The following is a 72,089-nucleotide window of genomic DNA, read 5'->3' as shown; positions in this document are numbered from 1 at the left end:
AAACTTTTAAAGGGGTTACCATGAAAATCACTAAAGCTACATTGGCATCATGTTTTTGTATATGCTTAGTCTATGCTCCAGGAATGCTTCAGACATATATGCTGAACTGTCCATAGACTTATACAGGTAGAAGGAGACATTCTTTTTGTTTCATCTGCACAGTACACATTGTATCCTGCGGGAAACACAGGATGGAAAGATGGAACAAGATGTCTTTCCATCCTGCTCCCTCCTGCTGAGCTACGTAAACGCTCAGTGGAGGCCATTGGTACCTATGGGGGATGGATGCAAGGCATTGTATCCCTCCTGCTCCCCCACCTACACTCCTACACTGTGACATCACTATCTATATGACCTGTGACATCACTGGGGAAAGCACTTCTCCTCCTGCTTTCATGAGGAAAGGGAAGTAGCAGGACAACATGTCCCACTGAATGTGCATACATTGGAATACAGCTTAGCCTTCCATTGTAAGGATATGTCGGGAATATGACCGAAGTATCCTCATAGTGGTGGTGCCTAACTGGTATAGTAAGTTGTGGTTGTCAAAATGCTCTGGATGGGACATTGTTAAAAATACTGTCCAGAAGATTCCGCTTCAGTTACACCACAGTGGGACTACTCAATAATTAGGACATTTATTGAAGGAGTTGTCAGTAGTAATAGTTGTGCAGTATGAGATTATGATTTCTTGTGTTCGCCCTATAATTGGCAACATTACAAACATTTCATAGAAAGATACGGAAGCCAGGTGAAATGTTGGCCAGAATTGCTGTACACATGCTGCAGGGTGTCTGACTCCAGACATGCTGAAACGTGATAGTGATCTTGTTGTGAATAATATGAGCGACATGATACGGCATGTATCCAGACATCTGACATTTATGTTAGCTCCTATATGAGGACATCATGAGTTTACTGGGAAGTAATAGGGGATTATTTGCTTTTAGAAGGTAGCATGTTCATTTGATAGCTGACTGCTGTCTTACACTCCACACATAGGATTATATTGCTATAATTCTACAATTATAAATCCTAAATTATCTGTTCTGTGATGTTTGTTCTTCTCACTTCACAAACGTATCTCCATTCTGCAGTGGCTAAATCTCTGGTTAAGTACGGACAAAAGTGGCGTAACTAGGAGAGACAGTGCCCCAGGTTTCTGCAACGGGGCCCCCTTCCACACACGTTTATACAATCACACCCATTTATACACTTAAATACACACACATAACATTCTACACTCACTTTTATATACTCATACATACATATGTACACATATACACTCACATGCACACATGTATGTACTCATATATACATTTATACACTAATACATACAGTATATACAAACTCATACTGTATATACATACAGTATATATGCATCAAATTTGCATGCATACTGTTTTTATACATACATATAGCATACATACTACATACATCGTATTCTTTTACATACGGTATGCACCCAATGTTTATACACATACATTCAGTATAAAAACACCATAAACACACATACTGAATCCATATACAGCATATACACACATACATACAGTGTACACACACATAAAGCATATACATACAGCATATACACATACATACAGTATATACCGTGTATACACACATAACGCGTATACATACAGCATATACACATACATACAGTATATACAGCATATACACACATACACTATATGCATATATGTGTCTACATACTGCATATAACCACACATACAGTATATACAGCATATACACATACACACAGTATATACAGTGTTTACACACATACTGCGTATACATGTAGTATATATACATACATACGGTGTATACAGCGTATACACACATACATACAGCATATACTGTACAGCGTACACATACACTCACCGGCCACTTTATTAGGTACACCTGTCCAACTGCTCGTTAACACTTAATTTCTAATCAGCCAATCACATGGTGCTTGTAGTGCATCTAGGCATGTAGACATGGTCAAGACAATCTCCTGCAGTTCAAACCGAGCATCAGTATGGGGAAAAAAGGTGATTTGAGTGGCATGGTTGTTGGTGCCAGAAGGGCTGGTCTGAGTATTTCAGAAACTGCTAATCTACTGAGATTTTCACGCACAACCATCTCTAGGGTTTACAGAGAATGGTCCGAAAAAGAAAAAACATCCAGTGAGCGGCAGTTCTGTGGGCGGAAATGCCTTGTTGATGCCAGAGGTCAGAGGAGAATGGGCAGACTGGTTCGAGCTGATAGAAAGGCAACAGTGACTCAAATCGCCACCCGTTACAACCAAGGTAGGCAGAAGAGCATCTCTGAACGCACAGTACATGGAACTTTGAGGCAGATGGGCTACAGCAGCAGAAGACCACACCGGGTGCCACTCCTTTCAGCTAAGAACAGGAAACTGAGGCTACAATTTGCACGAGCTCATCGAAATTGGACAGTAGAAGATTGGAAGAACGTTGCCTGGTCTGATGAGTCTCGATTTCTGCTGCGACTTTCGGATGGTAGGGTCAGAATTTGGCGTCAACAACATGAAAGCATGGATCCATCCTGCCTTGTATCAACGGTTCAGGCTGGTGGTGGTGGTGTCATGGTGTGGGGAATATTTTCTTGGCACTCTTTGGGCCCCTTGGTACCATTTGAGCATCGTTGCAACGCCACAGCCTACCTGAGTATTGTTGCTGACCATGTCCATCCCTTTATGACCACAATGTATCCAACATCTGATGGCTACTTTCAGCAGGATAATGCGCCATGTCATAAAGCTGGAATCATCTCAGACTGGTTTCTTGAACATGACAATGAGTTCACTGTACTCAAATGGCCTCCGCAGTCACCAGATCTCAATCCAATAGAGCATCTTTGGGATGTGGTGGAACGGGAGATTCGCATCATGGATGTGCAGCCGACAAATCTGCGGCAACTGTGTGATGCCATCATGTCAATATGGACCAAAATCTCTGAGGAATGCTTCCAGCACCTTGTTGAATCTATGCCACAAAGAATTGAGGCAGTTCTGAAGGCAAAAGGGGGTCCAACCCGTTACTAGCATGGTGTACCTAATAAAGTGGCCGGTGAGTCTACATACAGCGCATAAACACATACATACATCACATACACACATACATACAGCATATACTGTACAACACATACATATACATACAGCACACACACACATACATACATACATCAAACTATAAATTCATATAAAGGGACTTACTTGCATTTCTTCTAGACCGGCTGTTGTGCAGTGGGGTGGGTTGGTTTGGAGGATGGCTGTGGCATTATGCCAGCGGTTGGCTGTGTCTACGGCATCGTGACCACAAAAATGCAGCCTATGGAGCAAGGGGCCCGGCGTCACCAGATAGAATAGGCCACTGTTGGAGCCGTTGGGGCAGTGGGTGGCAAATGAAGTGGGAGGGCTTAGTGGCCGCAAATGAAGAGGCCGAGTCGGGCGGCTTCAGATGAAGTGGGCGGATAGGGAGAATGGGACGGCACAGGTGCCCGTATTACTGCACAAGGGCAGCCCTATTGCCCAAGCATGCAGGAGGGATGGAGAGAATAGTGTTTATAAATTTCGTCTTGGCTGTTCATTCCGGGCCCCTGTGCCGCCTGTGCCCCATAACAGCTGCTACGGCTACTACGTCTGTTGTTACGCCACTGGGACATACCTAAATCATTGCATCACTGAGAAAATTCTACCATTTTTTAAGATCTCTGCTTGCTGTTAGGAGCCAGTGAAGAGAAGATACCAGATACATTTAAACTGAGACATTGGGGCTCATTTACTTACCCGGTCCATTCGCGATCCCGCGGCGCGTTGTCCAACTTTGATTTGGAGCTTGCCGGGATTCACTAAGGTCGTTCCCCCGATATCCACTAGGTGTCACTGCTGCGCCGAGGTCCGCTGGACTTCACTATTCTCTTCCTGGTGCATGAAATATTGCGGTTTTTCCGAATCCGTCGGGTTTTCCGACGGCCACACCCCCCAATTTCCATCGCGTGAAACCGGCGCTGATGCAACAAACCTGGGGCAAAATTGTGCAAACCGGTAATTTTTTGGGAAACCCGACGAAAATGAGCGATTCGGGCCCTTATTCAATGAGCCCCATTGAATCAAATAATTAGGGTTTGGTGCAGCTTGGATCACAAAAGATTTTCCATGTTTCCAACTGTTAGGTAACAAAACAGCCTCTAGGAGGAAACAAAGATATTTTCACTCTAGGCCAGCAAGCTATGACAGTGGTGGCGAACCTATGGCACGGGTGCGAGAGGTGGCACTCAAAGACCTTTCTGTGGGCACCCAGGTCTTCACCCCAACACATAGTTTGCAATATAGAACTCAAGGCTATCTCCTGTGGTCCAATACAGCCCAAGATGGGCTGTACAGCCCAAGATGGGTCCCCTGATACTTCCTCTTCTTCATCATCTTTCTATTGTATTGGTGAACTCAGGAGGCCAACATGATTAAAACCTGTGATACAGCCAGGATCAATAAGTTACTTTTAAATTGTCATGTTGGCATTTTGCAACATAAGTGGCTTTAGGTTGTAGCTTGGGCACTCTGTCTCCAAAATGTTCGCCATCACTGAGCTATGATGGTGAAATATTAGCTGCTCTGCTTGAACAAAAATTTCCTGTTTTACATGGGGAAACAAACCTCTACATATGTACATCCCTGCAAACTCTAGCGCCAGATCTTTCAGGACAAGCTATGACAGAGCTATGAGAAGCTAGATCACCTGCTCTGTAATTCCCAGTGAAGCTGTGTATTGCACAGCTCCCCTGGGATTTACCTTAGGGCAAATACACCATTGCCAAATCCACCACTGCCAGCAGGTGACATCATTACCATAACAAGAAAGGAAAAAAGACAGCAACCCCACCTTCAAAATAATAATAATAATTAATAATAATTCCTTTATTTATATAGCATTAGATCAGAGAAGGAGATAGAAGACACAATAGAAGCGCCACATGTGTGAATCTGATTAAATAGTTGTGATGAGCTGTATTAAAAATGGAAATATGCTCACCTATTATGGTTGTACAGCCGGTACAACACGAGGGAAACACTTAGGGTTGCGTCCAGAGTTGTATTAGGCAGCTCTCCTGGTTGTCATTTAGACGGGTTGTCTTCATGAAAGAAATGCAGTAGTTGGATAGGAGGTTCCAGGATGGTAGTAGCGCCAATAACTCGTTGTAAGGAAGGCTAATTTAAGATTGTGTGATTTTTATTCCAGAAAGCTTAAAAAGACGCGTTTCGAGCCCGGACCGGGCTCTTCATCAGTTAAAATAAAGCCCTAAAGCTTTATTTTAACTGATGAAGAGCCCGGTCCGGGCTCGAAACGCGTCTTTTTAAGCTTTCTGGAATAAAAATCACACAATCTTAAATTAGCCTTCCTTACAACGAGTTATTGGCGCTACTACCATCCTGGAACCTCCTATCCAACTACTTTATTTATATAGCGCACACAGATTACGCAGCGCTGCACAGAGCTTGCCAAATCTGTCCCCAATGGGGCTCACAATCTAATCAACCTACCAGTATGTTTTGGAGTGTGGAAGGAAATCGGAGAAACTGGAGGAAACCCATGCAAACAAGGAGAGAACATACAATCTCGTTGCAGATATTGACCCTGGGACATGAACCCAGGACCCCATGCAAGGCTGCAAGGCTGTAATGCTAGCCAAACGTAAATTCCTATATAGTTGATGCTTGCAGCTGAGTCAAAAAATATAAAAAAGCCACAGCATCCAGTTAAGTGCAGAAGTTGGTATTTTATTCACCTGAGCATAACTTCTGCAACGTTTCGATTCTCCAGGAATCTATGTCAAGTGCTTGAGAATTAAAACACTGCAGATGTTATCCTCAGCTGAATAAAATACCAACTTCTTCACTTAACTGGATGCTGTGGGTTTTTCATATTTTTGGAATCATTGCCACAACAGCTTCAGCAGATCTGTCTTCAACAATGTTGTAGGTGCCTGAGGTACACATAAAATGTATTCTGGGGGACTGCTATACCATACCTAAACCCAATTGGAAATTTTGGAGTGGGCTGGAATGTTTCTCAGAAGTAGACCTTGACTCTAATACTCTGTTATGGAGGTCTGTCAGTTATCTGCTGAATGGCTTTAGCCATGGACTCCTTGCAGGTTGGTTTAATCTCAGTAACAGGATTGGGAGTATTTAAAATACCATGTCCAGTGTATTATATATGGTATATATGGTTGTTAAGGCTGGCTGTGATACCATATATTATTTATATACATATGGTGCATTGGGGCTACTGTGTGATGCACCAATCCTAAATGGGGTCAGATAATTTTCAAGAGAAAGGTGCAAATGGGTGGCCACCCATAGAATACAATGGTGGACTGGCCTGCTAGTGCTGCTGCTTGTCAAATACCCATCACTTACGGAAGTTTAGAGTGAGAGGCCATCTTATAACAAATACATATTCCAAAAGGCTTCTCAATATTAGATTATCCCTCAAATCTGGTTTAATGATTCCATACAGTAGTTTGCTATTACTGGAAGGTTTTCTTTCCTTTAAGACAAATTATTCATTTGTATCCCCAAAATCCTCGTCAGTGAATTGTCAGGCACTGAATCCACCTTTAAGACATGATCAAAGGCACACTCATCTCTGCTTGAGTTAGGGATTCAGACAGCAGTCTATAGCTTTTTCACATTCAGAAGTATTAATGAAGTTGCTATAGGAGGTCTTAATATCTTCTGGTTAAGCCCATTGTGTGATGATTCAAAATCCTTGTCAATCTTCACATATTCAGGTCTGTCTTGTCTTCTCTTCTCTGTTCAGTAACAATCTGAACTAAGTTACTAAATTATACACTGTACCTCTGTAAATAATATTTCTATAATGATATTGTGATATCAAATAAATAATGCAGTGTGCAAAGGAAGCCCAAGAATCTCTGCCAAGCTGTTAGTGACTCTTTGTACTTGTAGTCTATAAAAAAGAATCTGCAGCACAAGAGGAATGACAATGTCATTGGGGCACTTTTACTTACCCGTCCCGTTGACGCCGCTGATCCGGAATGTCAGTCCGGTTGTCTGACGTCCAGGACCCCCCCCGATTTGTGTTGCATACGAAAATGCGGTGTTCACACCCTTAGTAAATACCCGCTCCATTCGCGATCCAGCGGCGCGTTCTCTGCGGTGGATTCGGGTCCGGCCGGGATTCACTAAGGCAGGTGGCGCTGCTGCGCTGAAGTTCCCCAGAATGCACTGATCTTCACCAAGCTGGACCGAGTGAAAGTAAGCGCGAGTCCAGCGGCACTTTTTTTTTTTTAATGTGGCGGGTCTTCCGAATCTGTCGGGTTTTTTTACTTCCGCGCCCCCGATTTCCGTCGCGTGCATGCCGGTGCCGATGCGTCACAATCCGATCATGTGCGTCAAAAACCCGGGGCAATACAGGGAAAATCGGCGCAAATCGGAAATATTCGGGTAACACGTCGGGAAAACGCAAATCGGGCCCTTAGTAAATGACCCCCATTATGTCCACAGGTGCTAGAATCTGTCTAGAAAGGGCCCATGGTCCACACTGACTGCAAAAGAAACTTTACAGCAGAGTATGGTAACCATTGGCTTAAAGGAAACCTACCACTAACTATAAGTAAAATTACACTAAACATCCTCTTCATCTTGATCCCGGCGGTGGTCTTCTTCATGCTTGACATGCTGGGATCGCCTGGAAAAAAAGACTTATAATAGGTAGGTCGGAGCGACGGGACACGATGTCCTGATGGTCCAGGGCTGCTAATTTTTCTCTCCTCTCAACATCTTCTAAAATGCTTTAAGGGTACTTGGTGGAGATTATTTTTGTGTATACTATGTCTGTAGTTATATTACTGTCAGATATATGATTTACTTTCTAAAATTTTTTTGAAACAGTTTGCAGCACAAATGACTGTAGGGGCACTATCTGTGTGGTACAAGTACTGTAATTACATGGATCCATCTAGCCATATGGCACTAATATTCCATCAGTACAGTATTTAAAGATTGTGAGCAGCACAGCATTAGGTACAGTATTAGCAGCATATACAACTCCAAGATAACATAGCTAGTATCCAAAAAGATAATGGAAAAGTGATAAACCTAAATGGTATGTGCGGTAAACTCTGCAATTGATGGCTGGAAGGCATCTTAATGGTGTCTAGAGAAGATGATGGTCGTATGAACTTGTTTTATATTTTTCTGCAGACCCTACTTGAATCCTCTACTCTTCTGCGTATTCTCTTATAAAATCCCTGTATAAAAAGAAAAAAATCCATCCAGCAACATTGTGCAGTTTTTAGTCTCCCGATGAAATATATCTTTGGTAGAACAGATTAAATAGCATGCCTTGGGGCTTTGAGTCCTGGCCCTAGTATTTCCCCTGTAGACAGAAAGAAGAAAATTGGGGGTTTCTTAATATGATTGAAAAAAAAATAAAGCTTATATTTTGAATTATCTATTCAGAGAATAAAAATGTTAAAAGAAAAATGTAGATGTTGTACGGAAGGCCTCAGCCTGCTGTTGTGTCTTAGACGTAGTGGTGGTGTGAACCCAGCCTCAGGCAGCTATCCACGTGGTTCTAGATGTGCAGCAAGAACAAGGGTTTCACCATAATCATAGTCTCTTTCTATTCATCTTAAAGAAGCATTTCCAAGAAGATTGAACATGTGAGCATACCCCAAGGTGTAGAGCAACAACTATAAGCTGTTAAAGAACTACAAGATACTGCATGTCCTGCCAGCCTGGTTCAAACCTGTTTTTCTCAGATACAAAGAGACATAGATTGTCTGTGGTAGCTGACTATGGTCTCCTGGTAAAGTAGGCAAAATAAGTCTGTGTAAATTATACAGGACTTGGTGAGGAATTTCAAAAAGTACCAAAACCTGTCAATTGGCTGCTTCTGGTACTACAGTTCAGTTTGTGTGTTAAAATCATGTTGTATACATCAGCCATTATGCACAAGACACTTATAAATGTGTGTCTCTGGTATATGTCAGGGATATTGGAGGCATATTGTAATATATATGCAACATTCCCCAGCCTTTCTTTGAGGGCTTATGTGGCCTTGGGCACACTATAGTCATGGTGCTTGTTATTGGGACCGAAGGACGGTCCTACACCTGGCAGGTCTCCAGCAGGTGCTGTTTGCAAGAAAAGTAGAGGGAGAGGCTGATGAAGGAGGTTTCTCCCTGGGGCAACCCCTGAGGTGTATATGGGAATCCCTGGGTGATGGAAGATGGGAAGCCTGGGATGGTGATGCAGCCTGATCCAGGGATCACATGGAGGCACGTTGTGCAAATCAACTTGAAGTTCTTTATTGGAACTTGAACAGCAGGCAAAGGCCTAACATCAGCAGCAGGTGTAGCAGGCCGGAAAGCTGGTAGGAGATAGCTGGTCCTCAGGAAGGGTTGCTCACAGCCTGATAGTACCTTCAGGCTGGGTTGGTAGATGGAGCTGAGTCCGGGCAGTGAACCTCTGCTCTGGGGCTTAGTCTCCTGACTTGTCCAATGTGTCAGGCAGCTGGCCTCTGCTTCTTGGTGTGGAACACTGGATTGTGCACCACAGGTAAGTGCTGCACTCTCCTCTGCTTCTGCTTAGACTGAAGTACAAACACTCAGACCATGTGCTCCCGCCCACAAGGGGTTTTTATACTCCCCTATCCCTATATCTCCAATCAACTTCCAGCTTGCTTTACAATAAAAATACCTCACATCAATACTTTAACTCTTGCCCGCTCAGGCAGTGGTTTCTGCTGCAATTACAAAGTTCCCCACTTTTGGAGACCTCCTAGCAAGGTGATCAGTCTCACTAGACAGCTTCTAACGTGGAGAATGAGCTATTCACAACAACTACCTTTCATATGCATTGGCAGGTTTGTTGCTTATACATATCTTGTGGTATATGTTTCAATCTTCTCTCAGATACATACAATTGACCAGACTGGTTTCAACAGCAGTGAAAGTAAAGGGTTAGTAAATGTCTTGAGCCTCACTTATTAACCAATCAATGCAGAGTTGTGGCTGGTGTGGACATGAACTAGTTAAGTGGATAGGCAGAGAAATGGTAGTTGGATCAGAGTTACATGCCTACGGGCTTGTATCACTTCCAAAACCATTATCTTGTTGGTACATGTTACTGACAGAGGTTTTTTTTCCTTTAGTGTGGTTATGAAATTAAACAAGGATCTAAAATAATAAAATTAAATGTTTTACAGCTTTATAGCTGTTTACAGCTGTCTTGGGTGAGTCAGAGCTGCATGTAAGAAGCACTAAGGTGCTGGCAAGGATCCTCTGCACCTCATGTTTTTTCACCGACTGTGATAAGGAATTTTCCATGCCGGGAAATGACCCTCGATGCAGATCATTCTGTCGAGCCAGTCACTTCCATGTCAGGATAACAAGGAGACATATATCTAATATTGGCCTGGGCTGCACTAACAAAGGAAAGGTCCTTCTTGTATTAATCTGGAGCGCTCCACAAGGAGTTGAAGTTAATTATCAGTATTCACCAGATGCAAACTGCAGCCCGATGAATAATGTAACAAGGTCTTAAGGCGGGTGTTCTGTGGGTGCAAGGGCCGCGGGTGGGAAACTACATGCTAAAGGTTTAACCGTCTCACATCCAGGCAAATAAAGCTGATAATGGCTTCCTCATATTTCATGCATTTGCAACCATTTAGTTGTAAAAAAAAAAGCACTTATGGAAGTCTATGGTCACCTATTATTCTACCATTTACTTTTTTATAAGGAGACTCGTCATAAAGGAGTCAAGCTCCATTAGATGTCACTTCATAGAGGTATTTTGCGCTGAAGGTCCATATTGTTCTATACAGATTCTCTAAAAGGCATCACAGTTCTCATGCAGAAATATCCTACTAACATGGAAGGTGCATAGAAGATTTATTACAGAATGAAAACACATTTACTAAAAACAGTGATGTTTGCAGTCTGTGTAGTGTGCAGGGATTTAGGATTTCTGGGGCGCGTTCTTCATGAATCTGGCGCCCCTTACACTGCTCCGACAGAGTGCATCACTTTTTTTTGTGCACCTTTAACATGGGGTGTGCGACACACTTCTGTCGGATTTTGCATGATAAATGTGGCTCACGGTCCGACTGAGCACCGGAACGCCCCTTTCAGTGCAAAAATTTGTGTTGCATCAGGGAACAGCCCAGCTGCAACACTATAGGGTCACGTGCGACACATATGTGGCACAGACACTTCCTAAATACATGCGAAAGCAGTTTGCACATAAAAGAACATAAATAAATCTGGGCCATAAATCATGAATCTGGTGCCCTCTGCACACTACACAGGCAAACTGCACATAGTACAGACTACACTGTTTTTAGTAAATGTGCCCTATTGTTTCCTATGATACATCAGAAACTCGCCTAAAATACAATCCCTTAAAATTCTGTAGATGACTCCAGAAATCGTGGGAAGAGCATAAGCTCTGGAAATGAATCTAGAAATATTTTTAGATTGTAAATTATCTTGCAAAAACAGAACAGAAGCTATTAGCCCAATTTCTAACATCAATGGGGTTGAATTACTGAATCATTGACAATTTGGCATATCTTGTTGGCACACCGTACCCTGATACCTACTGCTCTTTTAGCAGCATAGATACAGGGTCTCGTATTAATTTCACATCACACACTTAAAAGCACAATACACAGCCACCTTACCCATTCGGTATAACAAGGGGCGCTGGCAGTGGATGGGTTACTAATAACAGCCCCATACGTTTCAAACCTGCAAACAAATCGACTTTCCTGAGCCAAAGGTGGTCAGATCTGGCAGGGTAAATAATTAACGAGTCATATGGGATTAATGCAGCCTGCCAGCCTTTGCTACAGTACATAGTATTTTATATGCTCCAATCTGACTATTCTGCATCTTTGTCTTGGCATCAGTCACGTACTCCACTTGTGCCCAGTGCTGCCACAGCGTAATATTCAAGAGGCTTTCCCTTGCATGAATGCACAGTGGAAACCTGCATTAAACAAACAGCAGAGGTAACAGAATTACTACAGTATATTATATTTTTTGCTTAGGGTATATGGGTCTGGAGTACAAGGTGGCACCTTTAGTATGAAGCAATCAGATAAAACACAAGGGCAGCTCTTTTTCCACACAATAAAAAACACAGCCGCTCATGCCAAGCCTGAGATCTCGGATACTCTCACTTCTGGGGGATTAGTGAACTGCAACAGTCAGGATTTCCCAATTTACTGTTTCTTCTCCCCCTACCTCTCAATGTTCGCCTCCATTTTTCCTTGGCATATTCCGACAGGGATTTCTGCATTGTGCCTATGTTTATGCTAAGCTTTAAAAAAGCCAACTACATTTAAGTAATTCATGAGGTAAGTGAGTATTTATGCAAATGGGGTTGATATATATTCTCTGGCATAATACATTACATAAATATGAATACAAAATGCTCATTTATGAGGTAAATACAGGTAATGAAATCCATAAATTATCCCTAATAATACAGAACGCGAATCTTCAAAGGCACCAAGGCTTTAACTTTACTAGTCAAGACATTTAGAATAGGCAATCAATTAATTTCGGTTCAATTATCATACAGGTTATTTGGCTTATAATTTAGGGACGTCTTATAATCCATCTTTACTTTAGGCCACTTACCCATAATCCTTTGCAGCCTATATATTTTCTGTAGTAAAATGTAGCTGGATAAAACGTGGGAACGTTACAATTGTGGGTTTACCACTTCTGATTACTGCTGTGATCTCCGTGCGGAGCAATATTCTGCAAGGATGTACTCATGTAGCAGTGCTGGGTTTGTCATCTGTGACATGATCTGCAGTTTTGCATGGGACTGCTATAACTTGTATGAGAAACTTCTCTTTTGTTGAACCAAACGGAGCACATGGACTACATTATTTGTTATAACTTTTTGGCATACTGCCAATTTCTTATTTTTCTACTGATGATTAACAGTAAAGTTCAACTTGGCTACATCTGTAAAGTCAGCCTGAAATAGAGAGAACTGTAGGTGAGCATAACCTGACATGATAGTACCTGCCACTCATCAGTGGGTCATATTGCCACTGAATCACATTTCCATAGTGTGCAATGTGCTCTGAGAGACTGTCGTCCTCGTATCATCAGCACAGGGCAAGATTTTACAATATACTACAGCAGGGTCGCTGCAATACAACCAATGGGGATGTGCCCAAATATTTGTAATGCTACTACATTATTAAATGGTGTGTCAGTGGTGCCAAAATACAACATTAAATGAAAGTTCTGCTACACTATGCTCTATAGCAATGGTCTCCAAGCTTTTTTTAGTCAGGGACCAGTGGGGATAGGGGGACTGTGCCACAAATTTAAGCCTACCAGCCCTATGCTTATTTCCCTCCACCTTTATTTAAATTTTTACTTTCATCTATGCATTTATATTTAATTCATTTGTCATATGCAAATATTTCTTCAATTGGATGTTTTTAAAGAAAATACCTGTGTGGAGATAATATGCCATAAATGTAGTCATACGAACAGACAGCTGTTCTTGGATACGACCACCACTGCTGGAGTGACTGCACAAAGAAACAAATAGTTCTGCATATGAAATGGCCGGGAGTTTCCTCATGTCCCACAGCCGTCCTGTGATAATGTAAGGATGGTCATATCCAACAACATATCTCGTTACTAATGGACAACATGGCAACTTTTTTGGAAATGATCTACACACAGGTACATTTTTTTAATATTCTTCAATTGAAGACGTGAATGTCAAGAGAATACCCCTTTAAGCTACTTTTTTGTGTTCCCAACAAATATAATACCCTTTCTTACTATATAATGCCCCCTTTTCTCTAGCCAACCTCACTTACAATGTCCCCCACCTCATTGTAGGGCCATCCTATAAGAGCTGTACACAGCTACAGCAGAAAAGAGAAGAGGACAGGAGGTTCTTTTGCAGTAGCCTAATCTATCTCTAACCATCTATCAAGAGCTGTAGGGGACTTTAATTTACGATGCATTTCCGCTATGTTTGTGTGCATGTGCTAATTATCTGTGTCATAATATACCTGATCATATCCATTTTAAGATGTCAGTTTGTAATGTCATGTAGATCATGAATAAGGACTAAAGACTATCAGTCGGAAACGCGTAGATCATGTGTATGGTCGTAATGCAAGATGTGACCTTCTGTTTTTAAAGGGGTTATCCTGGTGTTAAAAAATACTGAGGGCTGGGCTAGCTAAACATAATAAACATGTACTTACCTTTTCTGGCGCTGCCGATGTCCCGCGCCGCGGTCCGCCTCCTCTGTGTGCCGGCCGGAAGCTCCCACCTGACACCATCTCCCAGTGCTTACAATGCTGAGAGATAGGGACGGATGGGAGGACCCGGCCACATCACCAGCCGTAAGCTCCCTGTGCGCGGCTTCTGTGCCCCTGTAAACAAATAGGGGCACAAATCAAACATCAGCAACGCCGGACAAGGTAAGTAGATGTTTATTATGTTTAACTAGCACACCCCAGTCGGGCCCTCACATTATGGAATAAAATTCATCTATTTTAAGAAGATTCCACGAGTGCTGGAATACCTTTCCTTTGTTCAACGTTTGCACTTGACAGGACTGCTTAATTCCCTGCACCGGGGGCTGTACAAGATTTTGACTTCACTTATGCTGGGAACACAAACGCGAGTGAGCGGATACTCTTTTTTCAATATTATAGTAGCCTAATCTATCTCAAACCACCCACCCCCCTCTTGTATCTAGAGCTGTAGGGGACTTCAAATAGAGGTCAAAATTTGGATCCACAAGCCAATGCCTACAGCATGGTATTAAGACATAAGACATATAGCTAGGACAGACAATCTTTGCCCCAAATAATTCCATATTTGGCAGTTATTCCCAAATTTGGCAGTTGACACCAAAAGCTGCAAGTGACAATTCTGTAGTTTTAAAGGGGTTGTCAAAAGTATTTAAGTTGTGGAAAGGGGATAAATAGCTACATGTGAGGGTCTGACTCCTTGGACCTACACAAATCACAAGATCAGTCAGATGTATCTAGTATTGTAGTATGAGCAGCTGTGTCTGGCCTCGTGGGAGAACGCTTGCCTTTTAGTGCAATGAATGAAGATTTCTCAATCACAAGTGTTGTGTGCCAGAGATGTTTTTTGTAAATGGTTGTATACATTGTAATTAATGACATTTGCCTCTCTCCCCAGGTAGTAAAATAAGACATCTCCAGAGCAGGTCTCTATGGCTCAGCCCTTTACACCTGGGAGAAAGGTTACAAAGATCATCACAACAGAGTTCTCAAGGGCCACGTATGCAGTTAGGTCCAATATAGCAAATTTTGCTAGAAACCAAAAATATATATATACTGCAAAGAGATCTGTTAACGTAAATATTAGGATTATTTTTTAATTACAGAGATTATCTGTGATGATAAAATAAAGTAAATACATCTAGAAAATTGTCTAAAAAAGTGTCTTTGCTGCCCATGGCTACCAAACACAGCTTTCTTAAAAGAATATACAATGTCAGCTGTGCTGCTATTGGTTGCTATAGGATTACTTTTTTATTGGTAAATCATCCCTACTTCGTATTTAAAGAATTATGTGAGCTTCCTTACTCATATTCACAGATTATAAAACTTGTCAACACAAACTACAACAGAATCATCATCAGACAGTGTAAGGGCTTATGCATACAAACATTGGGGGTTATTTATCATACACTTATTATAGCCCCGCCGTAGCTCCGGCACAGCTGGATACTAGAGAATGTATCTGGCAGCGGTCTGCAAACCGTTTATTTCTACCCCAGTCCCTGCATATGAAGAATTGCCCCACGTTGGCCCACTCCCCCTGGCGTGGAGGTGGAGGAAGGAGAGAATAATCACTTTGCGATTATTTCAGGGCCACTATATAACGGGCGTGGCACAGAAGCCCTGATGTATACCCTCCCTTTGTTTAGGGATGTGTTCTAGCCATTGTTTCCATGGCTATTTCACATTCCCCTGTGCTTCTATGGGCTGGCTGTCTTTTCTTCTATCGGCCCATGAGTGAACCTCACATGCTGATGACTGTTCCTTGGCATATAGCCTCAGAGTGTCTAGTCTATCTTTGCAGTCTAGTCTAATTTCTAGATTTATAAATCTCCCCCAATGTATTTTGTAGTGTACTAATCTCATAAGAGACACGTAATGGTCTCCTTATCTGCCTGGGCACAGGAGACCAAATCTTCTGTACTCCATGTGCCTATGTGTCTTTAATATGTATATATAGCCCAACATCATCTCTTACCCCACTAATATCATATTCTATTCATGTACTATCACTACTACATTCTAATTTAACCAGACAGTTTCCAATGTCCAATGTTTTGTGACTTTTAAATACAGAAGCACTTATGGCTAATGGTATAGCTGTCTTATTGCCAGTGCAGGCTTGCAATAGGTTAAGCCTTAGTAAGTTGATGCCAGTAGAAACACTGAAATAACTGCAATTTCTTTTTGTTTTATTGTTTTTTGTTTTTATTGTTTTGCAATTACTCCACCTCCACAACATGTGGAGGGCCACTGCCACCAGTGGAGTGGACCGGCACTGGGAATTCCTGCACACTTTCTAAAAACCTGTTTTTTGCAGGTTTTTACGCAAAACTATGACAGGTTAAGCCCGGTGACAGGGGGAAGTGGCCTTTATCATACAGTGGCCCACAACTGCTGGAATATGATAAATTCCCCCTAAATCTATAAGTAAACTAAATAAATAACTTTAATGTTGAAGATATAAATGTTGAATTTCACCAATGCCTACAAATAATTGATGATTGTTTTTTTTCTAAATGTTCATTGCTGAGAAATTTTTGTGTAGACATTTTGATGTACAAAGATTAACAGACAGATTAAATTGAGTTGAAATTGCCATCAGTTGCTTATCCAATATATAGATCTTATAGATTGTAATGTCTTGCAATATTTCATTTGACCGAGCTATTACTTTGTAATATCTAATTATTTTTTTATATTTGTACCCCATGCAGGGCCGGATTAAGGGTGGTGGGGGCCCCTGGACGAAAAATCCGTTGGAGGCCCCCACTGAGTGCAGCGTGCATACTCGTCCTCCTGCTCACTATCCACTATCCCCGCAGTAACACCGCTACATACAGCCGCCTTGCCCCCAGTAACACAGCTACATACAGCCGCCTCGTCCCCAGTAACACAGCTACATACAGCCACCTTATCCCCAGTAACACAGCTACATACAGCCGCCTCATCCCCAGTAACACAGCTACATACAGCCGCCTCACACCCAGTAACACAGCTACATACAGCCGCCTCATCCCCAGTAACACAGCTACATACAACCGCCTCATCCCGAGTAACACAGCTACATACAGCCGCCTCGTCCCCAGTAACACAGCTACATACAGCCACCTCATCCCCAGTAACACAGCTACATACAGCCGCCTCATCCCCAGTAACACAGCTACATACAGCCGCCTCACACCCAGTAACACAGCTACATACAGCCGCCTCATCCCCAGTAACACAGCTACATACAACCGCCTCATCCCCAGTAACACAGCTACATACAGCCGCCTCGTCCCCAGTAACACAGCTACATACAGCCGCCTCGTCCCCAGTAACACAGCTACATACAACCGCCTCGTCCCCAGTAACACAGCTACATACAGCCGCCTCGTCCCCAGTAACACAGCTACATACAGCAGCCTCGCCCCCAGTAACACAGCTACATACAGCAGCCTCACCCCCAGTAACACAGCTACATACAGCCGCCTCACCCCCAGGAACACCGCTACATACCGCCGCCTCGCCCCCAGTAACACCACTTCATACAACCGCCTTGGCCCCAGTAACAGAGCTACATACAGCTGCCTCATCTTCAGTAACACAGCTACATACAGCTGCCTCATCCCCAGTAACACAGCTACATACAGCCACCTCATCACCAGTAACCCAGCTAGATACAGCCACCTCATCCCCAGTAACACAGCTACATACAGCTGCCTCATCCCCAGTAACACAGCTACATACAGCCGCCTCATCCTCAGCAACACAGCTAGATACAGCCGCCTCACCCCCAGTAACACAGCTACACACAGCCGCCTCGACCCCAGTAACACATCTTTATATAAACCTTCACCCCTACCAGATATGCAGTCCCATTTAACATACACCTCAGCCCGCACCAGACAAGCAGTCCCGCAGTTTATACAATTACACACATTTATACACTGATATATACACACCTTTATATACACACATAAAGTTCTACACTGGTATGCTTGCACCCATATATATACAAGTATTCACACACATGTATGTATCCATATACATTTATACACTAATACACAGAGTATACACAAACTCATAAAGTATATACACACATACGGTATATATACATCACACATACTTCATACACATTATATATATATATATACACACATACAGTATACACTGACCATATATACATATACATGCAGTATAAAAACACCATATACACACATGCTGCATATACATACAGAATATACACACATACAGCAAATACACACACATTCAGTATTTACAGCATTTTCACACACATACGGGAAATACACAAACACACATACAGTACACAGAGCATGTACATACATACCACATACATAGCATATAAACATATATATTTAAATGTGCACATATATATGCTTATACAAATATATGTGTGTATAAATAAAGTATATGCAACTATACACAGTATATACATATAAATATAGTATATACACATATACACAGTAGATGCATACATACACATATACACAGTATATACACATTATATACACAGTATATGCATACATACACATATACACGGTATATACACATTATATTCACAGTAGATGCATATATACACATATACACATTATATACACAGTAGATGCATATATACACATATACACAGTATATACACATTATATACACAGTAGATGCATATATACACATATATAAAGTATATACACAGTATATACACATATACACAGTTACACATAAATACTGTATATTGTATATATGTGTATATACTGTATATACACAATATACACAATATACACAGTATATACACATAGTATATATACTTTATATACATATATACACAGAATATACATCATATATATACACAGATAAATACATATGTAATGTATATACTTACCCTTTTATGGTGACCGGCTGTGGCGTCAGGCTGGTGTTGGGGGGGGTCTGTCGGTTGCTTGTTCCGACAGGAGGGGGGTTGTATGGGCGGGGGAGCGGAGGACGGCTGCCTCTTCGCGCGGGCGGGCGGGGGGGGTTGAAGGATCGCGGAGGACAGCTGCTTCTTCGGGCGGGGGGGGAGCGGAGGACAGATGCTTCTTCAGCGGGGGGGGGGAGCGGAGGACAGCTGCTTCTTCGGGCGGGGGGGTTGGGGGTTCTGCGGAGGTCGGCTGTTTCTTCGGGCAGGGGAAGCGGGGACGGCTGTTTCTTCGGGCGCGGTGGGGCTGCGGAGGACGGCTGCTTGTTCGGCGTGGGGGGGGCTAGCGGAGGACGGTTGCTTGTTTGGGCGGCGAGGGGGATGGAGCGGAGGGCAGCTTCTTGTTCGGGCGTGGGGGGGGGAGCAGCAGAGGACGGCTGCTTGTTCGGGCGGGGGAGAAGGGAGCGTGAACGGGGTTGGAGCGGGCGGGGAGGCTGGGCCATGCAGCAGGATGGGTGGGCGGGGAGGCGGGTACCTGTGCCAGGAGGAGGACGGCTCGGCCATGCAGTTGAAGGGCGGGGAAGGCGGTAACTTGTGCCGGGGTCGGACGGCCGGCTCAGGCAGGTGGCTGCTGAGGAGGAAGGGTCCGGGGGGCGCAATCTGGTGGGGGCCCCCGGGGGGCAAGATGGTGGGGGCCCCGGGGCTTGAGCCCCGGGAGCCCCGCCTATAATCCGTCCCTGACCCCATGATCTGTAAAGTCCTGCGGAATATGATTGTGCTATGTTAATATAGATTTATTATTAATATTATTATCTATTTATACTATTACAAAAACTGTTATCTATGTTTTATTCATTATTTTTCATAGCTGTTTGCTTGTAAATAAATAAGAAATATGAAATACATAAATGAATTTAAAAAAATTAAACAATTAAAAAAATTTGTTAATAATACAATGCATTTAAAAAGAAATAACTACATTTCAAATGAAAACATTAAACAGTTTTTTTTATTAAATAACTACCTTTATTTTAAAATGTTTATTCTCTCTATATAAACATCTTTTTTTTGCTATCTGTAGAATGGAAGTAACATTCATGAGGCAATCTTCAATGCTGTTAATATAATGTGTGTGGGACATCTCAGCATAGTAGTAAGAGTAGAATGTCTCCATTTGAGTGGGTATTCAATAATTCATTTACTGGTTAGGATAACCCAAAACATCAATACGTTCTCTACCCACTCCAGTTCCTTCCTCATTCCCCGGGAGGAATAAATATTCACAGCTTAAAGACACTGTCCTACCTATTAACATCCTCCATTACAGGCCTCACTATCAGGGTCCCTATTTGTTCAGAGTCCTTCCTGCGGGACAGCAATCCATTTAAGCCGAGGTCGCCATTAAACCACTAGTCATTTTCCTAACCCTGTCGAAATTATTCTAGGAAATTTGACATCAGAAACCTTGCAGGTAGAACTGACAGATCTTGTTAAGGCAGAGAGTGTGACGACGGAAACCTCAAGATTAGGAGGGAGGATGAATTGAGCCTTAGTCATAAAAAAAATGCAAATTGATATATTGAAGAAGTCACAAGTGCATTTCTGAGGGTGCTTTTAAGGTGCTTTTAGCTGCATCTGGTTTTTGTTAGGATACAATTAGGATTAGTGTTTTTACTTCAGTAAATACATCTTCAGGCTCAAGTGCAATTTAGAATGTTCTACATGAAATGGGTAATTTAAATGTATGTTCTACAGGGGAGGATTTTCATGCAATCATCGGTGGATGTTTCTCTCTTGACTGCACACAAATTGAAGGTTAAATGTGAGTTTTAAATATGGAACGATTTTCCTGAACCAAAACGCTGAAGACGAAGGCTTTTTGTGCCTGATCTGAGACTTTGCATGTGGGGTTAAATATGCTGTACCTACAGATTTCAATACATGGTGTCTGCATTTTTTAAGGAAAGTCTAAACTATTACAGATATTATATTATATTGATAATGGGACAATCAGGACTGTAGAAGTGTGAAGTATTCCAGTGGCAAGCATTGCAGTGGTCAGCTGGGCACAGAGAAAGAAGAGATTTGCAGTTAATGATTGTCTACCTTCTTATAGTGTCATTTGTTTGTTCATGGAGTTTTCCAGGATGTTCTATTTGACCATCTATCCCTAGGATAAGTTATCAGATTGCTCTGACCTCTTCAACCAGCTGCCAATCTATTGAGCGCCACTTCTGCTTCACAGGCCAGTGATATCCCCACTTTTGTTGAAGTGTAGTAGGGACAAAAGATGCAGCTTTAAGCCGGGCCATTTGCCACATCCAACATTGTGGCGCCTCATAACCCTCATGTTGTGAGCCCTGTGTTATTATGCCCCCAAGTTTCCCCTTATATTGTGTCCCCAGATCTCCTTTATATTGCACCATCTCCCCCTCACATTGTGTTCCCTTAGGGCCTACTTATATTCTGCCCCTTTCATATTCTGACCCCCCCCCCGTCCCTCCCCCCAGCTCCCTCTCATTTTGTGCCTCCTCCCAGCTCCCCCTATTTGCTGTGTAATTAAATAAAAATAAACACAAGATACTTACCTCATGTCTCCTCGTTCCCCTACAATCCCACACTGCTGCTCTCTGCATTAGCACTCTAATCAGCTCTGTTGGTATCTGGAGGATGCTGACAAAGATGATGTATGGCAACATACCTCCTGCCAGGCGGAACAGAGTCTGATAACCAGGACTGTTCCACTGGATCCGGGACATTTGGGAGGTATGGATATCATGTCCATTCAGCATATGACCTGCAGCTCAGTTGCATTCAAGTAAATAAAGTTAAACTGTAATACCCAGCATAGCCACCATACAATATCCAATGCTGTTCCTAGAAAAGAGTTATAAGACTGCAGTGCTCATCCGAACACTGCAATTTTTTCTCAAAGATGGTTATTGCCCTTGTTGAACTGATCCTGATCCTCTATCAAAATGTAGTATTTAAAGGGAAACTGTCACCACATTTTTCACAAATATAGCAAGTGACAGGTTCCCTTAGAGCCCTAGTAACTAACTGAACCCTTCTTTTAGCTAAAAATTGTTTCCCTCAGATCCCCATATAATCAACTTTATAATTTTACCTGGTATCCAGGGATATCTATAATAGGTTGAATGGGTGTGGCCTCCTCAGGCTACATCATCACAGGTCCTTTAGCCTCCTTGGGCTGAATCTAGTAGCTCATCTTTTTTCTGCATTCAGCAGTAATGTCATGTGACCAGGCTGACATCATCACAGGTCATTTAGCCTCTTAACATTAGAAAACTGTTCCCCATGCATATACATATGATCAATTAAATAACAGGATTCCTGCATGGACTTCTACTCATCTCTATGCCTCCATGCAGGTATGCTGTGATTTCATTGATCAGATATAGGTATGTACGGGGTACAGTTTGCTATTGTTAAGAGGCTAAAGGACCTGTGATGAGGTCATCCTGGTCACATGACATTATTGCAGAATTCTGAGAAAGAGAGAAAAGAGAAATGAGCTGCTGGATTCAGCCCGAGGATGGTAATGGACCTGTAATTATGCTATAGATATCCCTGAATACCAGGTAAAATTATAAAGCTGATTATATAAGGATCCGAGGGAAACAATTTTTAGCAAAAAGAAGGGTGTCAGTTAGTTAATAGGGCTCTATGGGAACCTGCCACTTGTTGTATTTGTAAAAAATGTGGTGACGGGTCCCCTTTAAGGGAACAGGTTTGCTAATTTTCTATATAATTCACTACCGGTCTGTGTAGGCCAAATAGACCATGATCTTGCAAGATTATATATGTCTTTTTATAATATGTTCCTTTTAGGATAATTCACTGAATTGTATCAAAACCTTAGATATTACAGCCTGCTATTAACAAACTCAGCACTGCTACATCTTCACATGGCAGTATGTGATTAAAATGTGCCCTTTCTGCTTAAAAGGTGCAACATGTAGTTCACAAGTTCCAGTCTAAATCACCCCCAGCACCTACCAATCTGTCTTTTACAATGGTGATGCTTTTTTGTAAGATCTGACTGCTATCTCTGTACCTGCTATAACTCTAGTAAAACTACAACTTTCAGCATGTGCACAGCTGGAGTTGTAGTTGGCCAGAGATCCACAGATTGGAGAGCAATGTTCTAGTCAATAACCCAGAGTCCGTAAGTCGTCTTAGCAATCTCTAATGTCTATAGTCTTCTTAAAGTATTCTCCTGGGAGCTAATTCAGATGGGAGCTATAATTTACTCCAGAGATGTAGAGCTGTAAGAGCAGTGCTTGCTATACCAGCAGGGGGATGGGCAGACTGGATATAAATAGTAAAACGTGCAGCCAGGGAGAGCAATGTACAAAAAGTATGTTTAATATATGACTAAATGACAGAAGTTAGGGTTCTCAGAATTACTTCTCAGATAAACAACTTTATTGCAGGGCACTTAATCTTACTTACCAGCGACATCTCATTTATTACAGAATTACAAGTAACTTTAATGCAACTGATATGGCCATTAATTCACCTCCAAATCATCGGCGGCAGTTCTTAAGCCATGGAGCCTATTATTTTCATAACACAATGTATACGGCATAAAGGAGCAGGGTGTAGTTCTAGGTAGTGCAGAGGTAGCAGTCACACCCTCGTCCATCGGTCCATTGACCCCACCACATGAGAAGACACTAGTATTACAAATGGAATATACAAGGTGAGGAACAAGTTACAGATTTTTGTCAAGAAGAGTTAAGATACAGTTCTAGAATTGGGGTTATTGTTATGTATATCATTTGTATAATAATAAAATAAAATCATTATTTATATAGCACCATCATATTCCATAGCGCTTTACATAAATAAATTAGACATTACATAATAAAACCATAGTCATATGAATAGGAATAGGAATAAGAGTTTGCAAGAGCTTACAATCTATTGTGGATATCAGGATACTGCATGTATAAAAACTCCATAATATAGTAATCTTTATGTTATATCACATACAATGTGATGAAGTGGGATCCCCTATGAAAATGAGACACTGTAGGATTATTGGATTTTCTACAATTGATCAGGGAAACCTTATTAAGAATGAAAGGAGAACACATGGTAACCTCACAATCTCACAAGTGGTTTTAATACAACTTTTTGTATAGCAGCTCCTTGTATTGTCCTAGGCTGGGCAGGACTTCACAGCATCTCTGAGGGCAGACAATGGAGGGCAATAAGAAATAATAAAAATAATAATTCTTTATTTATATAGCACACACAGATTATGCAGCGCTTCACAAATCATGACAAATTGAAATCATATTACCCGTATGGTAACTTAAAGGCACAGCACACAAAATACCAGGGACCTCAGAAAGATGTGGCATATTATTTGTATCCAAATATCATATTTGAATAACATGAACTTTATAATGGATACATTTCTGTATGACAACATGAATCGAATGTGATACATATAATTTATTCAGGCCAGGAAGGGCTCACTGTACCAAGTCAGCAGTAACTGAACGTCTTCTCCTATGAGGATGGGTATAGTGATTGATAATACAATTTAGGATGGATACTTCTTTGTCTGTGTCTTGGATCCATAACTGATATTTAGCTCTGCAAATAGTACTTCGCTATATACAAAAATATAATACAGTAAAATTCCTTTAATCCAGCATAAGTGGGAATAGAGAAGGCTAAAACTGATCACTGAACTTTTATCCAGCTTCTCAAGACAACATTCTCAAATCTGCCATTCAGGAGTCTAGGAAAGTCGGGTGAGAAAAATTGGATTGTCATAACCATAAATATCTGAGGGTCAGGGTCCTACGAATAGATGTGCCTAGATCATGAACATACACCTCTCACTTCTTCTTAGGAATAGTTTGTGTCCGATTTGTGAAACTCCCATGGCAGAGACAATTCTATGAGGAAAATGCCTTTAAAAGCTCAGGTGCTTTACATGCAAAGGATGGCAGATGACCAATGCACTGTCCCCTTTACAAGCAACTCTTAGAGCTCTCACAGCTTCCAAGCGGAGCCTGGAAAATGATCAAATTTTCCCTCCAATCGCCAATAGGTGGCACTGTGGAGTTTCCATAAAAGCAGTAAAGTCTCTTTCTCTTCTCAATCGCGTTGTAAATCCGAACATCAACAGCAAACAAAACACAGCTAATATGAGCAAGTTAAAGGGATGAAGCTGTAAGGGCGCTCAGTAGCTGCGTTCTAAATGTCATATAACCCTTCATGTACCAGCACTCTCCCTTTATTTTTTAGGAAATTCCATGTTAACCTTTGACAACTGACTATTGACAACATTATTGATCTCTACCAAGAGAAAGCAATATATTGCAATTTTCAGAAAAAGAAAACATTTAGTGACATAAGGAAGGTCAATCCCAATTCCATTATTGTATTGGTGCATGATGGTTTTACATATATGCATATAATGCTAATTATAGCAGGTACTGAACAATAGGAACATTATTATATTATGTAGAAATGTAGTAAAGTTAGTTACATATACAATTTAATAGGAGAGGCCTACGTCTTCAGTTTAAGGGGTATCTACAAATTATGCTAAGAATAGATGACAGAATACATCAATACTATCAAATAGTGTCGTTGTAAGGTACTACTGGATTTTTAATCATGAAAGATAGATAGATAGATAGATAGATAGATAGATAGATAGATAGATAGATAGATAGTTATGGGATAGATAGATAGATAGATAGATAGATAGATAGATAGATAGATATGGGATAGATAGATAGATACATAGATAGATACATAGATAGATACATAGATAGATACATAGATAGATACATAGATAGATAGATGAGAGAGCGATAGTGAAAGTACTTAAGGACTGATAGAAAGTGAGTGGAAACTTTTAACGATTTATGGAGTGCTGTTGTTTCATGGTAGATAGATGATGAAGTGATGGATAGGAAAGGGTAGAAAAGGGTAGACAAGAAAGGCAAGTTTGTCAATCTGAATAATGCTTTTTAAGTAAAACATTACTTAGTGATGCAAATGATCAAACTGTTACACATTAGAGAATAATGATATGCAGTCCTATGTAGAACATGGTGATCTTCATATAAACCTCAGCACTGCTACCTCAGTCCATATATTCTACAGTTTGGTTTCTACATTCTAGTTTTTCTGTGTTATCATACTTGCACCCAGCATTAGGAGGGCCCTGGAGTGTAGAGGAGTCTTCAGTTACTGTTTCTTGTCACGATTAAGTACAAAATAGTTAACTTAAATGTGAAAGTGCAAAGGGCACAGAGCTCCAGCAAGATTGATCAAGTTACAGCGTGGAGGAGAGCAGAGAGGGACAGGGAGGCTCCCAATCCCCAGCACTGGAGCAGCCTGGCCCTGAGCTCCTCTCACAGTTCACCCTCTCTGGCACAGAGCATTGCCTTATAGCACTCTGCTCCCAGATCATCTATCTACATTTTTAGATATTCTCAAATAATGATAAAATATTCAGAAACAACACACACACATACAAATAATTAGATGCTGTGAAAACACTCTACACACAGCCCGCTGTAAACCATATTATGGTACAGGTTAGCAGCATATAAAGAGGGATTACCTACCAATATAAAACACATAAACTGTACACCACTTCTTTGAGAAGACCCATTATTTCCATAGTTTCTTAGGTCTGCCATACACAAATATACTTTATTTCCTTAAAATCCGCTAATAGACTTTTGTTTTCTTAAGAGAGCTATCCCCCAAAATATCTCCTAGTAAATTGTTGTTTCCATAAGAATACTATCCCCAGTAGATACCCTAGCAGACTGCTGTTTCCATAAGATAACTATCCAAGGTAGATCCCCTGGTAGAGTGTTGTTTCCATAAGAGGACCATCCCCAGTAGATCCCCTAGTAGACAGTTGTTTCCATAAGAGGACCATCCCCAGTAGAGCCCCTAGTGGACTGTTGTTTCCATAAGAGGACCATCCCCAGTACAGCCCCTAGCAGACTGCTGTTTCCATAAGAGGACCATCCCCAGTAGATCCCCTAGTAGACTATTGTTTCCATAAGAGGACCATCCCCAGTAGATCCCCTAGTAGACAGTTGTTTCCATAAGAGGACCATCCCCAGTAGATCCCCTGGTAGACTGTTGTTTCCATAAGAGGACCATCCCCAGTAGATCCCCTGGTAGACTGTTGTTTCCATAAGAGGACCATCCCCAGTAGATCCCCTAGTAAATGTTGTTTCCGTAAAAGGACCATCCCGAGTCGATCCCCTAGTAGACTGTTGTTTCCATAAGAGGACCATCCCCAGTAGATCCCCTAGTAGACTGTTGTTTCCATAAGAGGACCATCCCCAGTAGATCCCCTAGTAGACCGTTGTTTCCATAAGAGGACCATCCCCAGTAGATCCCCTAGTAGACCGTTGTTTCCATAAGAGGACCATCCCCAGTAGATCCCCTCCATGTAATTATACTTGCCTTATATAAGCTTTACACAACACACGTGTATATAATCACAGAATGAATGATCTGTAGGTTTTTGTGTATTTCTATATATACATGTAGCAGAGCTGAGTGTGTCACACATAAAAATGCTAAACTTTTAGAAATGACTCTAAGTTCCCTAATGTTATGCAGCAGTATATAAGACTTCCCAGATGAGGGGGTTGTATTCCTTCCACTGCTGGATCACATCTGTCCCATGAGGTAACCCTTTCTCTGCTGCAGCCATCACTTCCCAGGCAGGGAAGTGGTTAATTGTGACATCCCTCTCCTACACGACCGGGGCCCCCGGCTAGAAGCGATGCGGAGGGCACACGAAGGGTTAAGGCAGGTTCTCCCCCAGCTGACAGTCAGCTGATCGCCGATGATTGACAGCCCCCCCTCTTCTCCCCTTCTGGTAAAGTTTATATACTACTATGCTAATGAGGCCCGGGGCTCCGCGCTCCCATTGGCCCGCCGTCCCCGTCCATTCGCCATTGGGCCGGTGACGTCAGAGCAGCTATAAAGCAGAGCATTGCTTTTATGGTGAATGATCGTTGACAATCCCCGGTGCCGCCTGACAGCGGTGCTCCCTCTCCGCTCCTCTGCTAAACTTTCATCATGAAGTGTTAAAGAGCCCCAACTTGTGTCCTGCCCGAGCCAGCGAGAAGAGGCTGCAGAGCGGGGGCAGCGGGGGCAGCGCCGGGCATGAGCGCCAGGATTAGCGCCACCGTGCAGTGATCGGCGCAAAAGCGGCGCAACATTCTCTCCGCGCAATTTTGGGGCAAGCAAGTAATCAAGCTGGCTCACCCAGTGGTGCCAGTGCCCAGCCACAGCAGCCTGGTGTCCCCTCTGCAGCCCTTGTGGAGGACTGTGCCCAGCAGCGGCAGGAGGATGGCATCAGAACTGGCAATGAGCTCGTCCGACCTGCCCACCAGTCCCCTGGCCATGGAATATGTTAATGACTTCGATCTGATGAAGTTTGAAGTGAAAAAGGAGCCGGTTGAGACCGATCGCATCATCAGCCAGTGCGGACGCCTGATCGCCGGGGGATCGCTGTCTTCCACCCCGATGAGCACGCCCTGCAGCTCGGTGCCCCCTTCCCCGAGCTTCTCAGCCCCCAGCCCCAGCTCTGGCAGCGATCAGAAGAGCCACCTGGAAGACTATTACTGGATGACCGGCTATCCCCAGCAGATCAACCCGGAGGCTTTGGGGTTCAGCCCGGAGGACGCGGTAGAAGCGCTGATCAGCAGCAGCGGCAGCACCGGGCAGCACCAGCAGCAGCAGCACCAACACCAGCAGCAGCAGCAGCAGCTCCAGGGCTACGATGGCTTTGCCAGGGGGCAGCAGTATGCATCCTCGGCCGGGATGCCCGGGGAAGACATGGGCTCTGCAGCGGCGGTGGTGTCTGCAGTCATAGCGGCGGCTGCAGCAGGGAATGCCCACCACCACCATCACCACCACCACCATCCCGGAGGCTCGGCCGGGGTGCAGCCTGCAGCAGGAGGTGCAGGAGGCAGCAGCAGCTCCCCAGCTTCTTCTTCATCTTCAGTGGTCGGGGGTCTGCACCCGCAGCCCCATCATCATCATCACCACCACCACCACCTGCACTTTGACGATCGCTTCTCGGACGAGCAGCTAGTCACCATGTCTGTCAGGGAGCTGAACCGGCAGCTCAGGGGGGTGAGCAAGGAGGAGGTGATCCGGCTGAAGCAGAAGAGGAGGACCCTGAAGAACAGGGGTTACGCACAGTCCTGCAGGTTCAAGAGGGTGCAGCAGAGGCACGTCCTGGAGACCGAGAAGAACCAGCTGCTGCAGCAGGTGGAGCACCTCAAGCAGGAGATCTCTAGGCTGCTGCGGGAGAGGGACGCCTACAAGGAGAAGTACGAGAAGCTCCTGGGAAGTGGCTTCCGAGAAAACGGATCCACCAACAGCGACAACCCTTCCTCTCCGGAGTATTTCATGTAAGTCACTGCACTGCTCCAAACTTTTACCATCCAACTCACACTGCACATCATGCCCTGGCACCTACACAGCTTACAGCACACATGCCAAAACTACCAGTACTTCTCGGATTTTGGGCCGTGATACCTTGTTTCATGCCTAGGGAGTTTTAAAACTAAACTGGGATTAGGGGTCTAGTCAATAGTAACACCTAACCTGGTTTCTTCATAGTCAAGACTTGCCAGACCATTTTTCATGGCATACCTGACATTTTATACTAGAACATTGCGGATCTCTTGGGGTAGTAAAACTTGCCACCTAACACAATTCAAGAGGTAGACGTGCCCCCTAACGTCCACTACAAGTGTTGAGGACATGCCATCCCACACCTAACATTGGTTGTAGTCAGGAGGATAGGTCACCTACTTAAGAGGTCCTTATATGACATTCAAAGCTCTTACTTACCTAGAACATGTCAATCAACTAACACTAAACATGGGTTTTTGTGGGGTCAAGTGACACCTCATACTTGGTCACAGTTTTTCATAGGACATGTCACACTTTTCACTCTATTTTTCTATACTTGTGTTTTGCAACTTGTGTACCCTCATCCATACCTTGTAAGTGGGCAAGGGTTCTTTAGTCTTACCAATTTATTTATCTTTATGAATTATTGTAGTCTGTCCTTACATGTTACTAAGTAGATCCCTCATGTGTTCTTTCATCATGTCCTTGGTGTATTGATTGAGGAGTCTTCTTTAGAAGTTTGGCCATGTATGAGGCTTTTCAATATGTTCAGACAAGAAGAAGCAAATTAAAATGAATATTCTTTACAGGAAAATCACATAGATATTTCATAGAATTTGTCTCAAAACACTAACAAGATTGTGGAGAGAGATCTCTACTGATATCTAGGATCTTACATGGTCCATTTGTCCATTTAGAATTATTTTCTAAGTCACTAGCCCATGTATGGCCAACTTTGTCCTCCTGATAAACTCATCCTGTCGCAAAACACGCCCTCTCAAAGCTTTTCTGTAGGATCTTGATGTCATTTTGGAAACTTAGAGGATACTTTTACACTATTTTATTCCATTCCCATTATCCTCACTGTATAATTATCCTTCACACTGTTTCTGTGAGACGTCATTGTATGTGTCCCCCCTTATGCCATTTAGCATGCAGAAAAGTCTACCCATGCATTCTCTTATAAAACGTCTACTATTACATCTTATATTTCTTTGCTCCTTGATGCATAAAGTGATATGGAAAAGTTATCATTCATGACTCCCATGTTAATACTGCATAGATGTGTACTACTAGCCCGCTATAGAAATAAAGATAGGTACAGAGATTATTTGTGTATGTGTAACAATATATACATATAGTTATTGTTTAGTAAATAATTACAGTAGTGTTCTATGGCTTCTGAAAAGGTTATGGGGAAGTTTAGAGTAATCTGATATAACATGGGAGATATGAAGATTGCATGCACTTCTCTGTGATCACTTTTCCCCCCATGCTTGCCTTGCACCTATTTAAACCCTTTGCACTCATATGAAGACTACATTTTGAAATTTATCATCCACTTTACGCTTCCTATTTGTTTTGTTTTTAAGGTCATGATGAGTTTATGAGCTTGCTGTGTCAAAGCCAGAGAGAAAACAGAGAATTGTTGCCATCCCGAGTTCTTCATATGAGCTTGCAATAAATACAAAAAAATGTGAATTTTTAGACTATCTCGCTGAATTCATCAATTTTGAGAGTTGCTGAACTAAAACAAAAATATATAAGAGGACATGATGATGATATAAAGCAACCTGCCAAAATGAAGCCTGCATCAAACTTCATATGACTTTGTGGCCCAAAATGAATGAGACTGGCCCACCATTAAAATCCCATACTCATCTCATGCATTACGCTTGCTGTTGTGTCTTGGCAACAAAGAACTGTAATTGTCATAAGACTTTATGGAAAAGAGACATTATATAAATAAGAAGGCCCTGCATGCTGGACATGTACGGTATAATTATTATTTTTGTTTGTTTTTTTTTATTTTTGCTTGGAAAATGGACTTCTGGAAAATATGGCATGACATTCATTTTTTTTATGTTCTTCATCACTTTTTTGAGTTGCAAACAAAAAAGTGCAACCCAGTTGTTCCCCTTTAAATAAAGATTGCATCTGCTATAAGACAAAAACTGCTTTTCACAAATATGCAAAACATCAATTTTATTATTTTATTCTTAATAATATTATTATTTGAATGCACTGATTGCTTTTTCTTCCGAGTTGACAGAATGGAATTTCCTATTTAAATTTGGCATAATAATGAATGATACAAAAGAAAGATGTCTTAGAAGTAACTTGTCTTGGGACTAAATGCTGTGAGCTAATGACAGTTTTTTCTTAAAAAAAAAAAAAGAAAAATTAAAAAAAAACACCCTTTATTGCATTTGGTTTCTATCAAATGTGGAATGCAATGGGTTTGTAGTACATATTGTTCCTTTCTTTAGTCTAGTTCCCAGTTACAGTGTAGCCTACACATTTAGGATTCATTGGAACGAGTTAGAGCTGTTTTAGGTAGAAAGTGTTTTTTGAATGATTCATGCACTAAGTTGTCTGTTCTTGTGATGTTAGGGGGTTAGACATTGATACAAGATTTTTTTAAATTAATTTTTAAAGATAGATTTTAACGCATGTGCTTGCAACTTATTTATAAGTTGGGTATATGTTAAACCCATGCTTTACCACTGACTGTATTAGAAAACCAAAGTATTAAAGGGTTAAGTACCCTTATGTCATTAAAACAAAAAAAGAGCTTTTTAAAATTTCTTTCTTAATTTTATTTTCTCAGAACTGAAGTATTTGGGACTGAATTGCACTAAGATATAACCTGCAAGCATATAATAAATGCAAAACTGTTTAGAACGCTAATACATAATGTATGCAGTTATAAACAAGGAGAAAACGGCATTACTGCACAGTTTTAAACAATGCAGTTTTTTTGTTTTTAATTTACAGTATAATAATGTGGTGCAGAACTGGATTTTCTGTAGTTTCACAAATTCCACAAGTCTTAAAGGCAATAACCAGGAAAAATCGTATTATCAGGGACTGATAACATGTCTTTTACAAATAGTTACCATAATAGATTTTAATGTGTCAGCTATTATGTTTTTTTCCTATATATATATATATATATATTTTGCTGTGCAAAATTGTTTTATATTTTGAGTTACTAACGACATGTGTTGTATTTTGTGCTCTGTCATTTTACTTCTATGGTCATATCAAAAGAAAAAAATAATCTACAATAATAAACTGCAGTTTTTGATTCTGTACTGGGCTTGGATGTCTGTATTCTATATGAGGCAACTGAATATTAGTTAGAAATACAGGTGAATATAGGTGAAGCAAAACTATCATAATAGAGGCTGGTGTAGTTGGGCTAGGTCAAATACATAATATTTTAAATGGAAAGTTTTAAAATAGACAATTTAAAACAAAAATTTTATCTCAAATTTTCATTAAGTTGCAACCTTTAACATCCTTCTTTGCTTACCTGCTATTCACACTTTTCGCCAATCCGTCTTTTCTGGCCACTATGCTGACCAGGTTCAAATACCCTGGTGTTCCTCTTACAATACGATCAATTTATATATATTTTTTCTCAATTTAATTAATTTATTTTTAATAAAGTCCTATGCGTGGCCACGCGCATTGTGTCTCTAGTCTGACTGACAATTTTGTTAGTGACAGAATTTTCAGCCTCTAATTGCAATAGTAATTAGTGTCATGATCGCCTATCAATCTCCTGACGTAGAAGATCTTACTAGAGAATCATCAGGATTTCATGTTTCTATGTAGGGAACCCCAGAGGTGTATGTCGGGGTATATTTTATGTTAATATATTACCGGTATGTCCGGTGTCGAAGGTCATCATAGAACACACTGTGTACTTGTAATTCAGAGAAGCCATTGGTCCTATAATGATCCTAGAACCAATGCACTTTGACATTTGACCCTTTGTCGTTTGGATAATGATTACAAATCCATATTTATTTAATTTAAGTATATATTCTAGTAAATATTTAATGGAAAGATAAATGGAAAGGCTCTCATCTTGGTGAATATTAGATAACAAGATTTTTTTCGCCATGATTTTTTTTCTGTTTACCGTTCTACTGAACTCACATTTGTGGGGTTGTAACGGTTAAATACTCTAGGATAGCATGAACGGCTCCTAGACTGTGAAACTTATGTCCATATTCTGGGGTGTATGATAGGGTGCTAATATATTTATTGCTGCACTATTGGTGGAGTTAACCCTTGAGTTACCAAGGCAGATTAGATCTATTCCTCGAATGGTCTATTTAATAAGTGTCCTATATGTTTCTCTGTATTCAGTAAGTTTATTTCTCCACACAACCTTCCCCTCGGTGTCCTTCACTACTATGCCCTACGTATGGTCATGTGGAAGAACTGGAAGGCAGGTGTTTCTATTTTGCGTGTAGAAACATTTGTAGTTGTATAGGCATGTAAGCTACAGCGATACCATATAGTTTCCTTTGGGATTATAGTTTGTTGTGTTTGTGAGCTGTGACTGTAGACTGTAGAGACTTTCAATCGGCATAGGGAATATATACAGGCCTAAAGAGGATTCATCTGCTGTATATACTACTGTTGTTGACCTAGAATGAACCTACCTATTGTCCTTAAACCTTGCAAACCCAGTTGTGGTATATGAGCTTCATTTATGTGTCTACATATCTAGATGTAGCATTGTTGAGTTTGCTATCCCAATGCGTATGAGCAATGAGTAGCTTTGCATAGGGATGTACATTTACAATGCAGGCCCAAAGAGTTAACAGACAACCTATTCATTGCCACTACATCTACATATGTTATGAAATCTTTATAGATTTTTGTTACAGTTCCCGGTCAGTCGCACAGTTCTACTTAGTGATGTCCCAGCAAAGGACATGTCTTCAATGACAAAGGGAGATGCTTAGTGGCATGCACAGATGTAATGAAACACCATAGTTTATTCTGAAGTTCACATTACAATCCTAATATCCAGATATGGGATCAATACATCATTCCCTTCTATGTTGTAAATATCATAACCTTTGTTTTCCGGCTTCTGAATTGTCACCTTGCCATTGCAGTTGTCCTAAAGTAAGCCATGTAGAAGAACATTGAACCATTTTATTGTCACCTGTGATAAAACCTATCTGTGATAGCTACTAATTACATTTCACAGTTTTCATAGCAAGCGATTAATATGCGACCCTTCCAAAAGGTATGAAACCATTTAACTGTTTGCTACTGTGCGGTAACAATTAGACTGCTGTGGTGTCTCTGAGGGTCTTCGTATTAGGGTATACTCACATGCAGCAGATTTGTCTGCTTCGGCCGTTGTTTTAGCACATGGATTTCTGGAAGGCCTATTCAGACACAGAGTGAAGGCGACAAATCTCTGCGACAAATCTGCTGCGTGTAAATCTACCCTTAGGGTTGCAGCTATGAATGTATGCTTATATTAGACATGATCTACATGGCTTTATCAATGAGGTATTCTGATGGAGCAGGTGTAACAACAAGTGATATTCACATCCACACACATATAGATATACACATTTTGGGTTTAGATAAACACAAGCACGCCTTTCGAACATATCCCGCAAGACATCTGTTACTTACCACAGTATTTTTTCTGTAGAATTTTAGCCTTTGATGTCAAATCATTCATAATATTTGAGAAATATATCCTTGAACGCAAACGCAGTATCAGATATTCCTCGCTTCCTGTACTGAGTTAGTAAATTATGTATAGGGTACATTAGAATTATCTTTTCAGATGCTACAGATTGCTATCCCCTAAGTAAAGTCTAATGAGAAAGGAAATCCTTTTAGCCATTTTTTTTCTAAATAGTAGAAAAAAAACTTAAAAGTTGTTCATTTAAACTCATATTAAGCAACACCTGTATAGAAGGCTTGGAAAGCATCCAAGTTTCTGCCACAGACGTAACATTTCTTATTTATTTTGGGCAAATAGACATGTTTTTGTTCACCGTGCAGCTGGTGAGAAACCGTTTTACATACTAAAGACAAAATACATAAATAAGTCTATACATAAAAAGACATTATGCTTTATTCAGAAAATAATATAAAAAATGTAATGGTCATTTCTTATTTGATATTTTTACATGTTAATAATATTTGTGAATTAGTGAGCCGTCTACAATAATTTTTTTTAACTAGGCAGTGGCCTATATTAACCCCCCCCCCCATAATTATAGTGAATAATTCACTATCATTCTATATAATACATAGGTTCCTATTGATGTTGATCCATATATGGTAATAGTAGCAGTAAATGAATGGAATATTTATTTTATTTCAGGGAGGCATCTGGCACGTTCTCCACAACCCAGAGATTAATATTAGCCTGAACGTGGAGAGAGATATGTAGCTGCCGATTCAGACAGTCAGGTTGTTTAATGCTTCATTCATTTCCACATCCTCTCTCATTCCTTTGTCTGGCACAATATAGCAGTTTTCCGTTTTTTTATATATATAATTACTCTTACAAATCTATTAGAAAAATTGATAAGCAAATGAATACAACAACCTATTTCCCGCTCTGATAAGGAGTCTTCATTTACATAGCTAACATCCTATGGTTGGGCTAAAGAGCGTGATTTACGACAAGTACTCCTCTTATGGCATGTAAATAATAGCTGGTGTTAGATCACAGCAGAGGCCAATAAGAATATATACACTCAGGTGAAGCTTCATCTACCCCATCGTAATAAAAAAAAAAAAAAACATGTTGTAAAGTGTTAAACCAACATTTTGCAAAATATTCGAAAAAAAATTGTATTGTATTTCTTTATAGTTATTTTATTGGGTGTAACAATATAATCACTAAAACCGGGGGATTTTTAAAGTGATTTAACATGAATAAAAAACATAAATAATTATTACCGTATATACTCGAGTATAAGCCGATCCAAGTATAAGCCGAGGTCCCTAATTTTACCACCAAAACCTGGTAAAACCTATATATATTTTTTACTCGAGTATAAGCCGAGTTTGGGTTTTCAGCATATTTTTTGGTGCTGAAAAACTAGGCTTATACTCGAGTATATATGGTATTTATGTTTTTTTTTTTAATTTTAGACTATATTTATTTGTAAGTGACACAGCTTAGGAGGCCTGGTCAGTGACCATAAGAGTCATCTAATGGGAACCTATAAGAGGTCATTATGCAGTCTTTAATCAAAGCCATTGCTAGGCCATGCCATGCTTTTATGCATGCCAATGGTAAAGGTCCTTTTCTAGTGTATTTTGTATTTTTTGAATATTTTGTATTTTTAACAGTGCCCCATCACCTTTATAGTATCAGGAGTTTGAGCAGGACACTGCATTTTACCATGGCATGTCCATTACTATTCATATACTTTTTGATCAAAAGTCCAGAGTTTGCATTGAACCTTTTAAAAAAATAAAATGAGAAACTATGGATTAACCTTTTCCCTTCACTTTTACTTGAGTGTATCAAGTGCCCATAGCCCAAGCGTTTTAATGGATTACTCATTGATTACTTCAGCAAAGAAAGTGGGCGGCCATGTTAACAGGATTTCTAATATTGTATTGTAAAGTGAATACTGTAAAAAAAAATTGTAAATACATTTTCTCTGGGTCTCAAGGGGAATCAATAATGTAATTCTGATCTTGCTTATGTCTTCCATTGATAAAAATACATATGTGTCCTCTCTTACTTTTCTTCTTGGTTCAGTATGTACCAAGAAGAGAGGTATGAGATGACCAGCTTTGAAGAAAAAAACTTCGAGAGTAACACAAAAGTTTTTTTTTTTCAGAGCTGGTCATCTCGCACCACTTATCTCAGGATTTCTTGAGCCAAAAGGAAAGGTAAGGAAGGACATGTGTGTATGTTTACCTGTGTGCTATTGCTGTCAAGGGCCCCGTGCGTTACTTATACACAATATGACATTGTAATATAACATTACCAGGTGCACGGCTTTACATTTTACATATATATATTTATATCTTATTAATTTTTATCATTACATCTTTTTATTATCAATGGAATACACGTGTGCTTGATTTTTTTTCTTTAAGATACGTTTAGCTTGTATTCATCCCATTAGTGTGATTTTAATCTTAAAAGGAAGTGGGGTTAGAGCTGCACCCTGGCATTAGGCCTAGAATACATCTCTAAGGCCCCACATTGCTGTAGCTTAATCAGTAAATCACATTTCCTTTTAGTCTATGGTTGCATATATATATATATATATATATATATATATATATATACATATATAGACAAACACATATATATATATAAATATGTACATTTATATATATTTTTTAACACAAGTACTCACATTTATACCGGCATTTTCTAACACCTGCCAATGTAAAAAGTTATATATATATATATATATATATATATATTGGGACAATATGGTGATCATGACTGGTTCTATAGGGGAGAAAGGCTAATATACAGTAAAGTGGACGTAAGCAGAAATGAAGACATAATGAGATTTCCAGCAGGTCTGCAAGGTGTTTCCCCCTGTTTAAAGATTCAATACACTTTCTTTGGATTATATCCTCACAGTCGTACTGGCAGTTTTAGGAGGCTTGGCAAGGTCGCTCTGTCACACACTAAAGAGCACATATGTTTCTTCATAATTTCTCATCTGCAGACAACTCTATATCATCACTTGAGAAAGAGAATCACATATATATATATATATATATATATATATATATATATATATATATCATATGTAAATTATATATATAATCTGCAGCTGTTGAAATTATTTCAGTTTTTATGATGTGTCTTTGCACTGATATTTTATGTACAGTTCATGGCAGATAGTTGGGTTGGAGCTCATTGGTTTCTTAATAGGGAATTAACATTTATTGTCATGTGATTGTAAAACTCATAAGGTTTATTTACTATTATTTCCGTTACTGCTTTCATTGTTGAAGCCTCACCCCCCCCAAAAAAAAAATATAGGTCTTACACACACATATTCGTGTGTAAAATCCATGATGCATCTTTGAGATAGGCAGCCAAATTTGCATATGTTACTGAAATTGAACAGTTAATTATATTTTGGGAACCAGGACAGGTATAGGTGGACGTGTGGGAAAAATACATTTTACGTATTTTCAAATTTCTTCCTATAGTGATATGGCCTATAAATATATGTCTTATAGGGATCATTAAAGGTAAAACTTTCCATCAATACCAATTTGTTAAACATTTATATATTTGCAATTTTAAGGAACATGTTACTATGTCTAGGTGGTGAATACATGGTTTTTTCTTAAGAATCTACGATACCTTAAAAATAAAATGTAAAAAAAAATTACAATATCACAATTACAATATTTAACATTTTTCGTTGCCTCTTTTTTATCACTGTTCCTGAATTATCTTTTACCTTTTTATCGTCTTCTTTTCAAACCCGCCCAAACTGCAGTTTTGCATGGTGGCAGGGATAGCCTGGGTCTACCGTAAATATTTTGGCATATTTTTTCAGTTTTAAATCACTTATTTTACCACTGAAAAAAAATAATAATAGGAACCATGAAAAAAAAATCATGTGTAATATTGCTTTACACTAAAATAAATATTCTGTAAGTAGGCGCTGAGCAAATGACTGTTGGATAGGAGGTTGTATATTCCGTGTATCAAACACATCCATCAGTTTGGGAAAACATTGTATCTATCCTAGGTGATTGTGATTTGTGGGATCAGTTCTAAAGTTTTCAGGCATTTCCGCAGATGCATTGCTTCCTAATAAAATGACGTCTCACCACTGCCCATTCAGGTTTGAGGCCAGAAGTAAAATTTGATAAATATTAGCCTCTATTATTTTAACCTGGACAATGTAAATCGAAGATGAGTGAATTTTTTAAAATTCTCTTCCTTTATGTCACAAAATGCAAATTAAGCAAATTGTGTCTATTGTTAATATAAAGTCCTATGAGATTTCAATATCTGCCTCTAAGTAGCCTCAGCTTTCCAAGGAATGCAATACATTACAGCCTTCACATTTAATTACTACACCTGGTCTTGGGGGTAGCCGTGTCATTCATCTGAGGCACAGAGCTGGATGGTTTCCTGTTTAACCCTTTAGCGCTAGGTGCCTTGAAGGGCTCACTGGCAGTAAAAGCGCACCATGAAATGAGGAGAGGTATATGATGACTTGTTAATTAAATGCCTGATGCTGACTAGCCTCAGTTGGGGAATAGTGAATCTCTTGAGGAACATTGCAAGGAAATAACATCTTCCAGAGAGTGTAAGTGTGTTTGGATAGGATGGTTAGGTAATCGTCTGTATTCTGTTTTTCACACCACCTATTTGCTTTTCTCCCCCTAAAGGCCTGTAATCTGATTCAGTATATAATGAAGTTGCCGTAGTGTTCAACATTGCCGCATCTAGCTACAACTGATAGGTAACAAGTACGTAGATCAGGATGCATGAAGGTGTATGATGTAGATAGAAAGGACATCTCTGCTAGAACATTCCATAGCAAGAACATACTGTATGTGATAGATGCTCCAGTAGCTCAATGCAGTAGCTTTTCAATTAGCTTCTAAAACTTAAAGGGGATGTCTGTTTATATCATCCTTTTTACAAGTTTAACGTTGAAAGTCTTGGATGATACTTAGCGAATTTCCCTGCAGACACCAACATTAGGGTCCTATATAATGCATGGGTCTTTTAGGTTCTTGAAAGTAAATAATTATTAATGAGGGTCCTGAATAAGCCGCCATCTAATGGGTTTTCAAAAAAGGATACATTTTTCAATGTTTACCAATGCTGGTATTAACAATTTCACAGTGGCGATGCGGTGTGGTAAGCCTGTGTCCTCCTTATCTGAAGATAAGTCTATTTAGTCTTTTCCTGAAAATTTTCCTGGTGATGCATTGCAAAACCGGAAAGAGTACAATCCAACTAGTTGGCAATATTTTCAAATAGTTATTCAACATTTAAAAACAAAAACTACACTGTTCACAGAAGAACTAGAAAGTCAGGGGTAGGTTAGACCACGCAACCATCCTCAAATACCACACTGGTAAAATAATGCCTATATACCCTTGATCAACAAAAAATGGGATTGTACATAAGATCCACAAATATACAGAGTAATAATGCCACAAACCAGAACCCATAGTACACTAATACAAGAGATCAGCCCAGGTACATTCAAACAAGGACAGAACCTGCACAGGTACGTTTGTCATCGGATAAAGGGTACAGGCATCAGTGGTAACAGGCGAAAGGAGCCCTCAATGTATTACTTTGATTAATGTAGGTAACATTGGCCAAACCTCATATTAATAAATATGTATATATACATATGGGGGATATTTATCATACGCTGGAGCTCGTGCGCCAGCGTATGATCGCCCCGCCGCTGCAAATTCGCAACCCGATACATCAAGAGTAGAGATGAGCGAGCACTAAAATGCTCGGGTGCTCGTTATTCGAGACGAACTTTTCCAGATGCTCGAGTGCTCGTCTCGAATAACGAGCCCCATTGAAGTCAATGGGAGACCCGGTTCAGGAATAAAATGTGTTATTTAATTGAAAAAGAATGTCTTCTGATAAGTTATCAGATGTATGCAAACATCTGCAATCTATTCTTCACTGTCCCGCGTGTATATTATCTCCCGACAAGTTATCAGATGTGAAGAACAGTGAAGAATAGAATAAAAACAGTGAACACAGGATCATTTAAGTGAAAAACGCAGTGAAAAACACAGTGAAGAATAGATTACAGATGTTCGGCACATCTGCTTACTTGTCGGGGTGATACGCTGTCCCGGGATCCGCTCCTCTTCTTCCACTGAAGTCTCCCCGTGCTGCCCGATGTCTCCCCCGTGCTGCCCGCTGTCTCCCCGTGCTGCCCGATGTCTCCCCCGTGCTGCCCGATGTCTCCCCCGTCCTGCCCGATGTCTCCCCCGTGCTGCCCGATGTCTCCCCCGTGCTGCCCGATGTCTCCCCCGTGCTGCCCGATGTCTCCCCCGTGCTGCCCGATGTCTCCCCCGTGCTGCCCGATGTCTCCCCGCGCTGCCCGATGTCTCCCCGTGCTGCCCGATGTCTCCCCCGTGCTGCCCGATGTCTCCCCCGTGCTGCCCGATGTCTCCCCCGTGCTGCCCGATGTCTCCCCGTGCTGCCCGATGTCTCCCCCGTTCTGCCTGATGTCTCCCCGCTGCCCGATGTCTCCCCCGTGCTGCCCGATGTCTCCCCGTGCTGCTTGATGTCTCCCTGCTGCTTGATGTCTCCCTGCTGCTTGATGTCTCCCTGCTGTCGTTCCGCGCGTATCTTCCGACAAGTAAGCAGATGTGCCGAACATCTGTAATCTATTCTTCACTGTGTTCTTCACTGTCTTTTTCACTTAAATGATCCTGTGTTCACTGTGTTCACTGTTTTTATTCTATTCTTCATTGTTCTTCACTGTGTTTTTTTAATTAAATGCTCGATCTCGAGCAGGGGAAATACTCGTCCGAGCAACGAGCCATTTCGAGTACCTTAATACTCGAACGAGCATCAAGCTCGGACGAGTATACTCGCTCATCTCTAATCAAGAGGCATCTGCCTCTTGATGTATCGGGCTGCCAGCAGCGCAGCGTTTATCCTACGCCAGGCAGGGCCTGGCGTAGAAAAAAATTGCAGCCGGCGACTTTTCACGCCCCTTCACGCCCCACTGGCGTGAAGGTGGCGGATTGGGGAAAATAATCGCAAAAGCTAGCAATAAGCTAGCATTTGCGATTATTTCAGGGCCTCTGCGCCACTGGCGGTGCGCAGAGGTCCTGATAAATATGCCCCATAGAGCGCACACAGATTACGCAGCGCTACACAGAGCTTGCCAAATCTGTCCCTGTCCCCAGGGGGCTCACAATCTTATCATATTGCACATGTACTGTTAAAAGAACCTATGGAGCCAAAACTATAATTACTATGAGGTCCCAGTATTGCCGAGATAATGGATATTTTGTAGACAGCATAAGTCAAGGTATGCTTCTATCCATGGAGGAGCAAATATTCCAAAATTCCAAGTTTCAAAAATATATTTGCTGCTCTCCAAATTTAGTTTTACAAAAACTTATGTTAAGCGTGGATATTATATATTGGGGCAGATTTACTTACCCGGTCCATTCGCGATCCAGCGGCGCGTTCTCTGCACTGGATTCGGGTCCGGCCGGGATTCATCAAAGCAGTTCCTCCGACGTCCACCAGGTGGCGCTGCTGCGCTGAAGTCCGCTGGAATGCCTCGAAATACACCGGCCAATCCAGGATGAAGGTGAGTGAAATTTTCGCGACACAAATTTTTTTTTAAATGTGGCGGGTTTTCCGAATACGTCGGGTTTTCGTTCGGCCACGCCCCCCGATTTCCGCCGCGTGCATACCGGCGCCGATGCGCCAAATTCCGATCGCGTGCGCCAAAAACCCGGGGCAATTCAGGTACAATCGGCGCAAATCGGAAATATTCGGGTAACACGTCGGGAAAACGCGAATCGGGCCCTTAGTAAATGACCCCCATTGTGTTTAGAAAAAGATAATTTCCCAATTGAATTACCATGCATGAACTCAAATACTCGGGACTTGTAAGATTCCGGATGGCTCTAAAGCCAGTACAGAAACAGAAGGGCAAACCATGAACCCTCGATGTGGATTGGGTTTTCTGGTGGGCTAGACTGAGAGCATTGTGCACTGACATATGATGAGAGCTCAGCCGCATCGGATACATCAGGAGGTTTTCAAGAAATTGAGATTATTTCAAGGCTTCTACCGCAAAAAACTGGCATACAAGCCCCGATAAATCTCCCCCTCAGAAGTCCTGTATTTTTTTATAAAGAACTTTTATAACTTCTAGAGAAAATTAACAGAAATTTTCATTTATTAATAATTGCACAACCTCCACTTGAGTGACCACAGGGGTCTAATCTAATGAGCATATGTCACTCCAGATGTATAGAAAAACCTAGACAGCTGGCCTATCAGCTCCACCTACTACTGTTGACTCCAGAGTATACATAGTCTGGAAAATGAAAGGCTGATATGGTTATAAAATCACAAAGATCCCATTTACTGGTGTAACGCTGTTGGCCAGTTATTTCTTATTTTTTTAAATGAGTGCATACAAATAGAACAGATAAAGGGGAATTTTCATTTAAGCAAATGAATGTTATTGCTTGTATAATGAAAAGTTATACAATTTTCCAACATACAGGCGGTCCCCTACTTAAGAACACTCGACATACATACGACCCCTAGTTACAAACGGACCTCTAGATATTGGTCATTTATTGTACTTTAGTCGTAGGCTACAATAAACAGCTATAACAGTTATCACAGGTGTCTGCAATGAAGCTTTAGTGTTAATCCTGGTTCTTATGACAATCCAACATTTTTAAAATCCAATTGTCACAGAGACCAAAAAAGTTCTGTCTGGGATTACAATGATAAAATATACAGTTCCGACTTACATACAAATTCAACTTAAGAACAAACCTACAGACCCTATCTTGTATGTAATCCGAGGACTGCCTGTACTTTCAATATCAATTCCTCATGGTTTTATAGATCTCTGCTTATATGTCACACAGGTGCACGACTCTTTATATCACAGCTCTAATTACTCTCTAATACTAACGAGCCGTGCTCGTTATGTTTTACATATTTATTTGGATGATACAAATTACATTTATTTTTCATACATATTTTTAGACCGCTAAAACATGACACTTCTTGTCTTATTTTATTTGTCTTTGTATTCAAGTACCATGGATAAAAGTAACTCGTTCAGTCGGTCAATCAGAAAAAATAAATCACTCCCATAAAATATAACACATATGATGATAATGTCTTCCACGCACTGTTGTGCTGGGATGGACAGTCTGCTATTTTCTTAGAGTGGTAATATTTCTTCTCACTATTTGTTTTTTATTGATGTAGCATTAATATTATCACCAATTCATCAATTATTGATTGTATTTATTATTATTATGAGTTTTATGTATTTTTACAGTTTTCAAACTTATATTACTTCTAACATGTACACCTTATAGTTATTGATAGTAATATTTTATCCTTTTGTAGGTAGATGTACCATATAGTGAATTATAAGTAATTTACACATTCACATGGAGTGATCCTCCTTCACCATCTTTGGAAAGTGTTCTCTGTCTCTTTCAAATTTCTCTCTCACTTCTCTCCTTTTACTCCTATCTCACTCTGTATCTTCCTTCCACTCATATCTCCTAGTATCTTTCCCTCCCATCTCTCCTGTATCTCTTAGATATATTTCTGCCATCTATCGTTCCATCTCTGGCACTAACACATTCCTTCCAATCTCTCTCTTAATCCCACTATTTCATTCCCATCTTTTCTTGTCTCTGTCTGTCCCTCCCATATTCTATGGAAAGTTGGGAAATACAGGAAATGATTAAAATAGAACAACTTTTAGTTACCTGTCCACCTACCTGGCCTCTTCTTCAAGCAATGAACTCCTGTCCTTCTTACCACATCTGTATACCACTGTAAGCTATAACTGGCCTTACTATTTCACCATATGTACCATGGTTCCCAGGGCCCATGTGAGATGAATGGGTGGTAGTTTAACAATGATTTTGTACTATATTTTGTAAAGTAAAGTCCCCTTGTTCAGAAATGTCTTTTACCTCAACAGCCAGACATTCCTTTCCATTAAATGGCCGCAGATGGAGGGTTATTTGATCTCTAACGGTATCTTGAGCAATCAGCCTTCCAGGACCTTAATCTTATCACTTTACATATCAAGAAAGTGGTATAGAACTTTTAATAGATGTAAATTGATAAATTATCTAATATCCTGCCCACCACACTTACACCACGCTTGCCATCCATTTTCCTTCAAAACATGGGTAAAAGGTAAGCTAGAGTCAAGGCTTTATGTTTATGAAGCTCATCAGAAATTAGGTCTATTTGGTATTTGCCACCCATTGATGAAATCTATACCAGCTTGTCGCAGGTGATGATAAAATTTTACACATAGAAATTTTGAAAACTGTCATTTGGAAATGTATAAATTTGCAAAAGCATCATTTAAACATGCAGAACAGTAAGACTGAGCCAAGCTGTTCTGGGGCCTGATGACATTTTAGACCTCTGGCTTTGAGCCTATGGCACGGATGGGCACCCAGGCCATCACCCTAGCATAGATTCATAGCTACCTCCTGCAGTCCAAATGCCACACAAGATGGTCTGCACTCAGTGCTATTTTAAAGTAACACTTTGATGGCTACCTGGGACTACAGGAGCAGTGAGAAGGTGAGTACAGGGTTGGATTATCACTGGTGTTCCTGCTCTAGGCCCAGCAACTATTCTTGTTCAGATGTATAAGTATAATAATTTTCTGAATTTCTTCTCTTACTTTCTACTGTATTGGTGTGCTGAGGACACCAATACGATTGGACGTTGTGACAAAGCAGGAAGCAATAAGTAACTGCTTAAATTGCTGTGTTGGCACTTCACAATAAATAAGTAGGATTTTGTTGTAGTTTAGGCACTCACTCTCTGATAGGTTTACCATCACTTTTCTAGCGGCTTCTATGGTATATATAGTTTCATTAAAAATACATTGAGTTTCTTGGTCCTAGAGTCTTGCTTGTGTAACACTGTATTCCTCTTATACATCAAACGTAATGACATGCAGTCATTACACAGACATTCCAAAATGTTGAGCTCTCTGTAATATTGTGGTGATTATAAACATATAAATGGATAGCGTAGATTTCTCTGGGGACTTTGATGGCTTGAGGTCTGGTAAAGTGAGACACAGACTCTTCATCAACCTTACGATAACAGGAACAAACTAGGATTTTTTTTGGACTCTATTCAGGTGTGAAAATTGAATAGCGTCTTTTTTCCCCTCCCTCATGAAACTGAATGCATTAATAACAGGATGGATTCATCCCTGGCATGAAAGTAGAGGTCATATTGAGGAAAATGACACCGAATGTCTAAAAATGTCATCTACTTTAAGAGATCCTGGGCACTTGGCCAAGAGTAGCATTTAAGGCAGCCCTGAACGTATGCTCCAAAAATAACACTGCAAGGATCTGGAGAGAGGAAATCTTGAAGTGACACCTTAACGTAGAGCTAGATATCATTTGCAGCCTATCATTTCTCCATAAACATATTCATATGGCTTTAGTTTAACCAACCGGAGGTGTTGTGGTCTTCATCAAAATGCAGCCGAGAAAGGCAAACTCCCAACATGCAACTCTAATTGTGAGTGGGATGTAAAACCTGACCATGAAATATGAAGTGTCTGATGAAGAATGACCTGTCACATATTCATTATGTGGGTCCATACAGTATCATTGCTCCACAAGGTCTATGTTTCTGTACGTCTCTTTAATTACATAAGAGAGAGAATTGTAGATGGTTAATGTACTTGAGCACCGCTGTACACATGGTCACCATTTCAGAAAGTACAACAAATTACACTGCAGAAACTATCTATCTATCCATCTATATATCATATATATCTAATATCTATCTTATATCGATATATTTATTTGTCTGCAATTTTTATTTATATTAATCTATACATTTTTCTATCAATATTTAAATACTAAACAACTAGTATAGCAGAAAAGTAGCATAAGTATTATCTATCTAATTGTTCAATCTTCAACATTATATCTATTAAACAATGAGTTCATCTATCATTGGTATAGTTTTACATGATTATTAGTTATATCTCACTTTTTGTCTCCCCATTTAAGTATCCATATTGCTATGTTACACGATACTTAACAAATTGCGTAGAATGTGAAGCTGCTTCTAGACACTCTCGCTATGAAGTCTACTATAACAACATTCAGAACAGGTAGTGAAGCAGTTAACATAGATTTATTCCATGCGTAGAGCGAGGTATAAATGTTTTATAATACAAGACAAGATACAATCAGTGTATTTAGTTGCTGTAAGTGTGAGATCTCTCTGTATTAAGTCGTGAATATTCATGAAATCTTGTTTCTTTTGATATATCCGCTCGCCCAGGTACACTCGGGAATCCTCCACATCGGTGATGTGAAAATCGTTGATGCCTGAAGTTCAAAAGGTACGTGTTCACTTTACATTCTGAGCCTGGAAAGGAAATAAATAAGAAGGGCACCGGTACATGTCTCTCAACAAATAGCTATTGAATGTACTAAAGTGCTACACCAAGAGCAGGAGAAAAAAGGTTGACAAACAGGAAAACACCTGATATGGGGCATATAAACAGATATCCTGCAAACTACAATGTAGCCAAATGTCCACTACATTTCAATATATAAAGTCATTTTCACATAAGTGCTTTTTGATTTTTGGACAAAAATTGGAATTTATCCAGATCTATTGGTACAGTTACTAATTTCTGTGGGACCCAACTTAAGGTATTTGTTTGTACCTGTCCCTTTGAGATCCTTGCTAAAGTTTTAACGTTAGGTCATAAGACAGAACTTGTCACTTTCACTCTTTATTTTAATTTACAGTAATTATTCTGTTTGGGAATTATTTTCCTTGCTTTTTCTCTGCTTTTTGTTTTGAATATAGAAAGTAAAACTTGCAAACTTATTACTGATGTTACATGGCATTTTATTTGCTTATAGATATGTAGATTTACTTGCAATCCTATGAGAATCACATAAGCATATCAGCTAATCTTTGGCGCATTATACAAACTTAACGTAAATTTACAAGATTTGTAATGTTATTTCATATTAAAAAGCAGAATATAAAAGAATATATTACAGTACATTATCTTAAATGAGGCAACATTACATAGCAGCAATGTTCTGTTCTGTGCAAATATATTCATAGGGAGACATTTATCATACAGCCTCCTGATGTCTCTGGCGGGCTGCTACATTGGCAGGGCCTGGCAAAGAATTGCACTATAGCCTGCCAGCTTTCAGTGGGATCTCCCTGTACCAGCCCACTCTTCTGCGGTGTCTTCAAAACCTTTCATGGCCACTTGGTGTGGCTATGGCATGAAGGGGAAAATAATCACAAATACTGCTGCTTTGCTAGTAATTTGCAATTATTTTAGCGCTTATTAAGAGTTGTAGAGGGGTTTGCATCATGTCCTGGCACATGAGGCTCCAGTGTACGCAGTGTATGTACATACCACCCGACCCCATGGTATTAATAATATATCTGGTAAATACTTAAAATCAATAAGTAGCAGGCTATGGTAAAAATAGAAAAAAATGGCAAAATCTGAGCAAAGCTATAATTGTCAGCCGGTACGCAACATGGTTACGAACTGGTGTCATATGACAAGATGCTCAATGACTGTTTCAATATATTTATGCCAATCCATTAGTCATAGAGTATATTATCCGATGAAGGGTTAAAGAATACACCTAGAATCCTCCTGATGCCTCTGTACACAAGCACATCTCAGGTGGCATTAAAAAGTGGCCACTATGACATTTCAATATTAAGTCATCAGTTGCACTACTACAACTTGGATAGAAGACACAATGGGGGATATTTATTATGCCTTTATAAGGCCTAAAAATCTCCCCATTCCCTCCAGTTTCAGGAATTTGTCACCCTGTATTCCACTTTGGCAGATATTGTGCCTTGTATAAGAGGTCGGGGCCAGAGTGTCGGAGGAATTTTAAAGGGGTTATCCGGGTTTAAAAAATTTCTTCGGGCCGGGCTGGGGAGGGCTATTTAAACACAATAAACATGTACTTACCTCCTCCGGTGCTGCCGATGTCCCGCGCCGCGGCCCGTCTTCTCTGTTTGCCGGTTTCGTTACACCGGCGCACAGGGAGCTTCCGGACGGTCGGATGCTCCCATGCGACACCATCTCCCAGCACTTACAACGCTGACAGATAGGGACGGATGGGAGGAGCCGTCCACAACGCGGACCGGAAGCTCCCTGTGCGCGGCTTCCGTGCCCCTGTAAACAAACAGGGGCACGGATCGAAGGGACCGCGGTGCGGGACATCAGCGGCGCCGGAGGAGGTAAGTCCATGTTTATTATGTTTAACTAGCCCTCCCCAGCCCGGCCATAAGAAATTTTTTACCCAGATAACCCCTTTAAGATAGGCGTTTAAAATGCAAGTCTTAATAAATTGATCCCAAAGATAAATTAATAAAGTAAGATGGCTGTAATGAACAGCACTAGCCATATTTTTTTTAATTTAAAGGGATTGTCTGGATTTTATTGTTTATGTCATGAAAAGTAAGACAATTTTCCAATATAATTGCTGTATCAAGTTAGTTTTCTAGATCTTTGCTTGCTGTTAATCTATAAGAAGCTTCTATGTTTACTTGCAGTGGATATATATCTGTCCATGGTCATGTGATGTCACACAGGTGCACAGCTCCTTATAACACACCGCTCTGATTACTCAAGCTGTGCACCTGTGTGACATCACCTGAACATGTGAATAAATACCGAAAGTATATTGGAAATTTGTTTTATTTTGACCAAAATTGTATAACTGAAAAGAGTTAGGGCAAAGACTTCTTACAACCATGCCAGTTCTTCCAGTGTTTTCAAACTGAAGATAAGTCCGTCAGACTTATAGTGAAAGACTGAGATAGATGTATATGATTTAGAGCAATTAGAGATTAGCGAATCTATTAGTCCATTCATAGATCTGTCGATTTTCTGCAACTGAATCAAATCTGAATATTTTCTGATTCCCTTCCCAGGGATCTAATATGTAAAATTAAAACAAAAGTCTTAATGGATCTGTTAAAATGTTCATTAATTTCAATGGACTTTTCATGGTTTCCATTACTGTACATTTTATCCACGCCTGCTAGGCTTACATGATTATAGTTTTAGTAAAAATGTAAAAGTTGTCAATAACAAACAAAATGAGATAGAACCTTTTTTAAATAAACAATCAGTATTTGAGAGTAATAAAGGAATTAAATTGAGTCTTCTGAATTTTTTTTCAAAGCTACTGTGAAGCGAATCTTGAATAATTTGATCATTTCTAAAACCAATGAGTGAATATTGCAACAAGGGGTTAGAGGGCACTTCTAGAAGGCAAATTTAGCTTCACTCATATTAGGGAGGAATGGAAAAAAAAAAAAAGGTTAATGGATTTTGTCTCAGGAAAGCAGTATAACACAGCTACTGAGAACCAAGGAATTGTACAATTACTAAGGACTTAAAGGGTTAAGGGACACTTCTAGTAAGTAAACCTGGCCACAAAATGTTAAGAGAGGATTCTAGTAAAAAATTATTTTCCAGTCACAGCCTTATGTATAGAATTTCTATTGGGAGAAAAATCAAATTTCATCAGTGGATGACTGACAGAGAAGGGAAAGCCGACTAGAAGCTTCTGGTCAGAGGACAGGATTCAAGAGGGAAATGAGAGCTCCAGAAATAAGGGTGTGTTTTCTGAAATCATGCAATATTGAGGACGCAGAGACTTACTGTACTGTGGAATTATTAATGACCATCATCCATATGTGCATGTATATCGCTATGTATAATAAATGTAAGTGTCATGTAAAACCAAAACATAGCATTAAACAGTATAACATCTTATTTAGGATAATTGTACATGTAAGGATGCCAGGATGGAGTAAAACATCTTAGAACATGCCACACCTGCACTTCTAGCTCTTTAACATTTACCTGCTACTTAAGTCCCCAAAAAAGCAAACATCTAGTACACACTAATGGCCATATTCCAAGCTTCTATTAAAGGCCAGAGGTAGCTATTAATGATTAGAGCAATAATAGAAGCACCTGGTTCTGGTGGACCAGGACACTCCGGTGCCAAATATGTTTTGTTTCACTATTGTCTAACGTACTATGTTATGGCCGGCAGTAGAATTGTAAAGATTGGATAATGTATTTACAGGGACTACATTAGAAGTTTTATTTCTGCTCGCAGTTGTTTTAGAAGCAACAGAACTGTTAAAAATGGATTTCTTATCAATGATTTATATGCAGTGGGGGCATATACTCACACTGCTGTGTTCTTAGTTCTCTGCTACATTGATCTGTTTCACAGGACCTCAATCTGTTTTGAGTAAAAGCTGTAGTAGGCTTCCAGACAGTGTGGAGATGTTATGGAGCAGTACAATGCAAATGCTAAGAGCATAGCAGTATATGGAAAAGCCAACAGTGCACTTGAAGAAACTACAATCTTAGACCATAAATCCAGTTCTGATGGTTGTGCAGCTTCTTACTTTATTATATAATATAATACAGCTCCATATTATAATACAATACAATATATAATATAATACAGCTATAATATACAGATATAAGTGTCAGTGTTTTACATGACCAGAATATACCAGAAAATAGTTCAGCATGAAATGAATTATTATTATTAGATAGTCAAATAAATTTAGGAACTTAGACATTCTGCGACATTCTTCTTGTTTGGAAAATGTGTTCACATCTCAGACATCACAAATGCTTCATCCCTGTTCAAAGAGGGGGAAAGTCATTAGTGAATCATTCTGAGTTAACAACATGATTGGGACCTTTTGCCTAAATTGTCTTTTGTTCCTCTTATTTTTGACCAAATAGATTCCAGGTAGCTCAGTCGGCATAGTGAAAGAAGCATGTGTTTAGATAAAATACAATAAAACATTTAAAACCTCTTGAATATAACATTTTAGTGTGTAATGAGTACATAATAGTTTTAGGTTGACAGAAGTCTATATTCATTGTTACCTGCAGGCAACATCCTTAATATATTCACCTAAAAGTTTACTTAATGAACACTTATAGGCAAAGACTCCAGAATCTATTATTAATTTTCATCGCTTGTATGACATTTAGAAAAAAGGAAAAGTAACTGAGATGAGAAGCCCATTGATGAATTAGAAAAGTCTGATTTCTTTAAGAATGAATGTATTAATTTTTTTTTACTTCCTACATGTGAATCAAGCATAGGAAAGGGGTTGGGGATCCCTTCTGTCCACTTTCAGTTCTATAGTTTGAGCTCCTGAAAGGGCTCTTGTGTACATCTGTGTTGAAAGCAAGAACACATGTATGAGGATTTCATGGCCATAAGCTCCTCTCTTTATTATTTTTACAGTGCAGTTTCAGATTTGGTGATTGGTTTTGGAGGTCATGGGCCACGTTGAGGTCTTTGCTCCAAACGACCTTTATTATGATCTGCTACTGATATGTGACCATTATTTGACCATATATAGTCTTTACTCATTGTTCTGCACTTCTATATAGCTTGTTTCCTGGCCAAACTACTTAACATTTGTCAAAATCCAACCTGCTTTATCCTTGTTTTCAGCAGATATCAAGTAAGATGTGGGTCGCTCCCACAACATATAGACTGAAAACTATCTTGTAGATATTTGTGAGACTTAGACTGCTCATTATATTTCATACCTAAGGGCTTTGTTACATGGGCTGATTTAATACACATGAATACAAACAAATTGATCAGAGCCTTCACACTACTTCAAATTGTACAGGGGATGAGAAATGGTTAATACGATTGCTCACCCCTCTTTACAATGTGTTATTGTTGGCAGTACTTCCCCTATTTACCCTAGAAGTTATGCTGCCAACAACAGTATTTAAGCTTAGATAAAAGATGCGATCTGCCGACAAATGAGAGGATTCTTGCTGATTCTTGTCTGCTTGAACTTAACTATTACTGCATAATAGAATTACCATTGTTTTTTTCATGAAGGTCCTTAGCTGTAATGATCTGATGTGCCTTTATGTTTTTCTTTTTTAAAACATTTTTGGATAAGAAAAATCACAGGAGACCACAAAGTAATAATATATTTATTATTAAATGATACATATATATTTCTGTGCAAATGTGTTGTGCTGCAAAGAAAGTAATAAAGGGCTTCTAGGAATATGTATTTTTAATATATGGCGGAGAGTCTTTAAAAAAAGGATTTTACTTACCTCTCTTCCTGCTCCTGATCTCCAGCAGCTCTGCCCGTCACTGCCAGCTTCACATCTACATCCGTGGTCAGTGACGGGAGAATGGAGACAGAAGAGAAGTAAGTATAAGTTCTTGTTTTTAATTTTAAAGACCCCCAGCCATATATTTTATAAGAATTCTTCCCAGATATCCCCTTTAATAGTTTATTTCTATCAATGAAAAAAATTCTAAGTGAAATGAAAAAAATTCAGTTTGGTGTGACCATCCTTTGTCTTGAAAACAGAACAAATTCTTCTTGGTAACTTTTGGGGTTATAGGATTGCTCCAATCCTTCATGTTATCCCAGATAGATGCTCTGTAAGGGTCAAATCATCACTGCTTGTCCTTTACACTAAAGATAGTTGTAATATTGGCTGAATATTTTTGCACCACTATTAATACTTTTCATTTTGAGTGCATTCTTACTTGCACAGTAATAGATATATATGTATTTGCATAATATTTAGTTTTTGCAGTGATTCCTTAGAAAGATGTACTCCGTACTGTATTCTCCCTGCCAATGTAACTGCCTGCTTTATGATTTAGACTGGCTGTTCCGGTCCTTGACTACACATTTATTAAAAGCACAAATTGAGATGGAACACTTACCAAGAGGATAAATCAGATTTATTCCTACTGTTGATCAAATGAACACTTTCATCAGAACATTTATGCAAATTCATGGTTTAGATATATGGTGGCTTAAAACACAAGAGTTAAAATCATTCTCTGAGACAACCTAGAGCGGGGTGTGAGTGGAGTTGTAGAAGTTGAGTTAGAAGCCTTGATAATAATGTCATTTCCATGTCATTTCTAATAGGTGAGATGACTTTCATTGCAACTAAGATTTAGAGACTTATTTCTGCGGCCCAAATACCTTGCACATATATATGCAGATACTGGGGGTCATTTACTAAGAGCCCGAATCGCGTTTTTCCAACGTGTTTCCCGAATATTACCATTTTTCCCTGAATTGCCCTGGGTTTTTGGTGTACGCTATTGGATTGTGGTGCATCGGCGCCGGCATGCATGCGACGGAAATCGGGGGGCCGTGGCCGTCGGAAAACCTGACGGATTCGGGAAAAACCACTGTATTTTTTTTTTTAAAAATGTGTCGCTTGACACGCACTTACCTGCACCCAGCCTAGCTTGGTGAACTCCAGAGGACCTCGGCGGACTTCAGCGCAGCAGCGACACCTGGTGGATATCGGGTGCACTACCTTAGTGAATCGCCGGAAGACACGAATCAGCGTCGGAGGACCCGCCGCTGGATCGCGAATGGACCGGGTAAGTAAATCTGCCCCACTGAGTGTGTTTCTTATCTGAATTTTTAAAAATTGTTATATTGTGACATTTTGTATTTTTCCACAATTCTGTGGACTGATGCAACCCTCCATCCTCATCTGGGAGGAATCTATAGTTTACCCCAGTTCACAGACAAAAATATCTCACCAATCCAGAGAGCCATAACCCAAATTTTTACAGATTTTCTGCAAGCATTTACCATTGCATGGGAGGATCGTATTAGGAAGTTGAAGGAGTAGTGGCACAAGCCCTGGCCTAATGCAGTCATGGGTCAGGACCAGGTACAGACAGTCGGTATAAAATGTCCTTTTTAGATTTCCTTCTTTCATGTGAAATCTTTTATGTGAAATCTCATGGAAAAGACACGTGAAAATTAGCAGAGAACAGTCATATTAGCCTGAGATGAGTTAGCAGTGGGGTATCAATTCAGATGTCCTAATGCTGTACTTCTAATAATAGTCTGCTAAATAATAGTAGTAGTAGCCAAATAGGTGGCAACCACTCTCACCGTACATATACCTGGCTATTCATTTCAGGGGCAGTTTATTGTCACAGGTAATGATAGCTGATCGCCTGAGACGCTGTGTTTTAGGAGCTTGGTAAATATAATGCATATACCTGCTCTCATACAACTACTGTAGTAATAAACATATAGCTAAGGTTAATAATACAATACAAATCGGCCACATGGCAATGTCCCTACAATAATGTCACGAGAGTAAAAACATTGAACCTTGGCAGGATTCCCGGCCCGGTACAGGAGCTACAAGTCTTAATTATAGCAAACTGGTAATATACATTTTATTATTCTTTGGCAAGTGACGCTCCATTGTTTTTTTGGCTGGCTTTGGAAACCAATCCTCTGAGACAGCAAAATATACACATTGAAATGCTGAAATCCTCCCAATAAATCAATGTCCGACTTATAGACAAGTAAGGATGTAATAGAGAAAATAACCAAAGAATTAATGGAAATGTTACTGGCTGCACTTCAATATCATCTTCCATCACATATTTATTGCTGGCACTGTAGGAAGATTGTGAACACAAACCTAACACATGGCTAGACAGTAACTAGAAGCCTTACTGTGTGCATGCTGGTGGATGTAATACTACAAAGGATCTCTCTGATCTACATATACTCATGAGCTGCATTATTTCAAGGTATGACTACTGGTTATGATAAATCCTAGTAGCGTTACTTATTTCATTAAATATAGGCCTGCAATAGAGCAGAAGAATGGTGTTGGCTCCAGCATACTGTATAATTTTCTGTAAGGACATTGGATACTGGGTTAATGGAATTTTACTAATTTATGTGAGCATGTTGTACAAAACCATAGTAAAGGATGACATGCTAAAGATAAATCTGGACAGTTTACAATATATTGGGAATTAGCAGTTCCCATAACTATTTATTACAGATCTCCAATAGTATAATATTAATAATATACACTACTATTTAATTTATCCCACTCCTATTTAATATATTTATTAATGATATAGAGGTAGGAATTAATAGCATTGTGTCTATTTTTGCAGATGACACCTAGCTTTGTAGTGCATTACAGTCTATGGAGGATGTTCATAGGCTGCAGGGTGACTTGGACAAACTGAGTGTTTGGTCATCCACTTGGCAAATGAGGTTCAATGTGGATAAAGATCTTGCCATGTATCAAAAGTGGTATGGATTCTTGGGGTAGGGATGTAATATTACCACTGTACAAGGCATTGGTTTGGCCTCACCTGGAATATGCTGTCCAGTTCTGGGCACCAGTCCCAAAAAAAGATGCCCTGGAGCTGGAGAGGGTACAACGAAGAGCCACAAAAATGATAAGGGATATGGAGGGTCTCAGTTATGAGAAAAGAGTAAAACAACTTGATTTATTTAGTCTGCAAAAGAGATGACTAAGAGGGGACATGATTAATTTATATAAATATATGAATGGTCCATACAAAAAATACGGTAAAAAGTTGTTCCAGATTAAATCAAATCACAAAACAAGGGGGCAATTTCTCCATCTGGAGAAAACAAGGTTTAATCACCAGAGTCAACATGTTTTTTTTTTTACTATGAGAACTGTCGGTCTGTGGAATAGCCTTCCTATGGTGCAGGTCACAGCAGGGACAGAATAGAGCTTCAAGAAGGGTCTAGATGCCTTTTTACACCTAAATAAATGGTTATGTTATTTAGATTTGTTTCCCCTAAATCCCTTCGTCATCCAATCCCTTTTCTTCCTTGGGGGCTCCAGATTCGTTGATCAGCAAAAATAATAGGGTACTTTTAATATTTCATCTCTGTCCTCTAACGGCTATTTTTCTCTGGTAAATAACAAAAAACTTAATATAGGAAAGACTTTACATTCATGTCATCATTTCATAATCAGGGTTGGACTGGGGGGGGGGGGGAGCGGAGGGCCCACCAGTGATATATATTCGGTGGGACTACCTACTACTACATGGAAGTATTACCTATACACCTTATAAATACGGGGAACAAACCACCAAATACAATATAAAATTATGAATTTTTATTTATACAACATTATAAAATTATATGTAAATGAATTAATAATTTGTTAAAAAGGGTCCCAAATACATATTGGGGAAGTCAAAATCGTGTGCTACAAAAGGCATACCACTTCAATGCTAGACTCTATATTCCTGTTTTACCTCTGACATTAAATGTCTCCAATGCATAACGCCTAGTACGTTTCCAATGTGTATTATTAGACATAGAGATATATACCTGTGCTTGTGATTTCCCCTCGCTCCGACACACGTTTTGCTTTTGCTTCTTCAGGAGGCACCTAAATAAAAATTCACAATTTTATATCGTATTTGGTGGTTTGTTCCCTGTATTTATCAGGTGTATATGACTGAGTGAAGGATGCCCCTATAATAGGTTAGACAGGATTTATTAGATTGCTAGGAAGAAGTCACCTGTAGTGGCACGCCAGGTACACCTTGCACTTCCGGCCAGCGGAGATACTGTAGGTGCGCCACTAAAGGTGACTTCTTCCTAGCAATATAATTTTTATGAATGAACAGGAAGAGACGTGGGCTGGATTGTCATGCCCATGGGCAGATTCTATTTAGTATATATCGCACTAAGTCGCTTTATGCCATATGTATTCACAATTATAATACAATATGTAGTTGTGCACTTGGTTTTAAGTCTATCGATTATCGCACTTTATAAATTTTGTCATTATAAACATCATGTTAAGATTTTTGTACACTCTGTGTTTTGGCCAATCAGAGCATCTGTTGGTCCTTATGCTTGAAAAAGGTGTGTGCCTACACCAAAATATTGCACTGATGGAATAAAGATTCACCCGTTTCCACATACTATGGAGTGCTGCCTTTTTCCTGGATTTGGATAGATAGATACTCAGAGTACGGAAAAACTTCTTGTCACATAAAAATAGTATTGTAAGAGAATCTGGTGGATTTATTTCAGTGCTACGTTTCAGCCTCGATTACTGAAGCCTTTGTCATTAGTGGGGTTTTTTTGCAGTACTTTGGAGTGCTGCCTATTTTTGTATTTTTAGATAGATAGATAGATAGATAGATAGATAACTATATAAGAGATTTATCTAGATATTTTTTTGTAATTCTGTCATTTGTTTGCATTTTCTTTGTAAGTTGAAGCCAGACTGAAGCAACGCAGCACATTTCATCAAGGTGAGATTGATGGGGCCTTTTAATTGTCAGCCTGTCCTCTTAGCATCTCAGTATAATGCATTATGGTTTCCAGCGGCTGTGAAGCATCTTAAAATAAGATGGAGACGGTGAATACATTGTAACCACCTTTATGATCTCGCAAATTACGTCTTGTTGAGTTTGGCGCCGATTGTGGCACCCCCGTTACTGTCTGGCTGTCTATGGTTTGTGGACAGGGAAGATGCATTTGGGCTTTGTGTCCTTTCTCTAACAATACAGCTTGTTTGCACAGATATGTTTATGCGCTGGGCTTGTCAGGTGGCGGTTTTACAGGCTGCCTAACCCAGAGGTAAAATATAAAGGCTTGTCTTCTCCTCTCCGGCCTGTTGTCACTAGCAGGGTCCCTCCCTTGTTAACTTGATAAATAATTTGACTAGGGGGAATGTGCCAGATTTTATGCACGCTGTCTATTTTCCACTCACTGCAAATAAATTTCCCCACTCTGAGGACACTAAAATCCCAAACACGAGGTATTTTCCCACTTTGCAGCCGACGGTATAAAATATTTATTTCATCTTCGCTCTCTAATTTAATAAAAGACAGCAAATGCTTCACAATTAGTTTTGAATGAAGAGTTTTATCATGTACATTTTTATTCCTAGTATAATTTCCAGCTTGTTGTGTTTTATTGCCGCTTCTAAAGGTAGATGCACAAGGGTATATGAGTATTCACAGCCGCCGTGGCTGCAAGATTTTATTTGTCTGTGTTTCCTTATGTTTTTTTCTTTCATAAAGAATCAATGGTAAAGGAGAAGCATTAACTCCTTATGCCCTTTCTCCTATTATGTATTATTTATTATAATATTACAATTTATCTTATTATAATTTAAATAGAAATATAAATTATTATTATTATCATTATTTTGTAGTTATAATTTTTTATACAAAATAATCCTATGGACTTTTTATTATGACATGTCTATAAATAGTATTATATCTTTCAATAGATTGTGCTGGGACTGACAGGTCAATAGACAAATACGATTGGGATACATAGATTGAGTAAGTAGTACTTAAAGGGGGGGGATTTGTTGGTGAAAATGTACTAGAATTTCAGTGCATTTTGTGACAATAAATTGGCAAAGATGCAATATATTTATGAAGAGGGGTCTTCAGACTCAAATAGAAAGTGGCTTTAATGCAGCTCTGTGTTGATATACGTGAAATAATCAACCTAGAATAATCAAGACAAAATGCAATGTTCAGTGTGTTAACCCTGAAAAAGTCCGCTAGTGCCATTTAAATGACCCAAGAAAATGTAAATGTTGACGGCTCACAAGCATTTTGCTGACGGCATTTAAAGGGTTACACTAACACTGGTGCCAGCACTGATTGCTGGTGTTAGTGGTTGTTCTGGGTTGAGGTACCTGACCTGCTCATCACTAGTTATAAGACCCCCCACACAGTGATTTCTTCTCCATGCTGGCTTTTGCAACCCCAGTTCTCTTGTTGTCAGGCCATCTAATAATAATAATAATTCCTTTATTTGTATAGTGCACACAGATTACATAGCGCTGCACAGAGCTTGCCAAATTGGTCCCTGTCCCTGATGGGGCTCACAATCTTATCACCCTGCCAATATGTTTTGGAGTTTGAGGGCAAACCGGAGAACCCATGCAAACACAGAGAAAACATACAACCTCTTTGCAGATGTTGATCCTGGGACTTGAACCCAGGTCCCCAGCGCTGCAAGACTGTAATGCTAACCACTAAGCCACCACGCAGCCCGTATCTATAGGTTTAGAGCCGTATTTTAAAACTTTGGTCATGTCACTACAACATATATGAAACATTTTGACACTACAGGTAAAAAAATTAGTAAAAGAAAGACTGAAAATTCATGAAGACACCTAGAATAAGTACATGTGTGATTCCACTGTAAGGCTAGCTGCACACAAACATGTTATGTCCATGGAAAAATACCTGTGTGACCTAACTGTTGGTCTAGTTTCCCTCATTTTTGTAATTTGTATCTTTTATAATATATTTTTTCCTCATTGTTTTGCATGTTGCCAGACATTTTCCATTTTAATTTATACGGTATGTCTGGGGTGAAGTATCAAGATTAGTTAAGTGTATGAATTTTTGACAATTTTATTGTCTGATACTTGGCGCTTATGTACAATCTCCTGGTAGTAGGGTCACATTTCATAAGTTCAGCTATCAGAACTGCAATTCTATGTTATGGCATTGGGAACATATGGATATGACCTGAGGATACCTGCACATGAAAGTGCAAGTTGCTCACACACACTCGATGACCACAGAAAGGACAGTCCGAACGTAATAGGACCTGCTCTGAGTTTTGAGGCTCTAACACGGGGCCATGGAATCTATAAACAACATTCAACAATATGCACGTAGCCTTAAAGGGAACCTGTCAGCAGAGACTGACCTAATAAACCACTAACAGTAAATTTTCAAGCAGATTAACACCTTCCAGATCATGTTTCTTTCATGACCCAACATTGTGGCTGCATCCAGAAAATCTAATTTGAGATGAGCTCTAACTTAATTGTAAAAAGTCACGGAGGCGGAGAGTTTAGTACTGAAGTCTTGCTCTCTTCTCCACAGATCATTCCCTGCAGTGTAATTGACCACCTCTCCACAAGCCTTGTGCATGATCTCTATCACAGCAGAGGTGGGAAGAGCTTGACTTTAGTGCTAAACTATCTGCCTCCTTGACTTTATACAACCAGTGTGGATGATGCCACCACACTGGACCATATTTTTTAAGAAGAAAACAAGTTGTGATAAGAGCAGGAGAGAGAGTGTTTGCACTGAATGGTTGAATTCCACAGTTAGAATCTGCAGCAATAATTGACAAGTTTTTTTTCTGCAGGTGGCTGCAATTTCTATTGATTTATATTTTTTGTTGAAGATTTGTAGAAGTCCTTTCTCATGTAAAATGTTAGATAAACGTATTGGTTGTATGCGAAAAGTTGAGAAGGTGCTGCAAAGAAAAGTAGACATGAAGGAGGTACTTTCTCAGTAGTTCTGCAGTATCTGACAGACTATGACGTACAACAGGACATCTGAAAAATCTGATTAGGGATCAGTTGATTTGCATAGTGGCTCCAAACTGAAAAGGGTTGTCTGTGATGTGATGAGACAAATCCTCTGAACATTTGTCCTTTAAGATTGTCCGATTAGTTCATAAAAATGATTATATAATAGTTATAGTGCATGAAGAACTGTCAGAACTGAGTTCTCTTTCTACAAGGGCAGCATAATGGCAGCATAGTTTGGATCTCAATATTGTTGTTGTCACTATTTGGTGTTTCAGAACAGAAGACTAAATAAAGTAAATTAAACAGATTTCATAATTGATGCAATTATTAATAAATGCTAGAAATAAAATAAATTCATTTCATTACACTTTTTACTATAACGAAAAAAAAAAAAAAAAAGAGAGGCAAAACAAGAGGACGGCGCCTCGTGTATTATCGTAGGATAAATGGGAAAAAGTAAATTGAATTGAAATTAAAATATACGAGGGATATGTATAGAGAGGGAGGGTATGGACAGTACCCCCCTGAGAATCGCGCTCACCTTAAATAGCTTAAATCGAGCGTAGAGATACTCCAAAAGCTGCCCAACAGCTTGCCGGTATTCGCTTTATGCAAAGGCTCAACCGGTGTCACAAGCATAAAATGGGGTTAGAAAACCAAGAAAAAGGCTGGCACGGCGCTATGATGGAGAGAGTCTTCTGGTAAGTTTATTCCAAAAACTGTAAACGTGTTTCGGGCGGAGCACCCTTCTTCAGGTACAAATGGAAATAGCTAATCGTTATGCGCTGGATCCATTCAGTGCTGGAGCGCCTAGGTACATGACACGTGGGGTGAGTGAACACCGCGTGTATAAAAGCTCAACTGGCGGAAGTTTGAATCTCTCGCTACAGAAATATGTTGCCTAGGAAACCCGGGATAACTGGAGAAGTTAAACGGGATGCGGACCCCTCCATTTGAAGAACTTGAAGAAGGGTGTTCCGCCCAAAACGCGTTTACAGTTTTTGGAATAAACAATTTAAACTTACCAGAAGACTCTCTCCATAATAGCGCCGTGCCAGCCTTTTTCTTGGTTTTGTAACCCCATTTTATGCTCATTACACTTTTTGTTATGAGATAAATTTATATTTTATTGTATTTTTACATTGTTATTAGTTTTACTTTCTTATTAATATGATTATTTGTGCACCATTACGTGTTCCATTCCACTCCTCCTCCATAGTTTTGCCCCAGATTTGCAGACCTTTACAGTGCAGGTTTGGTTCTATCACATTTGGTCTATGAAGGTGCTTTGCCTGTTTGGATTCATATATCATCTCTGTGGCTGTTCTTACAGTCACAGCACTTATCAATGGTCTTGTTATAATTCTTTTGTGTTTCTACATCTATTATGAGATAGTAGATGCCCTCATTTAAGTGATCTCTGTGCCTGCTCATACCTGTACTGACACCGTGCAGAAAACCATCCCGACAGGAGATATTTTGTGTTGCTGCTTCGTTTTGCTGCTGTGTTAAGCGCACTAAGGATTGTCTATACTGCATACAGTACATTGTCGTAGTACTGGTGTGGTGTTTAAGTATTTGGATGTACACAAGAATGCCCTGGTCCCCTAACAGCAAGCAGAGATCTTGAAAGCCTGAGGAAGAACTGCCAAACACAAAATATATTGTAAGCATTAAATGATAAAAGAGAGCAATACATTACATTTAACAGCAGATGGAGAATACTTATTGGCCATCCTACATCCTTTTATCCAACAACTCAATGTCGTATTTTCGATTTTTAACCTACCAAAATACCAAAAGCAGATGCTATTAGCCTTAAGAGTTACTGGAGCCTTTACACCAACCATTTAACTGCTTCTTGACCAATATGGATCTTTATTACTTGGAATTCTGTGTTGATGTTGTGGAGTAAGCTGCAGATATTTAAAGCGATCATATACATAGAAAAGTAATTTTATAGAAGCTATTATTACTGTAATGTTTACATCATTGTAATTACCTAATTCTAATTTATTCCTAGTGATCTATGGGGCCTTCTGTATTTACATTGGCTACAGAAAAAGATCATGAAGAAATAGAGTGTCTAGACTTTCTATTGCTCCACAATACAGAGCTATATGGCCACCTCTATACAGGACCCTTAATAATTATATTATTATAGTAAAGTAATTAATAAGAAAAATTGTTGCAATGATTCTGATATCAATAATAGTAATACAGACATTGAGCGATAATAATATTACTATAAATGATAATTAAGTTATTGGTCTATATTCTTCTCCAATGTGAGATCACAGTAATAGTCATTATATCATGCCTGTAGTGCACAAACCGTGCTACATCTATTCTCTTCATGAATTCCTTGTATCATGCAACTCACCTGAAGGCTCTCAGATACAATTCACTAGAAATGTGGTGTATTAAGTGATGAATAAAGTTAGGACTGATAAAATAATATTTTCAAAACCAAAAAAAGTTTGAAAAATAATAATAATAAAAGATTAAGTTTTCAAATAAAAAATTGTTACTATAATCCAGTTTTTCAAATAAAAAGCATGAGAATATTATTTTAACTCTTTGATGCTAAGATAGTATTGAGTTGCATTCACGTTGCAAATTGAACTTAAAATTAAAATACATGTGGATGGGATTTGGAAATCTTCATTGACATGACATTGAAAAACTAGCTGGCAGAAGATATTAATTATATCCCTACTATCTCTGGGCCTTGCCTTAGCGATGTGGCTGGTCATCTTACAGTACATCTCTTTTTTTAACATAGCCGCCATGGAGGTGAATGAGATCTTTCACTGCTTTCCTTCATACAGAGATGTTTTCTACATGACATTTGGAGAATATCTCCATAGAAATGATGTCAGACAGAGCTTGAACGACAGTGTGTGAAGACTGTGCAGCTCCATACTCACAGGCTCTGGACGCTGCTCCTCTGTAGCCTATAATATATCATTTATTCCTATAGCTTCTTTATCATCATAGGTCTCTTGTCATATTAGTGTTACAGTGTAACCCTTACTATATCTACCATATTTCTCAGCAATAAGAGAGTTCACAGTGTGATGATTCACTTTCTGATGGATTCTGTGGCTGCTGTACGTGACGGCTCTTCTGACATTGATAGTATATTTATGCAGATTACATATATTTTCTAAACAGGACTATAAACAGGCACATTTTTATGTACACTATCCGGAATGTGAGTATAAATTAAAAGTGAAATGTTTTCATTGCACGGCATTCCCCAGAAAAATAAAATGAAATACTCAATGGGAGGAATTTATTATCGTGCTATTTGAAGTCTGTTAGAGACTGCACAGGCGTATAGGTTCCCAAACCTAATTGTATGATAAATGTGATGCATCTTTATTTCTGTCCTGTCATGTTTATCTATTTTCCATGTCACCCAGCATTTGCATAATATTGAATGAGGTCTAAGACAACCCCTTTAAGGAAAACTTTTACCCAAATTCAATTAATGCTTGTTCTTGTTCTGTGTCCTTATTTATTTCCTGCAGCCCCTTTTACATTTACTTGTGAGACCCCTTATTCATGATGCCCTTTGAACAAACTTTTATTCTAAATTTATAGAAGAAGCTTGTCAGTCCAGCCCGGTCGCCTAAAGCATAACGGTAAAGTTACTGACAAAAAATAAGTGTTAGCACATATGGAGAGAGCCTATGATAACAATTCCAATGATATTTGTATCTTTCTACTGGCTTCTTCCTAGCCTGAAATATATCTGGTATATTTAAAGGAAATCTACCATTTGTTTTCATGCATTGTGAACCAAACATACCTTGAAAATGCTGTAGCGTCACTGATGCAGAAACATATCTTGTTTTATCCCTGATCCGAGTGGTTTTGCTAAAAAAAACAATTATAAAATTCACAACCTTTGGCAAAACTGGGTGTAGGCTGGCTGCCATTTATAAACACATTACACAAAGCTTCCTGTACTGTTGAATGGCGGGCACATGTCGCCGCCCATTGGCGCTGCTCATCCCTGCCCCTCCCCACAGCGATGTATGGCGCACGGCGCCTTATTCTGGGGAAATATAGGACATGTCTTATCTTTTCCCCACCTACCACACGTGTGCTGCACCATACCACTCCTGTACAGTGCCATGCGTCCATTGCTGTCTATGGGTGACGTATATACAGCGTATATACTTCGGTTGTATATATATATATATATATGTCCCCCATATAGCCGTGTGAATGTAGCCTGAGCTGGATGACTTATATACAGCAGCTTGGATGTTGCAGCAATTGATTACTTCTGTCTGTCAGGGACAACACAGTGATACCATCATTTTTTCTCGAGCAGTGCATAATTAAGGTAAGAGGCGCTGAGCCTGCCACAAGAGCAACAAAGCCTCATTATAATTATTTTATATATATTTTTCAGCAAAACCGCTTAATTCAGGGATTAAACAAGATAAGTTTGTGCATCAGTGTGGCTACAGCATTCTCACGGTATGTATGGTTCTCAACACATTAAAACAAATGGTACATTTCCTTTAACATTAGATTCTGATTCACCTAATTCTGATGTGGGTGGGCACTTCCAGGTTGTGAAATTAGCTCAGGGCAATGAAGCCAAACCAGGAAAGCAAGTTTGTAATTGGACAATCTGAAGCATGTGATGAGTCACATGCTTGTGACATCAATACAGGTCCTACAGCCCCTCTCAACAAGCCTCCTGTCATCTCTAGCTGTACTATATGGTATCCCAAGGCAACCAAAATGCATGGCAAATGGATATTAGCCTGGGGAGCAAGGTAAAACCTCTGTAAGCTGCTAAACAGCTGCATTAGAGTAAATTATAGAATTGATTATTTTTGTTAAGTGCAGGCTAGGCAAAAGTTTTTATACTTTATAGTTGTATTTTAAGCTATGAAATTAGTAGTTTTTCTTTCATAAAACAACAAAGAAAGTAGTTCCTGGATGTATAGATGTAGCAGTCACAGCTGGAACCTGGAGTCTTAGAAAGACCAAAGGCCCAGTTTCTATCATGTGTGGGGGCTGTTACAGATTTTTCATTTAAGTCTAGGAGCGTTGAATCAACAAATAAATACAGCAAACTTAACTGACTTAAAGGGAAAAAGAAAGGTGATACCTTATAAGAGGAGAACAGATCTACAGATCATGTTTGCTGTTGTTTTTTGATTTTAGGTGGAAATGCCCTTTAATCCGTGCGAATGGGAATGGCAGATGTAACTTGTCAGTAGGAACGTCTCCATCTGGGTGAGCTCCTGCTGCTCATGTTGCTGGCAGGTGAAGCCTTTACGTAATGCTCTTGAATCTAGCACTGAGATACTATTTTGGAGAGGTCATTTTCAGAGTGTGTTACAGTGCTAAGTATGTCAGGAAAGGCTGCAGAGTTGTGATAGGATAGGATCATAGACTGGAGGCTATGGAAGCAGCACAGAAAAATATAGTCACATACACTCTGTGCTCCCAGCTGACCCAGGGTATCACCTTCCCCTTCACTACAGAACCATCTCTCCCATCTGCTGCGTCCTTCTAAATGACTCCACACAGAGTTTACCTCATACTTTACAGGACCATGGGGTCATGATACTTACTGCTACCTTTTTATAGTAAAAAAAAATAAACTTCTTGTTGAATTTAACCGTTTGCACTACTCTTTCTTCTAAAAAGTTAACTTGTATTGAAAATTATGGCACAATTTATACCGGAGTAGTGATGGTAGATTTTTCTAAAACATTTTTTAGCTGGCAAGGTTTATAAAAATGATGAATACTTTCTTCCAAGGAGTGCACATCTATTCACAGATTGCGTGTTGTATTTTAGTTCAGCTGTATACACTTCAGTGTTGAACTAAGCCCTTGTACCACTTACATCTTACTAAAGGTATGATTTGGTAGGTAGAAAAAAGCCCCACATTTTCCATGGTTAGTATTTTATGACAACTTCCGTTTTTAGCGCAGGTTCTGGACACTAATGTTCTAGTTAATCTAAATCCAACTACTGTAGCCTTGGACACTACTCCAGGTGGTGGCTTAGCTACAAAATTTGCAGTGGGTACAACACGGGATGGTTCCCTATCTAAGCAGATCACTGATGTGGGTAAAAGATGGCCGATGATAGAACTGTATTGTCTAAACTGCCATCGGTTTATTGGTATTTTATATTTTAGAGGAATCATTTAAGAAGAAAGTAAAATATGTGTACTGTCCTTGAGTATATTTTTAAAGAACAGAAAATTCACATCACCTCAGTGCCATCTTTTTTAGTTGGGTAAATACATACAAAGTGTCTACTGATTCTTCATGATCCAATTCCATTTATTAACATTGTCACCTAATGCTGAACTCCCTCCAATTTCATTAAGCGTTTTTCAAAAGTCAAGTTCCAAAATTACATTCAAGGTGATGTCTTTCAGAGATGTGTGGGTGCCAATATCATGCCATCTTTAAAAAACCAAGTCATACATACGATTATACGAAAGCCTCTGTATAAAAACTCTGGCTCAGGCAGCTACCTAAAACATTCTATATACATCTAAAAGAAACTTTATATCATAGACTGGAAACAGCAGATAATGGGCTTCTCACATCAAATTTATATAAATAATATAACTTTTTTGTGAATATTAAGTTCATGCTGATAAATGAAAAATACCTCCAACTCTTATGAACTGCAATTTATCTTCATTGAAAACGGAACTGAACAATGAATTGAGCAGTTGAGCAGGCCGGAAAGGTAATAAGAGATAAGCAAATTAAACTATACCTCATGAAAAAAAAAGTTTCAATTACTTGTTTTTTAAAAAAATTGTAGCTAAAATAGGACCCATTGGTGTGGAGGACTACTGTAAATTGACCGGTTAATTTTACCCATATATAGATAGATGTCCCAGTGAGAATATGGCATAGGGAAGCAAGTGATTGAAAGCTACTTAGGCAAGAAATCTGTTTGGTATTCCTCAGGGATACAGGTAAATCAATACTATTTAGGGATGTAGTGGAGAGGAAGGCAATTTATATTTGTTACAGTCAAATGTGGTACAAGGTCATTTTGGTTTTGGTTCACAAACAATGGCGTTTAATTATTGCTGATTTAATAGTATATTCTCCTCCTGGTTCATAATGGAAGGATATACCTTATCTTTTCTGGTCCAGGGGCTTAGAATGAGTCTTTACATATTCTGTAGTAAACATCTATTTACCTAACATTGGAGGGAAGACACTAGTACCTGGTCAAATTGGACAAGTGTCCATTAGGTAAGGATCCAGTTTCATATGATCCTCATCTAGAGGAAATGGATACAATATTTTAAAATTGCAGCCTTATGAAACTAGTATTATAGTATTAAGTAATTGTAATGCAAATGTGAACAGGCCCTGGTGACAATTGCAAAGTTTTTAGTGGTAAATGATCCTTTGGTTAGTTCTCCTCAATACTGTGGGGGATATTTATCAGGACCTCTGCGCACCGCCAGTGGCGCAGAGGCCCTGAAATAATCGCAAATGCTAGCTTATTGCTAGCTGTTGCGATTATTTTCCCCAATCCGCCACCTTCACGCCAGTGGCAATTTCTTTATTCATGTGTGTAGAATGACCTGCCTCAATTCTCTTTTGATGTACCAAGCTGCTACAAATTAAAAAACTTGAAGGTTAAATTGTCACAAGTATATGTTCAAGATAAGAAAGTTAAACCTAAAAATATATTCTGACATTGGACAGTAACCAGTAATTTTTGCTTTTGTTTTGTTCTTTACAAGATATGAAACATTATAAACAAAATCCTATATTAATAACATATGGTAGTATCAAACAGGATACATGAAGCTATATTACCAAAGTTACCAAACTAATATAATATATGAAATGTTTGTTTCCAAAAACTAAAGTTCTTTTTTTTCCCCATTTGCAGGTGAAGTAAAGTTGGTGAGCTTCAGTAAGCTCGCCCACTCTGCTCCTCCAGTGACTTCCGACCCTCTTCATTTTAGACTTTCTCACAGAGGACTGCTGTTTAACTACTTTACAATGGACACGCAGAAAAAGGAACCTCATCATTGTAAATATCATTGGCACTGATCAGACTTTTGGTTGCATGCTTTTCTTAGGATCTTTATAATGCTTTCTAATGACGACCACCCTATGTATGAAGTGCTTCTGGTCAATCATTACTCTCGATATGCAACAGGTTCAGTGAAGGACCCACCTATCCTTTACCTCTTGGTCCAATGACTATTCCAGTCTTGAGAATGGATAGAACTGCACTCAAATGTCCTCAGGTGACCATGTGGCGTAAGCTTAACATGATGTAAACTCAAGCTTCTGACTGTAGGATATTTCCATATATACAACTAACCCTCAGGATCTTTTCTTTACATTGCTGGTACTTCCTTCAGTAAACAGTTCACAATGTCTCCCAGGATTTCCACCAAGACATGGAAAGTCATCTAACCAACAAACTCCTAAAACTAATTTTTTTATACTTTTTCAGTGGATCAAAAGACGATGGTTGATGAATGACGGTGAAACGTAACAGTGACTACACTCAACATTGAAAAGCAATGAAGCATTCTTTGTATATACTTCTGTACAAATTATCCTTGTATATAAATGTAAAAGTAAACAGCTTCCCTGCTGGGGGAGATTGAAACAGTAATGAAGCCCCCCAGGGCAAGAATGTGGGGGCTACGCATAGTGCAGATGTCTGTGCTGGTCCTTACGTATCCATCTGTGATGACAGGGGAAATCCTTATACAGTTTAATGTATAGAACTCAGCTCTCACCAGCATTTCATTGACTTCCATTGAACATTAACAATGTATAAAATTATATAATTTAGTAAAGTTTCTTTAACTAATACCCTATCCACCATGTACATTAGATGCACAAAATCATGTATACACTTCGTGCTGCCATAGTCTATTGCCCCAGATTAGTACCCTGCATGTTTATTCTACTCAGGCCAAATACCCTACCCCATGTTCATGATTGGGTAAATATATGGCTGTTAGACCTAAAAATGAATAAAACGTTGGGGAGAAATTCAGCTGCCCCAAAACAGTGCAGCCCTAGGCATGTGCCTCCGTAGGATTATATGATAGATTCAGCCCTGTAGGGGCCAAATATTTAGTCTATTACTAGAGTACTACATCAGGTAACACATGTCAATATCACCATTCCATTGTCCCATTGAAATTACTCTCAAGGAGGGGACATATATGAAATTAAGCATGCTAGAAAAAGAAGCTGTAACCAACATGAACCCAAGCCTAAACTCAACTAGATGTGGAGAGCAGTCCCTTTGGTTCCAGTGGCCAGCCCACAGCTCTGGTTTCATATCTGTCCTCTTGTCTAACTTATAACAAAAATGATTTTGTCTCTTTTTACTTTTATCAGTCTAACTTTTCGTATTAATTTCCTTTAGACGGCAGTTGGAAAGAAACAATCAATAAAAACACTTAAAAAGACTAATGTGATATTTAATTGAAGATTACTGGAAAAATACAGTAATATATATAGTTGTAAGCGTCACATGTAACAATGTGGCATGGGCTAGAAAATATGGAGTTTATTGACAAAATCTTGATTATGAATGTGGTTGTCTTATAATCAGTTCAGTTTTGAGGCAACTGTGGAAAGTGGAGCTGCAAAGCAAGAATTGAAGGAAAAAAGAGTTGGCGGTTACACTGCCTCTGTATAGCGACATGGCATAAAGTGGCATTTGTCTGCAATTCATTTTTATAGGTTATACTGAGCTAACAGCACCACTGCATCCAAGCAATCATTTGATTAGAAAGCATTTAAGGGCAAAGCTAATAGATCTTCTAGATATGTAATTGCTTTGGCTTGAGTCAACAATTTGCATATTTGTCAAATCATAGGGGCACATTTACTTGCAAAGTCACTAGAGTTCACTAAAAGTGCATTGTCGATCTATAATGTTGCATGCGGCGATTCACTAAGATTGTGCGCCAGAAATCATCAATGTGTCGCTTCATGTGTCGCTTCCCCCATCAGGTCCGACAGAGTTCACCATCTTTTTTGTGGTGCATGTTAAACATAGGGCTTGCAACACAATTTAAACGTTAAATATGGTGCTCAGTCCGAATCAGTCGGACCATACGACGGCACGCCCCCTAATCTGTGTTGCATGGAAGCAAGCGCAGCTGCGCCACAAAAAGGGCCGCGTGTTCCACAATCGAAGCACACAGACTTCTCAAATAACTGTGCAAGCCGTTTTAGCGGTGAAGAACGTGCACTGACCGGCAAAAGTGCACACAAAGCCCTTAGTAAATTTGCCCCATAGTTACCTATAGTTCTTCTAAATTCTCCCTAAATCGCTGGCAACAGGAAATAATAGATTGCA

The 72,089-nt window shown here is 39.7% G+C and overlaps 1 protein-coding gene across 3 annotated transcripts; it reads left to right on the top strand.

The window, feature by feature from the left end:
• The first annotated feature begins 28,261 nt into the window (after positions 1-28,261).
• MAF (MAF bZIP transcription factor) lies at positions 28,262-71,190 on the top strand. 3 transcript variants are annotated; one of them, XM_072117527.1, is made up of 4 exons: positions 28,262-29,696; positions 37,566-37,617; positions 47,789-47,849; positions 69,639-71,190. In XM_072117527.1, the coding sequence occupies exons 1-3, from the start codon at positions 28,627-28,629 to the stop codon at positions 47,837-47,839; spliced, it is 1,173 nt and encodes a 390-aa protein (XP_071973628.1). In that variant the 5' UTR covers positions 28,262-28,626; the 3' UTR covers positions 47,840-47,849; positions 69,639-71,190. The 3 variants fall into 3 exon arrangements, with proteins under 3 accessions (XP_071973628.1, XP_071973629.1, XP_071973630.1); XM_072117528.1 differs by lacking the exon at positions 37,566-37,617; XM_072117529.1 differs by lacking the exons at positions 37,566-37,617; positions 47,789-47,849; positions 69,639-71,190 and adding an exon at positions 31,296-32,106 and having other exon boundaries at positions 28,263-29,696.
• The last annotated feature ends 899 nt before the right edge of the window (positions 71,191-72,089 follow it).

The sequence above is a fragment of the Engystomops pustulosus genome, chromosome 7, assembly GCF_040894005.1.
Source record: "Engystomops pustulosus chromosome 7, aEngPut4.maternal, whole genome shotgun sequence".
Taxonomy (NCBI): domain Eukaryota; kingdom Metazoa; phylum Chordata; class Amphibia; order Anura; family Leptodactylidae; genus Engystomops; species Engystomops pustulosus.
This window is presented reverse-complemented; position numbering and strand designations above follow the sequence as displayed.

Excerpts from the sequence above, each read along its gene's own strand:
- MAF (XM_072117527.1), top strand. The coding sequence starts at position 28,627 with ATGGCATCAGAACTGGCAATGAGCTCGTCCGACCTGCCCACCAGTCCC. Across the intron at positions 29,697-37,565 it reads TCCTCTCCGGAGTATTTCAT|AGCTGGTCATCTCGCACCAC; the intron begins GTAAGTCACTGC and ends TTTTTTTTTCAG. Across the intron at positions 37,618-47,788 it reads TTCTTGAGCCAAAAGGAAAG|GTACACTCGGGAATCCTCCA; the intron begins GTAAGGAAGGAC and ends CCGCTCGCCCAG.